At 33.0% G+C, this 72089-nt stretch overlaps 6 protein-coding genes and 1 non-coding gene across 7 annotated transcripts; all 7 read right to left on the bottom strand.

Annotated features, from left to right (window-relative positions):
• Positions 1-941: 941 nt before the first annotated feature.
• Positions 942-8282, bottom strand: LOC145636425 (protein DETOXIFICATION 40-like). The gene is made up of 7 exons (XM_081687987.1): positions 7819-8282; positions 4694-5325; positions 3500-3556; positions 3172-3410; positions 2727-2845; positions 2545-2631; positions 942-1366 (listed from the first exon to the last, which is right to left on the bottom strand). Exons 1-7 carry the CDS (start codon positions 8155-8157, stop codon positions 1295-1297), a joined length of 1545 nt encoding a protein of 514 aa, XP_081544113.1. The 5' UTR covers positions 8158-8282; the 3' UTR covers positions 942-1294.
• A 3800-nt stretch (positions 8283-12082) lies between these two features.
• Positions 12083-12910, bottom strand: LOC145635381 (glutathione S-transferase 2-like). Its single transcript, XM_081686661.1, has 2 exons — positions 12590-12910; positions 12083-12451 (listed from the first exon to the last, which is right to left on the bottom strand). Exons 1-2 carry the CDS (start codon positions 12908-12910, stop codon positions 12098-12100), a joined length of 675 nt encoding a protein of 224 aa, XP_081542787.1. The 3' UTR covers positions 12083-12097.
• Positions 12911-21426: 8516 nt separating this feature from the next.
• On the bottom strand, positions 21427-27919 carry LOC145636426 (eukaryotic translation initiation factor 2 subunit beta-like). Its single transcript, XM_081687988.1, has 10 exons — positions 27781-27919; positions 27510-27579; positions 25735-25843; positions 25140-25195; positions 25005-25059; positions 24777-24877; positions 23787-23932; positions 22986-23128; positions 22530-22615; positions 21427-21674 (listed from the first exon to the last, which is right to left on the bottom strand). Exons 2-10 carry the CDS (start codon positions 27555-27557, stop codon positions 21597-21599), a joined length of 822 nt encoding a protein of 273 aa, XP_081544114.1. The 5' UTR covers positions 27558-27579; positions 27781-27919; the 3' UTR covers positions 21427-21596.
• LOC145637703 (small nucleolar RNA SNORD34) lies at positions 21897-21982 on the bottom strand. Its single transcript, XR_014114439.1, has one exon. It is a non-coding gene; the product is annotated as a small nucleolar RNA SNORD34 (small nucleolar RNA).
• A 1551-nt stretch (positions 27920-29470) lies between the features above and the next one.
• LOC145635382 (vacuolar protein sorting-associated protein 20 homolog 1-like) lies at positions 29471-36277 on the bottom strand. The gene is made up of 6 exons (XM_081686662.1): positions 35835-36277; positions 33420-33572; positions 33169-33321; positions 32030-32113; positions 29963-30104; positions 29471-29791 (listed from the first exon to the last, which is right to left on the bottom strand). Exons 1-6 carry the CDS (start codon positions 35934-35936, stop codon positions 29766-29768), a joined length of 660 nt encoding a protein of 219 aa, XP_081542788.1. The 5' UTR covers positions 35937-36277; the 3' UTR covers positions 29471-29765.
• A 12394-nt stretch (positions 36278-48671) lies between these two features.
• On the bottom strand, positions 48672-53931 carry LOC145635383 (putative GPI-anchored protein At1g61900). The gene is made up of 8 exons (XM_081686663.1): positions 53235-53931; positions 51942-52109; positions 51266-51853; positions 50432-50677; positions 50274-50285; positions 49465-49608; positions 49271-49315; positions 48672-49094 (listed from the first exon to the last, which is right to left on the bottom strand). Exons 1-8 carry the CDS (start codon positions 53299-53301, stop codon positions 49027-49029), a joined length of 1338 nt encoding a protein of 445 aa, XP_081542789.1. The 5' UTR covers positions 53302-53931; the 3' UTR covers positions 48672-49026.
• A 5006-nt stretch (positions 53932-58937) lies between these two features.
• LOC145635384 (uncharacterized) lies at positions 58938-60620 on the bottom strand. The gene is made up of 2 exons (XM_081686664.1): positions 60051-60620; positions 58938-59342 (listed from the first exon to the last, which is right to left on the bottom strand). Exons 1-2 carry the CDS (start codon positions 60396-60398, stop codon positions 59280-59282), a joined length of 411 nt encoding a protein of 136 aa, XP_081542790.1. The 5' UTR covers positions 60399-60620; the 3' UTR covers positions 58938-59279.
• Positions 60621-72089: the final 11469 nt, after the last annotated feature.

Genomic DNA, 72089 nt, shown 5'->3' on the forward strand with positions numbered 1-72089 from the left:
TGATTATATGACATCGGGCCTTGAAATCTCCAAAATTTCTCAAAAACATGGATATTAGCTTTCAATTATGGAATTGACTTTTTTTCGCCCGGAAATAAACATTTCCGAAATGTTTACCATGGTCCTTAATACCCTCTGGGAGTCCAATTGGTTGGTATGAACCATCCAATTTGCCTTTAAACAACCAATTTACCGGTTTACAACTTGCACCGATTTCATTAACTCAAGTCTACCACTAACATCTATGACAACAATAATGATCATATATGGTTCCAAAAGTCATTATATGACCCCCAGATGTATTCCCTAAATTCTCAACACTTGGCGACATCGGGCCTTGAAACCTCCAAAATTTCACAAAAAGCGTGGACATTAGCCTTTAATTTTGAAAATTAGACAATAAACCCTTGGATTCAAATCATCTAATAGCATCCCACTCCCATGATGATTTTTTTTTTTTTCAAAACTAGTTAATCTTCGAGTCCTTAATTTATCCTATAAGGGATTCTCATCTCTCCCAAAATCATTTGCTGATTTGGTAAATCTTCGTGCTCTTATCCTTCGCAATTGCAGTAGCTTGACTCATCTACCAGAGGTCGAATAGGGTTTCTTCAGCTTGGAAAGGTCTTTGTATAGACGAGCTCAAAAATTTGAAGAAGTTGGCTGTTCTTCTGCTTAACTTTTTGGATACTGCAGTCCTCAGAGATTTTTTACAGACTTCAGAATTCGAGAAAAATGCTGCCAAGCCAGGAGCTGCGATACAGAGTTTTAAATTTCAGTAAAGAGCTCCCCTCCCTTGATATCCATCGTTTAAGATTATGCACATTTTTTTTGAGGGGTTGTAGGCGGAAATTAGTATTTTAAACAACCATGTAACTGTATTTTGAAAATTTGTATGACAAATTCACAAATTATTTTAAACAAAAAGAGAAGCTTCTCAATTATTATGGAACGGAGAGAGATTACCATTATTTGGTAAAAATAATTATCATTTTCAATCACTTTCAATGGTTTAGTCGACTAACTTAACAATGTAGCTATCTTTACAGCAAACTAAAACTGATGACTAAATCCAATCCCCCAAACCATAACATCAAAACATTGTTGAAATTCTCTTGAATGCAGACGACATTATACATGGATATAGTTTCCACAACAAATATGCATCCATTTTCACTACGAACAAAATTTGCTTTCATGTTTGATTTGAAGCTCTGTATACAGATGAGATACTCAGTACTGCACTTTTGTCCAGTTTTCGTCGCACAAATTTGATCATTAATGAAGGTTACTTTCAACTAATCTTGTTTATCAATGGCTCTTTCATGGCTTCCCATGTATCTAGTCGTTCCGCAGCTTTCTTTACCTGTAAATATAACATGCAAAGTTATTAATCATAGCCATTTTCACAATTATACTTTGATACATACAAAGTAGCTAAAGCTAAGATCTGTTCAACAAACACATACAAACATTATCGGACACATAATTGGAGTAAACGTACGCTCAATATTAATTTGTCATACGACAACAATATATTACTATTATGGAACAATCGTCACAAAGAGTTAAGATATAGAGTTGAGAAATTTTCAAGTAACTTCATGTTTTACTATATGAAACAACAAAAAGTGCTATATACGAAGAAAATATAATACACGCGGAAACAATTGTCATTATGATAATGTAATCTATAATTGTAAGACGACAATTAAAGGTGTATGAATGTATTATGATGGTACACTATAACAAACATTGTCATGTAGAAATTCAATCAACCTTATTAATTTAGCAATATGCACTCATTTGCCGAATTAAATCAAAATTAATTTTCCTACGTAACATCAAAGATGCAAGATTTTGGGAGTATTCGTAACATCAAAATTATGTGTTACACGTTAATTTCTTTCATCATCATTCATGAATTTGGATAATATTCGATTCTTCAACCACTTAAAAGCTTCAAAAACACGTCTGTCATATAGTGGGAGTACTATCAAAGAGAATTAAATGGCTTTATCAACTGAATTCTCGACAAATTAAGACATAATCCAAGTCTATCACTGTCCTTGTGGACTGCCTAATTAAACTCGAAACAAATACGAATATTTACGGTATAATTTCAGTAGTTAACATCTCAATTATCTCTTCTATAAAACGGTCCATACTTCCTTTGGAAAAAAAAATGGTCCATACTTGTTGAAATTCGACTAGTCCACTGTAAAGAGTCCGACCAAAACAATTTTATTAAAAAATGGTCCATACTTATTGTACTACCTATTAATCATAGAATGGAAAAGGAAATTCGTGTTAAAGATTCATCTTAGAGACAGTACAAAGTTAGACCAAAACATTTTTATCAAGTATAGACGTATAGTTGTGCATTAGTATTACTCCCGTATTATATTTGGTACAACGCTCCAATTAAGTCCTTCAAAAGTTTAAATGAGGTACTCCGACAGTCCGACCACAACAACATATTCATAAAGATACGTACCTAAATCACATAAATATAGAATAAGCATGAATAGCAAATAACAATACCTCTTTTTCCCAATCCGTTCGATATGTGACCCATAGTAGAATAAGAGTTTGTATCACGGTACCTCCGATCATTCCACCCCATATGCCCTACAATGGGACAATGTGTCGACATTTTGTAAGGACGATTAATACAAGTATGAATATAACGTACAACTGTACGAGTAATGAACAAAAGAATTTACCTTAACACCAAGCTTAAAGTAAAATCCGAGTAGTACTCCACCAGGGATTCCAACCACATAATAACACGCGACATTTACATAAGCAACAAAGGATTGCCATCCACATCCAACCGCCACCCCTGCAAATTATCATTAACTTTAGCAAAGCATGCATATTCCTGTACTAAGAGATCGCTAAGACAAACATCACATAGATCCGCATCAATAACCATTTAATTTGCAACGGAAACTGTGTGACTTGTTGTATGTGCGTTCATTTCATAGCAATGTTATTATACAGAGTACAACACGTTACAATAATGTTCGTTCTACCTACTGATATAGAGACCTTATTCTGTTCACCTCATTAGATACCAAGTTTAAACGATGCACAAAGTTATTTGTAACATTTTTATGTTAAATTTTAAGTTCCAAAATGAAAAACAAAACTCGAAAATTTTGTTACCTGATAAAACAGGTTGGACACCATTAAGAAGGATAGAAATGGCGAGAAAGGGGGATAGATCAGCAACAGCTTCAGAGACTTCCGTTCCACCAGTAAAGATGTAACTCAACTGATACCGGAAAATGAGCACAAGGATGGCAAAGACAAGGGCGATCAAGAAGGAAATGGTTGTCACTGCTACAACAGAAAATGAGGCCGATTTTGGGTGCTTTGCTCCTAGCTCATTGCTCACTCTTACACTGTCAATTACAAAAACAAACAATTTAATTACTGAAATCATGTTTTCTTACTTATTACAATTACTGAAGGATCGAGTGTAGCAGCTAACCTTGCAGCTGCATTGAATCCCACCGAAATCATGAACACCCATCCAGAAATTGTCATGCTGCAAGATTTACACAAAGTCACAACTCATAAGCTTTAATCATGAATGTACATTCATATACACGGAGTATTAAGGCTATGTTCTTCTCGGTTTACTTAAATAAGTAACGGATAAGATAAATTGCTTTTAAAACTAACAATCAAATTAAAATCAGTTTAGTTCAGCAATCAGTCAAGTTTAGCAAAAATAAGTTAAGCCCGGCAAAAAAAAAAAAGATCTATGCTAAACCAAATTTCAGTACAATGTAATTAATATACATTTAGCAATTTTAAGTTGATTAATTGGGACATTTTTGTAGTAGCTAATTATATGCAAAAGTGGAACATACTATACAACTTATTACATGCATTCATGTTCATATGTCCTTATGCAGGAATAGTAACCTTTTCGACCAATACGACAAATGACACGTGTATATTCATCATACTAAGAAGAAAAGCCTGTTAATTGCAGTTGCTTTTTTCTCTTTCACCACCCATGAGATAGGAATATCTATGAATAAATGTTGATGCATCTTTTTATGCATTATGTGAGGTCCAAGTTGTTCAATTTATTAGAGGTAACATCATCCTAGTAAAGTAAGAGGCCATACTTTTATTGTACAACACTTCTATAGTAACAGTATCCTAATTTAAGGAGACATTAAATGAATTCATTTTCAATGGAGGCCATCATTCCTTAACCCACTCATCAGTAATGAAAGAACAAAAACAAAATTGAATGATATAAAATTTTAGACCCTACATATTTTTTGGATGATGTAAGACCACATATCATTTGTGATTCCATCTAAGTAACAGGCTACGAGCCTACGAGTAGCTAATACTCCATAGATTCGGCATTACTTGTAATAATTTAGGCCCAAGAATATGTTTTATACTCTATCACACCCCTTCCTCACACAAAACATTCCACTTTAAAAGGAGCGATGGATGAGATTCGAATCCGTGACTTTTATATCACGCTGGCTCTGATACCATATAAGTGGAACTTAAGCTGATGGTTGAGTGTTAGTAATATGTTTTATACTCTATCACTAAATAAGTATAGGTGACTATTATTTCCAACTAGGGTGTATTGCATAGGAAAAATGGCGAGTTGAGATTAACTTGAGATTGTAGAGCAAAAAACTCATACCTTACTGAGAGGGAGTCTAAGGCGAGTTGAGCATTATCGAGCAAGCCAGCAATCAACACCAATATCTGAAAATACCAAGTTTCCAAGCAGAGCATCACAGCTGAGGCAGCAGACAACTTGAAGAACTCGTAAAGCCCACTAAACGCAGCCCAACTAAACCCGGTCCAAGTGTACTTGAACCTTGAGCTAACCACAATGTAAACAAATTGTGCCACAACTATGATCCACCACGAAAAACTCAACACCAAACCAGCCCCAAGGAGGCCCCATCCAAGCTTGTAAACCGCAACCCAAGTAAGCCCAATGTGAGCCACTAGGGCCGCGGCTGAGATGTATGCACTTGGGAACACCACACTTTGTGATTGGAGGAACTTTTGTATAGGAAAGTTGCACGCGTACGCAAAAATTTGTGGGATCAAACCATATATGAAAATCGCGGCTGCTGAGGCTATGTTCTCTGGCTCCCCTAGTAGTAAAAGGATGTCCTTAGAGAAAAGGTACACGATCATTAATGGTATACCGGTGGCCATTAGGAGGACAGTGGACCGTTGCATATAAACTCCAAGCATGTCGTGCTTATTAGCACCGTATGCTTGCCCACATAGAGTTTCCACCGCGCTTCCCATACCAAGCTACATGTGCATACATACATAGTATAGTATAAGTAATAAATCAAGGTACATATGTTGCCTAACGTTATCATATTGTACATATACGTGGTCGTTGACAATGTGACAACTGATAAGGTGGTGTTACTCTATTAAACGAATAAGTAACGATATAAAATATAAAGGGTGTACATTGCACGAAACCATTTCACGAGTACAATTATAAATAACCAATGTAATTTAAATGCACATAAAATTGACAAATGCAAACCTATTTGAAATCCCTTACAAATTATGCCATAAGATTATGAGGGTCAAATCAACTTACAAAACAATTAGGTGACGAATATTCCTTTATCCTTTCCTTTCTACTCTTAAAAAAAAAATCTTTTTTTTTTTCCGCAAAATTAAGTTACTACCTCTGTTTCATATTATTTGCAACAATTTGACATAAAGTAAAGAGAAAAAACGTCTAATCGTAGCATTTAATATAAAACGGAAATAGTAATTTGACATGAGTGAGATTTTAGCCCCATATGTCATTTTCCATACAAAATTTGAGTAAAGTGAGATATTGCAAGATACACCTGCATACAGTCATAGAAAGTCACGTGATCACGTTGACAAGTCCATGCCTACAGGCCACAGCCGTCTTGTCCTTAGTGCACGTCTACATTAAGACAAAAGCATTCATCTACCTTTTTTATCTTACCAACTCTTACACTTTCAGTCTTTCCATATTAAAGTATCTACCAAAGTACTCGTATTATATTACTCCTAATTGTAAGCTGAAATTTTAATACGGAGTACTTGAACAAATCTAATGTCAATTAGTATCTCTTTGTTATTAAATTATTCCCGGTAGTACAATCAAATAGTTAGAAATATGTATGAAAAAAAGGATAAATCTAGCGTCAATTTGCCAAGCAAGTTTGGTGAAATTAGTAAGGAGCACACCTTGTGATTTCGAAGTCACAAACTGAAGTCTCATCAGTTACATTTGCTTTTTTTTTTAAAGGAAACGCTCAACGAGCGCATCAGTTACATTTGCTTAGAAATAAAGGGATTCTCTAAATTCCTTTCCCCTCTAGAAGGCAAGCTGGACGCTGGACTAACATGTGAAAAGTGTTGTTCGATATTGTCCTTCATTTCATGATTGAATGATTGATGATAATTCTCATCTAACGTCAACTATTCACGCTATGTCGCCAAGCACAAAAAATATGATGTGTAATATGATATATATACGTGTATATAAAAAATTCTGATATAGGGTCTGTTCTCATACGATTATTTTCAATTTAGTTTTGCTCTAATAAGTTCAGTTTATTTCAATTTAGTTCAATTCAGCTCATTTTAATCAAGGAAAACAGACTCATAGTAATTAAGTATATTATCTTTAAAACTTTGACCCCTCAATTTATGATCCAAGATCCGCCACTACTATTAGCCCATAAAACATGCTCGGCATCGCTCACAACCATCTTTAGACTAAAGTCAAACAACCCATTTGAGTACTAGTGGACTTTTATTATAAAGCCATCTTTATCACGACAGTGAATGTTTCTCGCAACTCAAAGTCCGTCTCAAATACAAGTACAATAAATAAGAAATGGTATATACGTTCCAAACAACATCAGTATATATAATATTGACAAGTATTCCATATTCTACAAATTTAGATCATGACTACCACCAAATCTACTCCTCTTAACAAAATATGCGTGTCATGTTAATTTGTCCAATTACTGAATTGTTCTTTTCAAATCAAACTTTGATACCTTTTACCATTAATTTTTATTATATTCTACTTTATCTTGCTCATTTCTTTTTTTAACCAAATTTTGGCATGTTCTGCAGTAATTAACTGATTACCATTAATGAGAAATTAACACCTAGTATACTAAAATGGACAAAAGACTAGATAAGATAATGAAAGGTTGGAAATTTTCGGAACATTCTATTTTTGTGACCTTATTTTCAAATTCAATACGAGAAAATTATTTATACGAACTTACAACGGGTATATCATATAAAAGTACAATTATCTCAAATGATCGAAGTTGATTTTTATTTTAAATGTCTAATCATGTGGGTTACTTATGTCATGTCTCATGTTACATATTGGTTGTATTCAATGCCCACATTCGATAATTACTAGTTCCACTAGATATTATTTGCAACGATTCATTTTTCTTGTTTACTTAACGTCAAATCGTTGTAAACAATATGTAACGGAAAATAGCCAAAAGTTAATCACCACAAAAAACTGAACCTATTTAGTTATCGCGATTTTTTAAAAATAAATTTAATACGGAGTAATTAAAAGTTTACAACACATGACGCAACAACTACATTTTTTTTTTTTTTAGTATACTCACTTGTATATTTTATTTTCAACATACTAAAAAATGAAAATTAATGATATACGAGAAACTTATGCCGAGGAAATAGGATTGAAATTAATAATTAATTAAAAAATAAAAAAAATATGTAGGAAAAGAATAAAGTTGGTACCATGAGACCGTAGGCCAAGAGTTGAACGCCGTTATTGCCGAGAGAAGTGGCCGCAAGTTCAAGATTACCGAGGTGACCGCAAAATATTTGTGTGGACATCGATATCACGTTGTTTAGCAAGTACACTACAATTGCGGGTCCCGCAAGTGGGACCAAATAGGTCATTTCTAGCCACGTGGCAAGCCATATACGACGGAGGAATGACGTGTCACGGTCGCTTAAAGTCTCTTCTAGAGCCGAGCTCGTCTCCTCTGTCGCCGCCTTCATCGAAGAAGGCGGCGGAAGGAGAGGAGGTTGGGATGTGAGGAGAGGCTCCTCAAAGTCACCTCTAGAGCCCATGTTATGGGTGGTATGGTGTGGTGTGTTGTGTTGTGTTTTTTTGGGTTGGTGTGAATTGTTTGGTAATATAATTTGGTAATAGAGAAATTTGGGAGAATTTATATTGAGAAGTTGAGGATGGGGGGAAATGTTGTGGCCTAGTGGGGTACATAAAAAAAATATGAAGAAAAAAAAAGGGGGTTTATGTATTATGGCTATAAAATAATTGTGGGATATTTTTAAAATAAAGGTGTTGGAATTTGGAAATGTCAACTAAACCACAAGTTTAATTGTGTAGGTGGGTAAATTAGAGCCATGTTTGGAAGCATATAGTACAGTAGTACCATAGTATGGAACTATGAACTGTGGAGTGCGTTTCATGTTTTTAAATTTTAGATTTTGTAAAATGGTTAATTATTTATACATACAAAGTACTCCGTACTATATCAACGATGGTAGCTTTTTATAACATACTTTCTCCGTTAATTTTTAGTTACATGTTTGAAAAATTACACTAGTAACATTATTTTCAGAAGCATTATTTGATTATCTTTGTTGATTTATATGTTCGGTAAAATACAGTCTCGAATAATATGAAGCAAAGAAGGTATTTTTTTCAACAAATATATTGAGCTTGAGCATGGTATATTGGTATTTAGTGATAAGGGTCTGTTCACATGTACTGAACTGAACTGATTGGAGCTGAAGTGAACTGAACTGAGCTGAAATGAATATTTTATGAGAGAGGAAAATTAGGAGTTGAAGTGAACTGAACTAATTTGAGCTGAACTGAACTGAAATTAAGTAAATGTGAATAGGCCTTTAATTATATAAATGCATTTAAGAACATGATAAGTTGTTTTGATGGTAACATATATGTGCACTAGGATAATTATAAATTTTCTTGATATGTTTCCTAAATAAACAACTTTAATAATAATGATGCAAAAGTATATAAAAATTTCAATTATACTTGTACTTGATTTCCTTCCTTATTTAATTGGGTGATTATTTTCCTCCAATAGTTATTTTATGCTCATTACAAAACAAAACAAAAAAGTCTTTATACTAAGTATTTTAAAATCAACGCATCTAGTCTGTGGTTGGACGCACCGTGTGCTAACTTGTTAAAAATAAAAAATAACCCCTAAAACACTAACAGAGTAACCTCTTTGACACTAATCGAGTAAATCATATAACACTGACAAAGTAACCCTTTACACTAATTGGGTAACCCTGTAAGGCTATAACACTCACGAAGTGACCCTTATGATAGATGTCCACACCATATAACCAACCACATATAAGAATTTGTGTTTTTAATTTTCCAGTCTGTACAATTTTCAATTCTCTTCTTTATTTTAAGAGTTAAGCTTTGAGCGAAACATAAATTTTAATTCTAGTATAATTAGGTATAATCAGGGTAGATGAGGTATTAATTTTTTTTATTATTATTTATTTATTTATTTATTTATTTTAATGTAGTAGTATTAGTAGGTATGTGTGGGGAGGAAACCATGAGAGGAGAGAGTTAGAGCATGTTCTAATTTACTAAAATAAGCTGAACTCAATTGAACTGAAATGAAATGAATTGTTTATGAGAGAAGGAAATTAGGAACTGAACTAAACTGGACTTAAATTAAGCTGAAGAGGGTTTCAAAAAAAAAAAAAAAAAAAAAAAAAAGCTGAAGAGATGAGGCCCTTATACTAAAAAATATTGTATCACTTTCCCAAAAAATGTAGTATAATAACCATTAAAAAATAAAAACGCTCGTATATATTAAAAAAAAAAAAAAAAAAAAAAAAAAAAACAAACCGTATTGTAGATTTTTCTAAATAAAATAAATAAAAATAGCTCAAATAAATTACAAAGAGGTACCCTCTTACATATAAACTATAAATACACCAGAGTAAATACAAACAGAGTTTCATCTGAGTTGGGGGAAATTTCCCAGATGATAGAAGTAGTAGTTCATGTTTTGAATAGCAATAACAAATGTCATTTTTTGGTTGATGGTCAAATAAGATGAGTTACGGCTAGTTTAACGTTTTGTTATACTACGTACTTGTATGTAATTTTTGCTAACTTTGTCCTTTTTTATAACGTATTGCATGACTTCATAATATTATATTGGACCACCTAATAATTAATTTCATAAACCTATCAAAACATTTTGGTCTTACATACGTTAGAATTTATTTCATAGTTATGTGACTTTTAATTTTTAGTCTATTAATTATATACTTCTATGCAACCTTTTATGATTTGCCTTGAGCCTATCAATTTTAAAATATCGTTTGTCTGAGCTTTCCTAGACATTATAGAGATAAAGTAAACATGTTAAAAATAGTGAGTAGATGATTGATTGACTGATTGTAAGCTTTTGTTGATTTCTTTTTGATAGGTTTTTGAGAGTTAGTTTTTGCTTTTAATTGTATTGTCTTAATAGGTAGTGAAATTTTTTACGAAGTATATGGAACATCAATTACATTAAGTAGTGTGTAGGCCAGGTTTTATATTATTTCTATGAAAGCATTGTTGTTGTTGTTGTACTTACTACATAATAGTACTACTTTGATTGAGCTTTTAACAAAATAATTAATATAAATTTCCTCTTAACAAAGGTTGTTTAATTTTTTTATTTATTTATTTATTTATTTTTAAGTATAATAGTACACACTAGCTAATTTATTACTTAGAGATAGACACATTATTTCAGGACACCATTTTAGAAATACAAACACCGTGACATATTATCTCGTCTCACTTTTCAAACTAGAAATAATAATGACACATTTATACTTAAGCTTTGTTTGATTACAGTTTAATACTCCCTCCGTTTTTAAATACTTGCTCCATTTCTCCGTGCGCGGAGTTTTAGGAGAAATTGGAGAAAGTAATAAATTATGGAGGTAGTGGGGTTGGTGAAAGAATAAAAAATTATAAAAAGCAAAAGTAGTGGAGTAATTAGAGGTGAGAGAATATGAAGTGAATAAAATATGATATTTGTTGGGTCCACTAGGTGGTAGAAATGAATTAAATATCATAAAAACTTTTTAAATAAGGAAATGGAGCAAGTATTTAAAAATGGCCGAAAAAGGAAAGTGGAGCAAGTATTTAAAAACGGAGAGAGTAATGGGGAAAATACAAATTCATAGAAAATGTGCTTAAGAGTAGTTGTTTATGATAGAGTATAAAACATATTCTTGGGCCTCAACCATCAGCTTAAACTTTTGGTTGAGTTGGTCCTTTAACATGGCATCTGAGCCAGCGTGACATAAAGGTCACGGGTTCGAATCTCATCCATCACCCCCACTTTCAAGTGGAATATTAAGTGTTGGGTATGAGGGCCCGTGCTGGATTCCAGCACGGCTGTAAGTGGAGATTCCTAAGGTGACAACTCTGACATGATACATCTCCTTTAAACTTTACTGTTTACACCATTAAAGGTTCTTCAAAAAGGGGGGGAAAAAGTTATTACTTCGTACATGTATGAGTTAATTCAAATCAAGCTAAACATATGAAATTGGTGTAATGAAAGCTTACTTCACTTATGTCCGAAACAACACATTTTGTGTTCAAGGCCCCGAAATAAGAAGCCCAATGTTTGTAGAGGAAAATACAACTAATTAGACGAAAAAAATATATATATTAATTTCATTTTTCAAATAATTCCATTTTTGCTAATTCTGTTATAAACAGAAAATACAAACGTTATTTAACAATCTAAGCCAATCATCATGTTATAAACATGAGAAATGTATCCATATATGTATGTATCCACATTCCACATTAATGTATCCACGTTCCACACTCACTAGTCTCTACAATACCTAGAGAAACCTTAATTTATTATATTGATCAACTTTTTATTTATTTAAATCACGTAAATAACAGAGGAAGCTTGATTAATTAATCATTTTCTTAATAGATTATATGTATCATATATTATTCATTCGCTCATTCATCTGGAGCATCAGGTTGCGCTTGAATAACAGTGTCTCGAAACGTGCTTAGTTGATTGTACGAATCATACAACCTCTGGAGCAATGAAAATTCGTTGATATTGATGTCGAACAACTTGATTGCACAATCTATCTCCGGTGCCAAATACACATCTGCAAGTGAAACTTGATCACCAGTAGCATATTTGGTAGCATGTTGTTCTAACAACTTCTCCAATGCTGAAAACCCTATTTTATATTGATGTTTTGCCAAACCCTTCTTCTCATTTGACCCAAGTCTGTCTTCAATATATTTTTGCACTTGTATATTTACAAACGGTTGTAAACTTGAGGCTACCAAGTTTGCAACCTGTTATTTTATCATTTCCGTACGTACAAACATTAAGTACTACGTGTTAGTATGGTAACGTAACATAACATAACATAGAATTAAGTCACCTGTCAACAATATAAATTTAGAAATTAAGAAAAACGAAAAATAACTGACCTGATAATTGAGAATTCTTTTTAGAAGATCATTTGGTGGAGGCAACAAAGAGGGTTGAGGATACTTCTCTTCCAAATACATTATTATAGCAGAGGACTCAAAGATGACTATATCACCGTCAACTAAAACAGGCACAAAACTTCGAGGACTCATCTTCACAAACTCGGGTTTAAATTGATCTCCTTTGAGTATATTCACCTCTTTGTAATCGAATTCGATCCCCTTAAAGTTAAGAGCCATTCGAACCCTAGCCGAGGCTGAACTCCTCCACCATGAGTACAGCTGAATCTTCTGCTTGGCTTCTTCACTCAAACTTGCCATTTGACTATAGTACGTACGTGTGTATGTTTGTAACTTTTTATATTTTGTATGATATATTATTGTAAAGAGATGAAAGTAAATTGATGCTATATATAGTGTAAATTTAGTCTTTATTAATACATAATTATTTAATTAACGGCAACAATAGAAGGCCGCAGCAGCCAGGGTTGGTTAGTTTTTGCATAACTAATAGCTTACGTAATCCATGTCACTAATTTAGTCAAAATGAACTTAGTCAACATACAACGAATCTATGTAAAACGAACCCACTACACCTTTGTTTCATTAAGGTTGTGATTGTATTAATGGCAAAATTACACTCATTGATACTAATTTTAGATAGATTATGCTGTATATATTAACACTAACTTGTAATCCATATTAGAGCTGTCAAAAGTTGACCCGACCTGAAATACCGGCTCAAACCCGATTATTAACCGACCCATCTAAACCCGAAAAAATGGTGACCCAAACCCGACTTGAAACCAACCCTAGACCCGAGTATGTGAGACCCGAACCCGAACATGAACTTACCTGGAAATGACCCGACCCGAATGTAACCCGTAAATTGTGGACCTGAAACGAACCCGACTTGAACCGAAATTAACCCTAAACCGTTTTAACCCGTCTAAACCCGAATTTAACCTGACTTGAATTAATCCCGATCTGTTCCTAAAGCGACCCGAATTTAACCTAACCTGTTACAAACCTGACTCGAGCGATAGTAGGTGTAGGTCTTTCTTTCCAGCCGACTTGTTACAAACCTGACACGACTTGTTATTGACCTGACCCATATTCAACCCGACTTGTTATTGACCCGAACCGAATTTTACCAGACCTATTACTTACCCGACCCAAAAATTCAAACCGGTCTATTACTAACCCTACTCGAAATTAACACGAATTGTTATTGACCCGACCTAAATTCAACCCAAATTGTTCCTGACCCGATTTCAAATCACATTAAATGCAATTTATACCACTTTATTATTGTTGATCAAAGCATTTTGTCAAGGGAGACCAAGTCGGTCCATGCCAGCAAAATAAAGGAGCATCATCCTCAAATTTAAGAGTTAAATATAGTATATATTTGTTGTATGGTCAAAGGAGATAATTATCTTCCTAAATTATAGACTATAGTTCCCTAGTATATTGTCATATATATTATAGTCAAAGAAAATAATAAGCTTGATAAAAATGATAATTATCTATTTATAGTTAGTTGAACCCGAATATGATCTGACTTGGAAATGACCTGATCTGATTATAACCCGACTTGAATCCGAGAATTACCAGACTTGGAAATGACCCAACCTGATTATAACCCGCAAATCATTGACTTGAACCTAACCCGACTTGAACTCGAGAATGACCCGACTTGAAAATGAACCAACCTGATTATAATTTTGCAAATTATTGACTTTAACCGAACCCGACTCAAACCCGAGAATGACCCGACCTGATTATAACCCGCAAATTATTGACTTGAACCGGACCCGACTCGAACCCGAGAATTACCCTAATCCGTTTTAACTAGTGAAAACCCGAATAAAACCAAACCTATTGTTCACCCAACCCGAATGTAACCCGACCTGTTATTAACCTGACCCAAACCCGATAAAAGTATGACCCGACTAAAGCATGACCCAACCCAAACTCGACCCGCATAGGTTATGGAATTAATTCGAATTGACTCGACTCGAGTTGACCCGACCCACTCTTACAGACCCAAACCCAACCCGTTTACCCGAATTGACAGCTCTACCCGAAACCTCAAAAAAATTTCAAAAAACGTGTGGATATTAGTCTTAAATTTTGGAATTTTTTGACTTTTTTTCGCCCGCAAATAAAAATTGCCGAAATGTTTACAATGGTCTTTAATACCCTCCGGGAATCCAATTGGCTGGGCGTAACCATCCAATTTACCTTTAAACGACCAATTTACTGGTTTACAACTTGCACCGATTTCATTAATTCAAGCCTACCACGAACATTAATGACAACGTATAATGATCATATATGATTCCAAACGACATTATATGACCCCGAGATGTATCCCCTAAAATCTCAATTTTTTCAACACCGGGCCCCGAAACATTCGAAATTTCTCAAAAAGCGTGGATATTAGCCTTCAATTTTGGAATTTTTTGACTTTTTTTTGGCCCAGATATAAAATTGCCGAAATGTTTACCATGGTCCCTAATATCCTACGGGAGTCCAATTGGGTGAGTAAAACTATCCAATTTGCCTTTAAACGACCAATATACCGGTTTACAACTTGCACCGATTTCATTAAATCAAGTCTACCACGAACATCTATGACAAGAAATAATGATCAGATATGGTTCCAAACGGCATTATATGACACCGCGATATATCCCCTAGAACTTCAAGACTTTTCGACACCGGGCCCCAAAACCTCTAAAATTTCTCAAAAAGCAAGTGTGGATATTGGTCTTCAATTTTGGATTTTTTTTTCCTTTTTTTCCTCCGGAAAAAAAAATTGCCGAAATGTTTACCTTGGTCCCTTATACCCTCTGGGAATCCAATTAGGTGGGTGGAAACATCCAATTTGCCTTTAAACGGCCAATTCATCGAATTACGACTTGCACTGATTTCATTAATTCAAGCCTAGCACGAACATTTATGACAACATATAATGATCATATATGGTTCCAAACGGCATTATATGACTCCAAGATGTATCTCCTAAAATCTCAAGCCTTTTCAACAATGGTCCCTGAAACTTCAAAAATTTGTCAAAAAATGTGGATAATTAGCCTTCAATTTTGGAATTTTTTTTACTTTTATTCGTCCGAAATTAAAAATTGCCGAAATGTTTACTATGGTCCCTAATATCCTCCGGAAGTCTAATTGGGTGAGCGGAATCAACACATTTTCCTTTAAACGGTCAATTTACCGGTTTACAACTTACATCGATTTCATTCACTCAAACCTACCACGAACATTTATGACAACATTTAATGATCATTTATGGTTCCAAACGACATTATATGACACTGATATGTATCTCTAAAATCTTATTTTTTTCGACACCGGGACCCGAAACCTTCGAAATTTCAAAAAAGCCATGGATATTAACCTTTAATTTTGGAATTTTTGACTTTTTTTTTGCACGGAAATAAAAATTTCCGAAATGTTTACCATAGTCCCTAATTCCCCCCAGGAGTCAAATTGGGTGGGTGAAACCATCCAATTTTCCTTTAAACGACCAATTTACCGGTTTACAACTAGCACTAGGGGTGAGCGTAACAGGGTACCCTGTAAAAATATCAGGACCCGGAACCGGAACATGTTGCAACAGGTTCCTAAAAATAGGAACCGGAACCGGAACCTGTTGCAACAGGTTCCTAAGAATTGAGATCCGAAACCTGCAGGTTCCGGTTCCTAAACAGGGTACCCTGTCTGTCAAAGTAAGATTAATAGTTGATAAATTGTGACAAATTTTTTTTTTTAAAAAATAGATGATCACAATAAAAGCTTACAACTTTAGTATAGTACTTCAAATATAACAAACCAACACTAATTGTCTAGAATTTTTAATACCATATAGGTTCCGGTTTCATGTACCCTATAGGGAACCTGTACTAATAGGGTACCATACAGGTTCTAGATCCTAAATTTTATTACTCGGAACCGGAACCTGTTGCAACAGGTTCCTAATTTTATTACCCGGAACCGGAACCTGATCAACAGGTTCCGGGTTTGGAACCTGCGGTTCCGAACAGGTTCCGATTCCATATCAGGGTACCCTGAATTTTTGCTCACCCCTAACTAGCACCGATTTAATTAACTCAAGCCTACCACGAACATTTATGACAACAAATAACGATCATATATGGGTCCAAACGACATTATATGACCACGAGGTATATTTCCTAGTATTTCAAAACTTTTAGACACCGGGCCCCGAAAACTCCAAAATTTCTCAAAAACGTTGATATTAGCCTTCAATTTTTGATTTTTTTGGCTTTTTTCGCCCATAAATAAAAATTGTCGAAATGTTTATCATGGTCCCTAATACCTTCCGGGAGTCCAATTAGGTAGGTGGAACAAATCAATTTGCCTTTAAATGGCAAATTTACAGGTTTACAACTTGCACCGATTTCATTAATTCAAGCCTACCACGAACATTTATGACAACATATAATGATTATATATGGTTCCAAATGGCATTATATGACCCCAAGATGTATCCCCTAAAATCTCGAGTCTTTTCGTCAAATGGTCTCGAAACCTTCAAAATATCTCAAAAACCGTGGATATTAGACTTCAATTTTGGAATCTTTTGACTTTTTTTGCACGAAAATAAAAATTGTCGAAATTTTTACCATGGTCCTTAATACCCTCCGAGAGTCCAATTGGTTTGGGTGGAACCAACCAATTTTCCTTTAAACGACCAATATACCGGTTTACAACTTGCACCGATTTCGTAAACTCAAGCCTACCACGAACATTTATGCCAACAAATAAAGATCATATATGGTTCCAAACGACATTATATGACCCTGAGATGTATTCCCTTGCTATAATCTCAAGGCTTTTCGATACCGGACCCCGAAACCTCGAAAATTTCTCAAAAAAACGTGGATAATTAGCCTTTATTTTTGGAAAGTTTAGATTTTTTTCGCCCGAAAATGATAATTGCCAAAATATTTACTATGGTCCCTAATACCCTTTGGGAGTCCAATTGGGTGGGTGGAACCATCCAATTTGCATTTAAACGGCCTATTTACCGGTTTATAACTTGCACCGATTTCATTAAATCAAACCTACTACGAAAATTTATGACAACATATAATGATCATATATGGTTCCAAATGTCATTATATAACCCCGAGATGTATTCCCTAAAATTTTAAGGCTTTTCGACATTGTGCCCCGAAACTCCAAAATTTCTCAAAAAGCGTGGATATAATAAGCTTCAATTTTGGAATTTTTTTGACTTTTTTTCGCCCGGAAATAAAAATTGCCGAAGGTTTTACCGTGGTCCCTAATACCCTCCAGTATTCCAATTGGGTGGGTTAAACTATCCAATTTGCCTTTAAACGGCCAATTTACCGGTTTACAACTTGCACTGATTTCATTTAATCAAGCCTACACGAACATTTATGACAACATATAATGATCACTAATGGCTCCAAACGGCATTATATGACCCCGAAATGTATCCCCTACAATTTTAAGACTTTTCGACCCCGAGCCCCGAATCCTCCAAAATTTCTCAAAATGCGTGGATATTAGCTTTCAATTTTGTAATTTTTGACTTTTTTTCGCCCAAAAATAATAATTGCCGAAATATTTACCATTATCCCTAATACTGTCCGGGAGTCCCATTGGGTGGGTGGAACCATCCAATTTGCCTTTAAATGACCAATTTACCGGTTTACAACTTGCACCAATTTCATTAACTCAAGCCTACCACGAACATTTATGACAACAAATAATGATCATATATGGTTCCAAACGACATTATATAACCCCGAGATCCCCTTGAATTTCAAGACTTTTCGACATCGGTCTCCGAAACCTCCAAAATTTCTCAAAAAGCGTGGATATTAGTCTTCAATTTTGGAATTTTTTGACTTTTTTTCGTTCAGAAATAAAAATTGCCGAAATGTTACCATGGTCCGTAATATCCTCCGGAAGTCCAATTGGGTTGGTGGAACCATCCAATTTGCCTTTAAACGACCAATTTACCTGTTTACAATTTGCACGGATTTCATTAACTCAAGTATACTATGAACATTATGACAACATATAATGATCATATATGGTTCTAAACGGTATTATATGACCCCGAGATGTATCCCCTAAAATATCAAGACTTTTCTACACTAGGCCCCGAAACCTCCAAAAAATTTCAAAAAATGTGTATATTAGCCTTCAGTTTTGGAATTTTTTTGACTTTTTTCGCCCGGAAATAAAAATTTCCGAAATGTTTACCATGTTCCTTAATACATTCCGGGAGTCCAATTGGGTGTGTGGAACCATCCAATTTGCTATTAAACGGCCAATTTACCGGTTTACAACTTGCACCGATTTCATTAATTCAAGCCTACCACGAACATTCATGACAACAACTAATGATTATATATGGTTCCAAACGGCATTATATGACCCTGAGATGTATCCCATAGAATTTCAAGACTTTTTGACACCGGCTCCGAAACCTCCAAAATGTCTCAAAATGCGTGGATATTAACCTTCAATTTTGGAATTTTTTTTACTTCTTTTTGCCCAGAAATAAAAATTGCCGAAATGTTTACCATGGTCCTTAATATCCTACGGGAGTCCAATTAGGTGTGTGGAACCATCCAATTTGCTGTTAAACGACCAATTTACGGTTTATAACTTGCACCGATTTACCGGTTTACAACGGCCAATTTAATTAACTTGCACCGAACCCGACTTGAACCTAAATTGACCCTAACCCGTTTTAACCTGTCTAAACTCGAATTTAACCTGACTTGTTACTTACCAGACTTGAATTCAGCCCGACTCGTTCCTAACCCGACCCGAATTTAACCCAACCTGTTACAAACCCGACCCGAATCAACCCGACTTGTTATTGACGTGACCCTAATTCAACTCGATTTGTTATTGACCCGACCCGAATTTTACCAGACCTATTACTTATCCGACCCAAAAATTCAACCCGATCTGTTACTAACCCGACTCAAAATTAACACGACTTGTTAATGACCCGACCTAAATTCAACCCAAATTGTTCCTGACCCGATTTCAAATCACCTTAAATGCAATTTAGACTACCTTATTATTGTTGATCAAAACATTTTGTCTAGGGAGATTAAGTCGGTCCTGGCGAGCAAAAGAAAGGAGCATCATCCTCATATTTAAGAGTTAAATAAAGTATATATTTGTTGTATGATCAAAGGAGATAATTATCTTCCAAAATTATAGACTATAATTCCCTATTATATTGTCATATATTATAGTCAAAGGAAATAATTAGCTTGATAAAAATGATAATTATCTATTTATAGTTAGTTGAATCCGAACATGACCTGACTTGGAAATGACCCGACCTGATTATAACCTGCAAATTATTGTCTTCAACATAACCCGACTTGAATTCGAGAATGACCTGACTTGGAAATGACCCAACCTGATTATAACCCACAAATTATTGACTTGAACCGAACCCGACTTGAACCCGAAAATGATCTGACTTGAAAATGACCCGACCTGATAATAAATCGCAAATTATTGACTTGAACCGAATCCGACTCAAACCCGAGAATGACCTTACTTGATTCTAACCCGCAAATTATTGACTTGAACCGGACCCGACTCGAACTCGAGAATTACCCTAACCTGTTTTAACCCGTGAAAACTCGAACTAAACCCGAGCTATTGTTCACCCGACCCGAATGTAACCGATCTAAACCCGACCCAAACCTAATAAGAAGTATGACCCGACGTGACCCGACTTAAGCATGACTCAACCCAAACTCGACCCGCTTAGGTTATGAAATTAATCTGAATTGACTCGAGTTGACCCGACCCTCTTATCCGACCCGTTTACTAGAATTAACAGCTTTACTCCATATCACTCACTAAATTGATACCAACTTGCTAAAAAATAAATAAAATTGACATAAAGTCATTTAACACTCAAGTTTGGTCGTTTACAAGCAAAAGAATGTTAGTAATATACCTAATGTTCATCACTAAACTCAACTCGAATTGACTAGACTCAAATCAATACGTTCACGAGCACGAATTGATCAATAAGCTTGTGAACACCTGGACAACATTTTTTTATTAAAATATATTTTTTAAAAAGTTGCCATATTTTAAAAAGTTTGGCTCAACTTGATCAGCTAGTTGAACAAAAAAGGCTTGCAAAAAGTCTAATTGACAATTTAATAAAAAAAAAAACTTATACTTCCTCCGTTCTGTTAATATTGCAACAAGGAGGAAATTACGCATCACGAAACACATTTTATATGCTAAATATCTATAATTGTGTAAGAGTAAAAATTATAAAAAGTTAATTTTGTAAAAGTATTATATGAGACGAATCCAACAAGATCCCACTTGACTATATTTTGCTTAACGTATAACTCATTTATATGGTCAAACAAGAGTGATGAATAGTTCAAAAAGTCCATTGTTGCGATATTAATAGAACGGAAGAAGTATTAAGTAAACAAAAAAAAAAAAGTCACATGATATATTTTAGTAGGAATAAAACCTTAATGAGCATATCTTGAGCTACTCCATACTCGTTCAAAAACTCTAATGAGCACAAGCACGAGTCGAGCAAAGTCTTATTAAGCTAAGCGAGCATGAGTCGAGCACAAGTAAAAAGTTTTCGAGTCGAGTCAAGCATCCCTCAGCTCGTGATCGACTCACTTGATTAGCACCCCCTAGTCTTACATGTATTGTTATTTTGCCACTCTAACATGACACAATTATGATTCTAACAAAAGAAAGTGTGATTGCAAATCAAGCTGGACACATGAAACTGGTGAAAAGAAGGCTCACTACACTTGTAACCGAAACAAAACATCATCTTTATCGTTGTGAAGCCAATAACTTAAAATCCAACAATTACCGGGTTCTATTTTCTTCTTTCTCAAAACCGGTGGAACAAAATTTATATCGCAAACAAATAAGAAAAATGATTTTGGTTTCCTTAAGATCCTTGATTCCTACGTCCAACACGAGCAACGAATCCAGCTTTAATTGGTGCAACTGACCTTCCAGAACCACACTGCAAAATACAAATCAATCAAATTAGCAAAGCACATTAGAGGGAAAAAATTCAAGCTATCAGTCAATCCATGATAACCAGACATCCAACAGAGATGAGTATCAGAATATGTAATGAGTGAATCCAATGCGTGGATATAATTTAAAGATAGATACTAAAGGAAATGGCAAATCACTTATTACACGAACAAAGTCGGAGTTTTGAGAGAAAAACTTCTAGGAAAAAGGCCTCAGAACTGAATAATCATTATCATGGACTTGTAAGTCAGACAATGTAGGCAAAATATTTTTAAATCATCATTGGCCTACGCAAGGAGGAGAGGCATAAAAACCTCTACATAAAGACTTCGATCATCAATGGGATGCATTTGGCAAATATCTAACTGTACATAAAGGTCCGCACATGGACCAGGATTCAAGATGATGATTAGACATTAGACAGTCCAGTAATTAGGGGGATTATAGAGGGGTATTGGGATAAATTTCTCTCAAACCAGTAACTGAAGCTCTCAATAACATACATGGGAATTAAAATGCACGTTTTATTACAGGTATAAAAACCTCTTACGTATCAGTATCCTTACACAGCAGAGCTTAACCTATGCACATAGCAAGGTTTCAAGATACACAAAACTGGGATGAGGCCTCAGAACTCGGATAATAGTTATTTCATAGGCACATTGACAAGTGCTCAAAAATACCACTAGTCATCATAGGCCTTTCACACAGCTTTGACAAGAAAGGACTTCAGAAAAATACGAGTTGCTCATGCACAAAGACAAGAATATCGATAGACCAAGTCAAAACTGAACAAGGACACCAAAAAGAAAGCAGCAAATTTCAATGGAAGACTAACCTGTTCACATCTGAGGAAGAAGAGTCGATTTTCCTTCGACAATATGGTGTCTGAGCTCTTACACCCATTGCATATAACATACTCATCTGCAATATTATAAAATGCTGCCTTTTAGATCTGATGGTTTAAACCAGTGTAGAACATGATTGGAGAATTATGTATTTTTGTCATGAAAATTAGGCTGCTAAATATATCCAGTCACGGCCGTCACAAGATAATGCAAGGCCATTTGCAATAAAGTTCATCATATCAAAGAGACTATCTATTCATGCAATTAGTCGGTCATAATATAATAATTATATATAAGGATGACGCACTATATATACATACGACTTTCTAATGCATAAAATCAGTATCCATGGATAGGTAGATGAGTCAAATAGAGCAAAGCATAAAAGCATTTGTTACAACATTAAACAACTTAGTTCAGGACAATGATAGAAAGCAGGTACTTACTGACATATCTCCTCAATATTCCTTCAAAATTCTTTGGGGCAAATCTTCCTTTCACCACCAATCTCTGCTGTCCATCAAGAGATCCACTTGTTCCCATTTCTGCTAGTAAAAAGGTCATGACATGTTCTGGTTGCCTATGCATCCTGAAAAACAACACAGAATGTTTAACATAAGAGACCTTTCTCTTTTAATAAATAGAAATTTAGAAGAGCTAAACCAGATTAAAAACAGAAATGGAGAGCGACACATCATATATAACTCACATTTATACTTAATAAAGGCATTGCCTAGCAATACACTTTGATATCAGTAGTAGACTATTGATCCATTAGGCAAGCATTCTACTTGGCCTAGTATTAGTTCAGTAAAATTCCAGTTCAGCTTAGCAAGCCTAGAGCCACAGAAGATCAGATCAACATTAGGATAGGCTTAGTCAACCTTCGACTTTTCTCAGTATAATTTCAGTGGTTGTTCATTTTCTTTATTGTGTTTTCAAGTGTATCACACATCAGATTCAAATCAAAATTTTAAATTAACATGTAACCAAAAAAAGTTGAACCAAATGAGTCTAGCCTCAATCCATTTATTATCCAGCCTGAGCTCCCTATTGCTACCTTACTTGCTCAATCTAAGCACCAGAACTTGAGGTCATTTTTACCTTATCCCTCCCTTCCCCAGGCGATAAAAAACAAAACAAAAAACAAGAAAAGGTAACCTTTCAAAGAAATAAAGCTAATAATAAAGGAAAACCAAAGGGCTAAGAACTTTAGATATTCTAAAGATTAGAAGAGTTATACATACGTCTTGCATAGATCCATAAAGTTGACAAAAACGGTCTTTTTTGTGCCTTCACGCAACACTTGGGGAGGTCTCATAACTGTTCGACGCCTGTCTCCAGCAAGTTCTGGGTTGTTCTCACGAAGGATGTTGAACACCCTTCCAAGAAGCTGCAGGTTATAAATAAGATTAAACACAATATACAGCAGTGCCTAACAACAAACAGCAATCACATCAAAGGGAAAACAATATTCTGCATTCTCAATATGAAGATCCATCTCATACACAGTAGGAAGGAAAGCAATATGCCACAGAAGATGTCCCCATGACATGGAGGAGAACAATGTCAGAAAGGACCAAGCTTTACTAGTTTACTGTTGAGGTAATCATGTGCCTTGGTTATTCAAAACCAACAGTATTACAATTCACAGAGATACCATGGTAAATGATCAACAAGTACTACTCTAATCCCACCGCAATTATCTTAGTTTCTAACTTTCTATTTTTGTTTGACCAAATGATTGTATTAGTTCATGTATTGCAATTACAAAGAGTTGAAAACACGTTACCCCAGGACATTCATTGTAAAAGCAAGTAGATAACAATTAGTAATTAGAGTACTCTACACATTTTCTTGTGACATAAGTTGCATATATAATATCAATCTTTTCTGAAGCGCAGGGCTAATCCACCACTAATACAGAGATGGAAGGGATGGTGGAAAAGCATTTTCTTGTCAATTTCCCCGTGTGAGGGAGGCAGTATATACACCTCAAAATTATCCAGAAAATAAAAGTGTAGACAATAAATACTGCTTTAAGGCAAAGAAACTTCTCAATAAGATCCTCTAGTAACAAATTTTATTCAACATTTGAGACATTACAACTACAGAAAGGAATCCAACATCTAATGGCATATAAGAAAAATGATATTGTACAAGTTATAAGGCAATGACAGAAATAGCAATTTTAGCATTTTGGTTTGCAAACAAGAGAGACAATGTATGAAACAGACCTCCTCATATGTATAATCTCTGTCACTTCCTTCCCAAGGATATAGCGTTCGTTCTCCTTGCAAAACTATCCCCTCTCCCTCTTCATCTTCTTCAATGTTATCTGAGTCAAAAGCCATGTCAGGCATAATTTACTAAAGGCTCCCTAATATAGTTGACAAAAATGGTAAACTTATGTCGATAGCTCTTCTCTACATATTTGGTGACGAAAAGAAATAAAAAAATCCTACCATCTTTCTCTTCCCCAAAGTCAGCAGTATCATCGCCTGAAAGGTTACTTTCGACCTGCAAACGGAATCTCTTCATCAAAAGTTATTCAATAAATAAGATATTCCTAAAGTAATGTAAATCTTCCCCCTTCTTACAGGCTTCTTCTTCTTTTTCTTCAAGCCAGCAAAGGAATTTTCAACTCCATCAGATACTGCAGAGGAGCAGAAATATCAGAGGTGAACATCTCTCAAATAGTGAATAACAGTAGACAACTTCAACACCTATACCCTAAATCACAAATTAGTCTTTTATCTTAATACTCGCTCTATCCCATTATGCAATTTAAATCTGAGTTCAGCATGGAAATTAAAAATACAGTCAAAAGAGAGGGGGGAAAAAGTGTGCAGTTTAACTTGGAAAAACACAAAAAACAAAGTGTAAAGTTCACCATAGGAAGGAGGGAGTCGAAAAATACTCAAATGCTTGCCCTTCCACATTATAAAAGTTCATTGCAAAATGATGATCAAATTCAATACATTTTAAATTATAATTTCAAGAACACTTAAGCTACACCAATCCAAATGCAAAATCCTTCCACATTATAAAAGTTCATTGCAAAATGATGATCAAATACAATACATTTTAAATTATAATTTCAAGAACACTTAAGCTACACCAATCCAAATGCAAAATGAAAAAGACAAGTGTTCAGCATCTTACACAACTGTCACAAGAGAGGAAGACACATACCTGACAAGTTCTCTGTTTTCTCAGCCAATTTATCCAGAGGTTCATCAGCAGGATCTTGAATGACAACCTTTTTCTTCTTCTTTTTCTTAGTCGGATCAAATGGTACTATCTGAATGAAGAAAAGCAAAAGGATATGATGTCAACAAAGTAGACATCTTATGAAATTCAATATTGGCTTTAATAAAAGTTAGGAAATTGAAGTTCCAACCAAATTAACAACCGTAACTGATATGAGACTATCTCTCTCTAATCTCCATATGGAAAGCCTCAGCTCCTACCGATAAAGATACCAGAGATGAAACTTAAGGGCCAGAAGGTATTCTAAACCAAAGGAGAATATTTAAAAGCTCACTAAGTTTTCTTAGCTAGTTTGATCAAGGATTAGATGCCAGTCTTCTCCTAAAAGTGTTTTTACTCCTTCAAACCATACAGAAAACTACCCAAAAAAAAAATGAAGGGAAGCTTCTTTCTTTTCCTGTTACATTTTGCGTATAGGATGCTGACAAACTTAATAGTTAATAATCTTAACTGTACGACACGTAGTCACGTACCAGAGCTGACTTGCCTATTGTAGCTGAACACTCAATAAATATCGAAGACCGTAGAAGGTCCCAATTTATTTCATTCCAGCAAGTGCTCAAGCCTGGAGTATCTTAATACTTAAAACACTTCATATCAAGGTATTATTCTGAAAGCCTCTACCAAAGACACATCACTTGTTTATATTTTTTTGGTCAAACTACTTTGAGATGGAAGCAGAGTATAGAATTATGTTCCACAGCACAATGAAGGCCGCTAAATTGGCAAGAATGATAAGACCACCAAAGACGCAACACTTAAATTGCGAGCTTATCCAATTTAAGCCTTGTTTTATTTGTTCGGAGTTGCCAGCATACTACTTGATCATGTAATAATTCAAAGCTCCACAAAAAGTCATTCACTCCAATGAGCATACTAAAAATCTCTTTAAAACAGATCAACAGTCAAAGAGGAAGTTTCGACAGAGGGTACATTACTAGGAAGTTGGACCTCTTTGTTGTGACAATCAAATCACCCTATAATCTATAGCCTACACAAAGCCGTGAATCAAAGAGAAGGTGTTCAAAGGTCTTTTCTACATAAGGCATTTGACAACCAGTTCAATACTTGCATGTAGACTTTAAAACTTACTAACCAAGGCCCTATTTTAATCCCAACATTAGCATCTTCTACACAAGCTGGGGTTGCAAGATTTTCAGCACTCAATAGCTTCTCGTGCATGCGATTCCCACTGAATTTCATTCGATTCTCATCGCCACTTTAGCACGTTTTCTATGAAGTTCAAAGACCTCTCTCATTCCCTTACTAATTAAACACCCCTGTAATCAACTACTACTTTTTGTAGCAATTAAAAACTTCATATCAATTATATATCCGTGAATGAAACTATCAGCATTCAGATAATTTCTAGCTCACACAACCAAGCCAACCTCATCCTTTTGGAATTAAGACTTTGGCATATGCATATACCTGAATGTTATAAAAATATAATCTTTCCAAGATTCCATGTAAACTAAGAGAAATACGAGATTTTGGGCTAAACTGCTACACCTAATTGCAATTTCATTTACCCAAAAATATTTAAAAGATGATACGAGTAAATTATAATTGTAACCTCAAAAGCTACACAAATAAGCAGTAAATTATATTGAAATCAATTGCCGAAAATTACAGAAAAATTAAACGAAAAAAGAAAACCCTAATAAATTTTTTAAAAAAAAAAAAGAAATACCCACATCAGGAATTTCTTCTTTCAATTCGGTGACGTTGTCTTCAGAAGCCATGATTTCTTCGCTCAATTAAAACCTATAAATCAAATAAAAAGGGTTAGAATTAAAAATAGCTGGGAATTCAAATCTGCTTTTATAATTGAAATTTAAAAAAAGAAAAAATTGAGACTCGAAAGAGAGATTAAAAAGCTTCAATCTTGAACCAGAAATTAAACAAGAAATTGGGAAGAAGAGATCGAAAAAATCGGCGGCTAGGTTAGGGAGAAAAAGGACGAACCTGAGAAAAGGGATGTTTAATTGAGAACCCTTATTTTTGCAAAGTTGCGAGCTTTGTTTGTTGCTAACTCTCAAGTTTGTTCTAAAACGATTGAATACCCCAGAATACTCGATTCATAACCCTCGTTGCGAGCTTATTTTTAGTTTAGTTCATCTCAACTCTAATAAGTTCAGTTCAATTCATTTCACTTCAATTCAATCTCTAATTTCTTTTTCTCATAAAATATTCAGTTCAGTAAATTAAGATAGGCTCTAGGTGAGAGAATCCTTGAAAATTTGTGACCTTAAAATCACAAGATGAGTACCCCCACCAACTCTAAAACTCCATTATAATTAGGCACGTTTATTTCACCTTATTTTCGCGGAATTGAAATTAATTAAACTGAAATGAAATTATTTTGCTAAAATTAAATTGTTTTTACTGAACTGAAAATTATTTTACTGAACTGATATTATTTTTTACTGATTTTCTATTACTCCGTACATTTGTTCTTTAAAGTTACTGATTTTTACTGAACTGAATTTAATTTTATTAACTGGACTTATTTTTACTGAATTGAAATTATTTGTATAAAATATTATATTTTTAAGGTGAAGTGAACAGGGCCTTAGTCCAAAAATTTTTGCATGAATACTTTTTATGTACTCCGGTAAATCATCAAAATATATCCAAATAAAGTTGGTAAATAGTGCTAAAAGTCAAAACGTGTCGACTAATTTGAAATATAGAAAATATGCAAGTATCAAACTATAATGATACGAAAATAAAAATTTCGCTACCAAATATTGAAATACATACATTACCATAAAGCATAAACTATTGTGAAATGCGTATTTAACTATTAAATTATTAATCAGTTATAATTATTGATGATATATAATACAACATGATTCCCTCAAAAATAATATAATACGGAGTACAACATAATGTGTCAGTGTGAACATAAATTTAAAGTTGTTACTTGTTAATGAAACTTCTCCTAGGTTATTAGGAGAGAGGATAAGGGAATTTCCTACACTTAAAGTGACTCTAATAGGAGTTGAACCTCTAGCATCAAAGTTGTAAGACTCATTACTTTTTATAATATACCAGGTGTATATAGAGGTAGGTACACTTAAGGGTGATTTTTCCCTCATTTGATATTCTTTTTACTCCTTTTTAATTTTAAAATGAGCATAAAATGGCTTCAGGTACACCTTTTACCCGGGTGCATATAAATCAAGTTATCCACCTTTACCACTTGACCTTGGTAAATACGAGTTCTACTTGCAACGAAAGGTTAGTGGTATTCAATTATTCATGTACACAAATATTTTGCTACATATGTTTGAATAAGCCATATAGTTCTTTGTTGTGGATTTGTTGTTTTATCCTTGTAATTTCTAGTGCATAGCAAATACTGAATAGCTAAATAGAGTAAGTATATACGAGTAACTATTTACACTTCTTTCTCAATCCATAGTGAATGCTTTTTTGAAGGAATCTATAGTGAATGCTTAGTGTTGTTCCTTTGACTTGAATCTAACTTGAAGGAGGATTATTGACAGATTAGACATTTTGACATGTGAGTCCAATATAGGCAGGATTGACATTGTAAATACTCAAGAACTTATGGCTTATTCAAACATATGATAGGAATGGCGAATAGCAATAATCACGGGCAAGTAAACTAGAAGTTGAACAAGACATGTCCGGTAAATCGTAAACTGAATAAACAGTTGTAAATCTGTACACATTGAAGATTCAAACAGCCGATTTCTTCCATTTTAGGCTGATTAGCTGGGATAGGAATATAGGATTGAAAGATAAATGTACACAACTGCAATACTATACATAACCAGAAAGGAAAAATAATAATAATAATAATAATAATGGGGCGTAAATATAGGCCTTCTGAACATCACTTCTATTGAAACAATGAGAAGGGTTTGTGTGCTTGTGTCATCAACTCACACTCCACGATCAGCTCCAAAGTCTTAGGCAGGCTATGCCGGCAATGGCTCTTCCATAACTGCCAAAGAAGAGCCAAAGCATCAATATATTGTTGACAGAGAGGGTGAGGAGGAGAAAAAAAAACAAAAGAGAAATTCTTTGAGAAAATTTCTGAAATGCCATCACTATCTTAGAATGGAAAAGGTGAAAAACAAAGAGTGAAGAATGTGGAAGACGGAAGGATATCTACCTTTTCTCCTCTCAGGAATTTTATCTGAAACCTCCTCAACATCATCAGCAACGGGAGCCTTGGTAGGAACATCAGGTAGATCCAACTTCTCTTCCTCTTCAGGAACTGTAGTGGGAACTTCTGGTAGATCTTGGACAGTAAGCTACACCAACAAAAGCATACCTCCATCAGATAAGACTACGACAAGAACATACACGATGCTAGAGTGTAATATGCAACCACAAGATATAATAGTAGAATATCTAGTAGGGCTGCAAGACTGCATTTGAGATCAGAGATTTTCTAGTAGGGCTGCATACAAATGAAGCATATTCCAAATACATAGGCATGGTCCCTTGTCACATAGTTTACATATCTTTGTTCAGTTCTAATAAGGTTTGTACAGATTAGGGGTGTACAAAAACTGGCCCGGACCTGTAGATTCAGGTCCAGTCCCGGTCCTTGAAATTCAAGGATTCCGGGCTTCAGGTCCGGTCCGGGTAAAACCCGGAATTTTCAGGTCCGGACCTGAAACCGGTAAAGCTACTTTTTTTATTTGATAAGTCTAAACAGTAAAACAGGTCAGCAATATTATTTTAAAAAGAATGAAAAAAAAAATAATCAATAATCAGGTCTATTCAGGTCCAAACCCGGACCGGACCTGATTTTTCAGGTCTGGACCGGAACCGGACCTGCTGATTCAGGTCCGGTTTCCGATCCGGTTTTGGACCGGTGTACAACCCTTAGTTCTTGCTGTGCCACATGTGCACAGGTGTGTGTATTCAATTGTATAGTTAAGTATGAATTAATCTAAAAAGATCAAAGTTCAAGGTTCATAATTATTTCCATGCCTAATGACTACCAACTACCAAGTTCATACAAAATATGAGCATATATTCTTAGGATGGTATCAATGTGTCATGATATACAGGAAAATTTTGTTAAATTTATTTAAGTACATCACTACATCTGAATGAACAAGTGAGTTTACATCTCAATCTAAGTTCCCCATAAATATGCATATAGATTAGCATTTCTTGCATAAAGTCTTACCCTTTTTTTCTCATTGAACTTAGCTAATTCAGAGAATATCTGATGCAACAAGTATATTTCTCACAGTTTGTGGACAGAGTATAGTTGAATCAGCTATTTCCAACAATGTAAAACATTCACAACAACATTGTGAATCAAATTCATCCTCACATGTGCAATTGTATTTCAGTAGATACACATGAAAGAACACGCCACTACATGTCCGTGTATATATAAAGATATACCCGATTACAGAATTACACAGCAGAACAAATACAAAATCACTATTAATTTGTGTGTGCGTTTTTTTTTTTTTGTGTGTGTGTGTGGGGGGGGGGGGGGGGGGGGGGTCCCATAAAAAATAATGACAACAAAACTTAATATACTATATATTGCCACGGTGCCACCAAAGCTTGACAATGTATAAATCCTAAGTTCTCTCTTGCGATAAAGCATTTGAAATCTTCTCTACAATTTCTTCTTTGAAAAATATCTATATCATACAGAAATGATGCTTTGGACCTACTTGATGTGGACAAAAAATATGCTTGTGGGAGCCAGAAGATATGGAGTTGAGCACATTATGATAAAACAAGCCATAAGTAATAGCTATAAGTGGTGAATAAATATGGTCTCTAAGAAGTTCTGAGGAAGACCGAAGATGTGGGAGCCTTCTCCCCTCAGAGTCTCAGACTACTGTTCAAGTAGGGAAACTTTCCTTCACGTAATCAAATATCTTATACTGTTTGTGGAAGGGGTTCTCCGATTTCCTGAGTCAATTAGGCTTAGGATTTGTATCACATGTGATCCTAAAGAGCACTGGGCAACTTAAGGATGCTTCCTTCAATTCATTACAGAATTGCCCAAGGCTTATATTATGTGTGTTTTTATATTATGAACATAATCTCATCATTTAAGTTCCTTCCAGCTGATTACAGACTGATTTCATCTAAAAAGCCATAGATAGAAATTAATATGCAGTCTCAATCAGCTCATCAAGCCCTTAATACTAGACACAGCATAGATAAGGACAAGTATCTCAAAAATTAAACATACCATTGCTTCTAGATTATCAAATTCTGCTAATACTTCTTCCTCGTCATCAGCAGATAATTTCTCCCCCAGTATAGCATGTATTTCCTAGAAACAGATACCAAATGAAAGATTAATAGTTTCCCAAATAAAGTTGAAAAAAAATATTGTAATTTGAACAAGAAATGCACACAGGTTCACATAACATGCACCGTGTACAGCTATAGCCAATCGCATACAAGCAATTCTGAAGAGACATGACAGGAAAATTATAGTGCTTAGGTAGCCATAAGTTATAGCCAACCGTAATTAGATTTACAAAGCCACCTTCTGTCTATGACTCTATCATGCACCTGTAAAGTGTTGTCCGGCTTGTCCCCGTGACTTGTGCTTCTTATTAATTTATTGTATTGACAGCATCAAATCTGTCAAGTCTACCATGTATATTGTCCAAACATGTCATTACCAAGCACAAATATGAAGCTAGAAGTAGTATTCTTGTTCTAAGCACTACCCTATTGGTAATACCAGAGTGCTGATCGTTCTAAAGGACACACTCGGGGATCAAGTGATCCAACTTAATGGCATAAATGGCAAGAAATTTAGGAAATGTTGATCACGAGACACTTTCTAATGAGTAATGACTAACTACAACTTCCTAATGAAGGAGAATCAATTTCAAGGAGACCAGGGTATCCCAGGGGCTAAGAACACAATTACATATAAACAGCTAGTGGTTGAGAACTGATAACTAAGGGCTGAAAATTGAGAACGCAAGTATGCAACTGCTCCTGTCAAAATGCTTCATGCTGTTAATTTGTAAATACCAAATATCTGGTCCTGACATCATGGCATTACAACGTGAAAAGATGAACAATAAACTCTGAGAGAGGACAGTGAACATTGATTGGACATGGGACTATGGGAGTCTACTATGGCCATCAAGACTAAGGTCAAGACTCGCAAGGTTACTTCCTATTTCTTGTTATTAAAACTTAAATTTTTATTTTTTCTTTTCAATTTGCAGGACTTATTAATTTCTTCATTTTAACTTTAAATGTACCCCTAACTCCAAAGCCTTTGGGAAAAAAAAGAAACAAAATATGACAGTCAAATCAGCAGGAAAACTATAGTTTTCAGAATATGAATAAAGGAAAGCATACATCTTGATAGGCTCTTGCTTCTTCAGTGTCATCCATCAACTTCTGAACATCATCCAGGTTAAGTTCACTTTGAATTGCTTTCATTGCATTGCTTCCCGCTTGCAAGCTCTCAAAGACAGCCTTTTGCTTGCTGGATAATTCTATATCTGCCAACTAAATCAAATAAAATTGTGAGACTAATGAATCGGAAAGAGTAAGGTCGCTTAAAATAGCATCAAAAGCTGGAGGGTCATAATGGTTGACATTCTTACTTGCTGCTCGACATTAATTAGCCAAGCATCAACTTTCTGCAGCAACTCTTCCTGCACCTTCTTCTTCTTCAATGCAAGTAAGGCTCTATCTTTTTTCTTTTCACGAATCAAGTCCCTTGCTGCTTGTTTTTCAGCTTCGATGACAGCTTCAAGCTGAAAAGAGGGGAATAAAAAACAACAAAAAGATATGAAGAAGTGCTATAGCTGGACATGATGAGCAAGTAACAAACATGTAAAGTGAATATGCAACAAACTACGAAGATTTATCCAGTGGGTCACCAAAGAAAAATATACAATTCTAACCCAACCAAGATATTAACTTTACTGTTGAAGCATATCTGCATATACTCATAATGGCAATAAAAAGAAATCAACCTATACAAATGGATCAAACAACAAAAATCGCGAATCTAATCTAAAACCCCACACAGAGACAAGTGATGCAAATATTAATAAACAGAGGGAGTGACTAAAATCTAGATTTGTATTGGCAATGTGATTGGAGTTATTGAACCACTTATATTATCTCATTTACAACCCCTGAAATTTCAATAAACCATCCCTTTTAAGTATTATATGTTTAAGCAATAAAAATTTTCAGATTTGCAAAATTGTATACTTGTCTCACAATACAGGTATGTCCAACTATTTCTTCTTCAATTTGACACATATTAGAAATTTTTTATTGGACATAATATAGCAAAATACATTGTTACATAGCACACACAATAACTCATATCCCTAAATAAACTCATTCACCAAAACAAGCTCTGACTCTCATATATATAAACCCCAAAGTCCAAACTCACACCAACTAGAACATTCCTCATTGAAGAAGAGTCCATGTTACAGTAATTTATGCTTTCATTGTCTTCAAAGACTTAAATGGAGTAGATTACCCCCCACCCCCACCCAAAAAAAAAAAAAAAAAAAAAAAAAAACCTCTCTTCCCAAAAAGCAGAAAAAGAACAAGATTCAAGCTGAAGCTGCAAGAAGCAGATTTTCTCAGCTAAATGTTTTTTGTTCCCCAAAAGCTGAAGCTTCAAGAAGATTAGCTAGCCAAATCACAATGCTGAACTTTCAACACCTACTGCTAGACAAATGGGAAATAACAATTCAAACAGACACCAAAGCCAGTTTCTAATGCATAATTGATACATACCTAGAAATCAGTTAGAAAATTCATCAGATTTTGACTCCAACCACCATGATAATATTAGGACTCCTTTCACTGAGCATCTCTAGGTGTCATTGCATCTGATCAGTTTACTGAGGATTCTATCATTTCCACAATTTAGATACATTTTATCATCAAGCAATTCAAATACAGGTAGCAACTAGCATTATGAGTTTATGATAATAATAATGTCACCCTGGATCACATACAATGCCCAACAATAACCTAAAAGTGAAATAAGTAAAACATATACTTTCTTCCAAAATACATTTTGCTAGTTCAACAGGTATTGAAACTATAAGCACTTGATTCAGTTGATTGTACTAGCCGACCTTCTAAGATTAATCCTCTATCTGAATTGGTGATGCATCGTTATATAACTTATATTATGTGATCGCCTTCTATGGCTCTCACAAAGCAGGCATTCTAAGAAGATAGTATCAATACCCTTCTTTGAAGTAAGTTTGTTTGGAAACATTTTAATCACTCCACCCACAACCATATTCTAATACACAACGAATTACAATAGCCGGCTTGTTCATTAGAATCATCCATTTGTCCATATCACCCAATCAATCAAAGAAATGAACCGAATGTAGCAAATGGCATAACTAATACGTAGTATAAACATAGATACACCCAATTCAAGTCAAACATTTTGGAATTCTATGCAACAAGCAACCATAACAGAATTCCAGCATATTGGGCTTACTTCCCACCAAAGCTACCTTTCTCACCATAGGCTGATAACTAAACCCCCAAATAGTTGTAATTGGACTCCTTTGCATTAAAAGTTTAAAACCTCACCCCATCAATAATCAAATCTACCATGTTTTATACTAACTTCAGACAACAGAAAGCTTCTACTTAAGCACGAAATCCTTTCCATATCCACCAAAATCGAACCCAAGCTCAAACATACTTTCATCCCTAAGCAGAACAATGCATAACCTAATTGAGGACAATAAAGCTAATTGAGCTAATCAACACCCCATTTAATCAAAAACTAATCTTCACCTATCTATCTAATAAAATGTGTGCATTATTCTTTTCTTTAATATACATACTATAAAACCAAATGTATAATCAAAATCAAAGAGAATCAGATCAACATAAACTAAAACATTTATCAACATAATCCGGCATTTCAACATTAACCCAACAAAATTAAAAAGATTACAATTATTACCCAGAAAACAAAATTCAAAAAAGGGGGAAAAAAGCAAGGAATTAATTACCTGTTGCTGATATTGACCAAGCTTGCGTCTCTGAGTTTTTAGAGAGAGAATTGCACGATCAACCTCAGTGATCTTGGGTTTTTTCACAAAAATATTACCCATTTCAACAAATTAAACACCCACCAATTTGATTTGTCAGAAAATTATCAACAAGCTGAAAAAAAGCTTCCCCCACTAATTCCTCCAATAATTTCTCAGCTTTATCTCGTTGGTTCGCAATTGATTCACAGTGTCGGCCGTTGAAATCACTCAATCAGCAACTGTTACACGGCACGGCCGTGGCGGAGGTGGTGGTGGTGCGGTGGTCGATGACCGGAAGGAGGAGAGAGAGGGGTTGTGGGAAGAAGGAAGAGGGGGCAAGACCACAAGAGTCGCAAGACCGCCGAGTATTCTAAGCTCGATTTCCTTTTCACTTTGTTGTTGTTACTTTTTCTTTCGAGGGAAAACTTGGTCATTTTTGCTAAACTAGGGGAAAATGGTAGAAATGGTTGGTTACTTGGTTTAGGCCTCGTTTGGTTACTAGTAGATTTTTCAATTCGAATGATCGGATCGAGTCTGATAAGGTTGAATTGGGTTGGGTTAATTTTTAAACTTGACTCATGCTAAATTATTATGTCTACGCGAGTCTAAATTTGAATCAGATATTTTTCAGGTCAGTTTCGAATCAGGTCGAGTCAGGTGTGGTTTTGACATCTCTAGTTACAACACGAAATAAGAGACGAATAAGATAGTATAGGAAGTAAAAATTTCCAAGAATGGTAAAAATCATGATTGTTTAATAGGAAGGAAATTGCATTGTCCATTGAATTAATTCTCATATACTTTTATACTTCATCTATTATTCTATGATTGCACTATAGAAGTTGGCACACTTATTTTTGGTAGTGGGAAAACGAAAGAGAGAGGAACAAAATTTTCACTTTTGCTAACAGCAAAATACATGCATTTCACTTTTGCTATCGGATAAATTTTTTATTTTATTTTACTACCATTTTAAAAATTGCTACCACTTAACACTTTCAATTAAAAATTGCTAACCAAAGCGTTAGAGTGTCTTGGGAGATTGAAAAAACTAAACTAAACCCTCAATTGATGCTCGCCGACGACCGTTGATGAGCGGCGGCAAGGGGAACAAGGAAATTGGTTTTTTGTTATTTTTAGAGAGAATGTGTAGCGAAATTAAAGGGTCACTAAAATAAAAAAAATGGTTAAAGAAAAAAGGGACCTACTGATCTTCTTATGAATATAAATAAAGGTCCTAAAAATTGAAATAGGCTAAATTTAAAAATATAAATTAAACTATAGAGGTTATTTTTTTAAAGCTAAATTAATATGCATATAAAATTTAAATTTTACTATAGCATATTTAAATACATTAATATACTTTGCTTATACAAGTATTTTATATGCATAGTATATGGTTATATTATTAAAATATTGAGAACGAAAATTTCGAGGATGGAATAGACTTTTTTTTATAAATAAAACAATGATTGAGTAGACTTTGTTAATGAGTAGATTTTCTTTTTTTTTTTTTTTTATTGTTACAATTTTTTTTTTTTTTTTTTACGGATAGTAACTAAAAATAATTACATACATCTGGGTGTATGGTGCACCCAAAAGTATTTTTAAAGGAGAAATAATCAAATAATCATAAAAATGAATAAATAATACCCTTGAATGCACCTTGCATCGGGTGTATATAACAATTTCTCGATGGTAACAACTAATTTTGTTGGATCTAATCTAGAACTTAATTTATTCCTAATATCATATTAAATGTACAATTTATGTTAAAAAAACAACTATTGATTTAATAAAATAAAATATATTGATGATAAAAAAATATTTCCTCTGTTCTTTTTTACTTGACCTGTTTATTTTATCACGCTTGCCAATGCACAAGTTTAACCATCAATAATTTTAATACTCTATAAGTTAATATTATAAAAGTTATATATTGTGATAATACTTATTTAGACGATTCTAACAAGATCCTACATGAATATGTTTTTCTTTACCCATAATTCACAAAAGACGGTTAAAGGTGGGTTGATGAATAGTGTAAAAGTCAAAGCGGGTCAAGTAAAAAAGAACGGAGGAAGTAGGGTGCAAATCCTTTATCCCACTATTGTCAAGTATATTTATGTTACATAATTAAAGCTAGAGAAGTGTCAGTTAAAAATCAATTTATTCCATTTGAAAAAATAACAGCACACGTCAGTTAAAAATCAGTTTGATAAAATAATTAAAAAATATAACTCTATTTCCTACAAAAAAAAAAAAAAAAAAAAATTACTCCGTAACCTTTAATTATATTTATTATTACTGATGAACTTGACTAAAAAAAGTGTCAAAATACAGATTCATATTATACCACTATTTTAATAAGATATAAACAAGATGAAATCGATCTTAAGGGAGAACAAATTTATCTTGTTTAAAAGTACAAGATAAATTCTCACAAAATTCTCACAAAGTACAATTGTGAATAGTATTTCAATAATTTTGAACAAAACAATTCACTCTTTTATCTAGAGGTGTTACTTCAGTTTTCTGGGTCGAATTCGTTGAGGTCGATGACTTGGGTCGGGTTAATTAGGTCTAATTATAAATTTGAGTCACATTAAGTCATTATGTTCATATGAGTCAAAATTTGAATTTTGTTTTTTTTTAAAGGTGGGTTTTTGACACATTTATTCAAAGAGGCGCAACTAATAAAATTGAACAGAATAATCTAGTTTTAACTGAATATTATTTTATTTTATTTTTTTGAAATAGATTTTGGGTTTATAAGCGGTAAATGCACATTATCTAAATGAGTCTGAACCTTTTTTTTTTTAACGAAATGTATTTTTTTAACCTGTCTAATTTGATACTTCAATTCCTCTGTTATAGTAATATTGCACAACTAGACTTTTGCACTATTCATTATGGTCATGTGAAATTTTGTTAGATTCATGTCGTAAAATACTTTCACAATATCAACTTTTTATAATTCCAATAAAGCGGTTGTTGTTGCAAATTATACATTTTTCATACTTTTTCATATAGCTATGATTCACAAGAAAATTTTCGTGTAAATTACAATAAGAGAGTGTCAATTAAAAAAATAGTATATTGATTATATAACGCAGTGTAAATATAACACAGTGTATTACTCATCAAGGTGAGTTAAACATCGTATCTAGTTTTAGATCTATACCATGAGCCATGGCCATTTAAAAAATAAATAAATAAATAAATAAAAGAGAACTATTTTATCTTGTTTGAATTAAGATTCATAATGAATTTATTAATAATAAAAATTAGTTTTTCCACCAATTCATAGCTTAGTCCTTATCAACAAAACTTCATTCATAACTAACTAAGATTCTTTTTACTTTTTACTACTTTATTTAAAAATAAAAATAAATAAATAAATAAATAAAGCTTAAAATTCTCCTTAATACAGCCGTATCATACGTTTAGGGTTTGAAGCTAATAAGGAGGGTAGGCAGTTTGGAGGGTTGACTTTTTACTTTACAAAGTTTTCACTTACTTATTGTAATATATATACATTAACATGAGATTATTGAGTTCATTAAATTTCATTGACATTCTTCATTATTTTATTAAGCAGTAAAAAAATAAAAAAATGCATCTTCCTACTAATAATTTTCCATCAACATCATACTCAAGTTTCATAAAATGGACTCCTGAAGAAAACAACAACTTTGAAAAATGTCTTACATTGGATTACCTTTACGAGATGGACGAGAATCTTCGCTTCCAACAAATCTCCAACCTTCTCGGCCAATCTAGAACTGCGCAAGAGGTTAAACTTCACTTCGACCGACTAGTGTACGACATTGGTAGGATCGAAGGTGGCCAGGTTGATTACTTCCCACCACATTGGTGTGATGAGAAGGAGATCGAGAATAGTTGTCACATTATCTCAACCCCTCCGAATAAAAAGATTAAGAATAGCAGCAAAGGGTCTCAGTGGTCTAATGATGAACACAGGTACCTAATTGTTATTTACTACTATGTTGAACAATGGCTGAATTGTTTTTTTGTTTTGCTTTTAGAAATTGTATAGAATAATTCATCAATGTTAATTACATCACTTACAATTAATAATGATCATTAATCTTTATATGGAGTACAAATTTTAACTCTACTATAACAATCTTGAATTAATGAATTCTTGAACATAAACTGTGATATACTTAATTGATTATGATCAATGTTTGATTTAAATTATTTAATTCATCTAATATTTACGTGTTAATTTTTTTTATTTTTTCTTGAGAAACTAGGTTTTCTTATATATGGTCATTATTGTATCAAACACAATAACCTTGAATTCTTGATCATAGATCTCTGATGTATCATTAATGTTTGATTATTTTATTAATTAATATTTATGTACATATTTTTTTGTTATCTGTAAAATTTTGTCCCTTTCCACCATGATTCAATAATCTTGAATTCTTGATCATAAAGCTTTGATATATCATCAATGTTTAATGTTTGCACAGTTTTTTAACTTTTAAAATTTTTTGTAACTACTCTTAATTTGCACCTTATGACTCATTAATAATTTTGAATTCTTGATCATAAATCTATGATCTTACAGTGTACTTTAATTGAAATATAATGCTTGAAGCCTACCTTTGATTTGGAAAAAAATAAATACTTTGTTTTATATAAGTCTTGTAACCCTACTCTTTTATTTATTATTTTTTTTTCTGAAAATATATATTGTTGATTTATTTTGCATACTAGCTATTTGCATGTTGGCAACCTGAATATAAAAACCCTAAACTCGCCTTAATCCCCTATTAAAAAAAAAAAAAACCCTAAACCTGCATTAACTTTTGATTTTCCTATTGTAGGTTGTTCATCATCGGAGTTGAAATTTATGGACACGGTGATTGGAGAAGCATATCAAGGTCCGCTGTGCCAACAAGGTCTCCAACTCAAGTAGCTAGCCATGCCCAAAAGTTCTTTACCAAGAAAAAATGTCTGAAAGTCACAAAGAGGTCTAGCATCCATAACATTACTACCGTCAATGTTGATGAAGCTAAAGATCTCTATAGAAGAACGAAACTTTCATCTAAAATGCTAGACGCGTATCTACAAAAACTTGGTTATGATCCCTATCAAGAAGAAACACTTGCCTCTGGTTGTGTCCAACAAGAAGCTTATGTACCGGAGCCTCTAACAACATCACTTGCCTCTGGTTGTGCCCACCAACACGAGACTCGTACACCGGAGTCTTTAGAGATGGATGAGTCTCTAGTGATGCTTCTCAAAGACCCCGTATTGAACACTCTAGAAGTACTTGATTGCCTCTAATTGGGTTCAACAAGAAGCCTAGCTATATACATCAGCGCCAAGCTAGGGCAAAGTATTAGTACGTTTGGATGAATAAATTAGAGTTAAAATGGCCGAATACAAATAAAATATCGTAGATTACTCGCATGCTAAATTTATTCTGGACTTCCTAAACAAAATCTTTGGAAGAAATTTCACTTTCACTACAATGAGAAATAAATTGAATTAATTTGAAATTAGTTTATTCCATGAAAAAAAAAATCACAAAAATCTAATATATCATATAACTAATATATAAAGCTAAACTTTTAGCCAGGTAGTGACACTGTTATATAGAATTCAATTCGTAGGATAAAAAAGTTAGTTTAGAATTTTATTTCAATCAAATTTGGATAGAATTTTAGGATAAAATTGTTAATTTAGAGTTTTATTTTTGATAAAATACCAATATATCTATCATAAAATTTTATTTTTTTAATATAATACAAATTAAATTATAATTTTATTGAAAAAATAATTAGATTATAACTCTCATAAATTATCATATAAATTTATTTTTTGTATCACAATATTTTTCTGGAGCGAAGGAATTAGTTCAAAATGTACCACATCCATTGTTTATAATATATTCTAATCAATTAAAATAATATACTTCACAATCTAATATAATTTTATTACTGTGTGTAGACCTGTAAATCAGGTCGAGTTACCTATCATTTTAGGCAGAGTCATTATTTCAGGTTACGGGTCAAGAAATATTTTTCACCAATATTATTATTATTAGTCATTATTACATGTCTACAAGTTTAAATCCTCACAAAAACACATCAATTTTTAACTAATTTTGTATCAATAATATGTTTTAAAATTTGACATATAGATTAAAAATATATCTTAAAATTCAATAAACAACCCGGGCATCGCACGAGCACAAAACTAGTATATATAAAGAGGAGTTTTTCCCCGAGTTTTTAGAGAGCCACGTAGGATTTATTTTTCTTAGCGCGCCATGTAGGATTATGAATTTAAGTTGTAGCCAATTAAATAAGAGATTATTAATTTATTTTACAATTAAATAATTTAAATGCCACGTTAGCAAAATTGACGAATGAAATTTTAAAGTTTAAATTAATTAAATACAAAATATTATCTTTTGAGATTAGAAATTTTATCTAATATTTTAAAGCTAATATAATACGTAGTAACAAAAATCACATAACTATGAAAAATATTTTCTTAAAAAAATACTAACAAACCGTGCATCACACGGGCTTCATCTAGTTACTATATAAAGACATGTCAAGTAAAAATCAATTTATTCCATTCGGAATAAATTAGTAAACATTACTCTTTTCATACTAAAATAATAATTGGGATATTGAACTTTTTTCTATACTCATGTATTAGCTTTGACCATAAATTTTCACTAACATAATAAACCATAATTTTATCATAACCTATGTTGTCACATAGGTATTCATATGTAATTTCATAATATAATTTTAAATATAATTTTCATTAATATTTAGTTATATAAAAATAAAATCAAATTAGTTCATCGACATATGTGCAAAGTTGAATGTGAAACAGAGGGAGTACTTCAGATGTCAAGGCCTCAAGGGTTGACTTCAATAAAGGATTATCAAATAGCATTTGTTGATCAAAGCATTTTGTGTTATAGGAGACCAAGTCGGTCCAGGCCAACAAAAGAAAGGGTCAAAGTAGATAATTATCTTTCTAAATTATAGACTATATTTCCCTAGTATATTGTCATATATATTATAGTCAAAGGAAATAATTAGCCTGATAAAAATGATAATTATTATTTTATAGTTAGTTGAACCCGAATATGACCTGACTTGGAAATGACCCGACCTAATTGTAACCTGCAAATTATTGACTTGAACATAACCCGACTTGAATCCGAGAATGACCCGACTTGAAAATCACCCAACCTGATTATAACCCGCAAATTATTGACTTGAACCGAACCCGACTTGAACCCGAGAATGACCCGACTTGAAAATGACCCGACCTGATTATAATCTATCCGCAAATTATTGACTTGAACCGAACCCGACTCAAACTTGATATTGACCCGACCTAATTCTAACCCGCAAATTATTGACTTGAATCGGACCGACTCTAACCCGATAATTACCCTAACCCGTTTTAACCCGAATTAAACCCGACCTATTGTTCACCCGACCCGAATGTAACCCGACCTGTTATTAACCCGACCCAAACGCGATAAGAAGTATGACCCGACGTGACCCAACTCAAGCATGACCCAACCCAAACCCGACCCGCATAGGTTATGGAATTAATCTGAATTGACCCGACCCGAGTTGACCGACCCACTCTTACCCGACCCGTTTACCTAAATTGACAGCTCTATATACAGTATTAATATTTGTTTTCCTTAAGATTAGCTATATGTAACTTAAGATAAAAGTATTTTGAAGTCAATATTTAGCTTTTCCAAAATAAATATAATCAAATAAAAAATAAATAAATAAAGAAAATTGGAAGAGAAAAAAAAAAGTTTAGGCGGGAAAAAAATTAAGGAGAAGCTAACACGTGTACCATTTTAAAAAAAATGATGTTAGTGATTGTTATTTTAGTACTCCGTATTTATTATTATTATTATTATTATTATTATTATTATTATTATTATTATTATTATTATTATTATTATTATACTCCCTCAGTTTCCATATGTTAGTCCCATATGCTATTTTGGGCGTTTCAAAAAGATCTACTTATATTGAATGTATTCCACTTTTAACTTAGTTTTTATTTCTTATTTTATACCTATTGAATTCTTATTGGTTAAATTAATTGATTGTGAATTGATGACTTGACTCTAAGTAAAAAAATTATTCCCTTGAATTACTCAATTATGGTTGACGGTTTCCTAAAAAAACACAAAAAAGTTTAAATAATACAATACAATTTATGAAGTATTTTTTACTTTAATGTTAGTTTCCAAATATTCTTCTTTTCTTATTTTATGTTTTATGTGATTGATTTCATAAGAGACTATCATATTGAAACGGAAGGGGCGTTTGGTGGTTTTCGTGAATGGGGGAGGGAGTTGGGGTGTTTTTTTGCGACACAAGGGTTGGCTGCTAGTGCTGGGTGGAGTGCGACACTAGAGGTGGGGTGGGACGGTGGGCCAACGAGGGAGAGACTAGGCGGTGAGGGTGGTGGGTTAAGGTGGCCCAGTGAACGAAGAGGAGAGGATGGGAGGTTTTTATTTTATTTCAGTGTTTTTTTAAGCATTTTTTTTAAAAATTTGAAGGTTTTTTTTTTAAAATAATTGTTAAAAAATTGACGAATGAGATTGTGACACGTGTCACTAGTAACCTATTTAGTAGGTTACCAACCGGTTACGTTTCATTTTTGGCAAATATGTATCAAAGGTCGTTTCATTTTGGAATAATCCAAATATCGTTCTATTCTTGGAAGATCGGTGAAAGGTGGTGTTATTTTTGACAAATTTTCCTTTTTCTAAAACATATCTTAGCTTGTCATATATTCATATAGTATGTGTTAGATTGTGACTCGAAATCTAGTAGGGAAGACTTTGAACATAGATATCTCTCAAACTACAAGTGATTTTGAGGTGTTCAAGTTGGAGATGATAGCTTGGTTCAAGAGCTTTCCAACGATAGGTCATATGCCCAATTCCGATAAGAAACGAGAAAGTTATGGCCGTTTTACGAAAACTGACGAAGCTGGAAAATTACGACGAGCGGACGAGCTATAGCTCTATCCTCTATGCGAGTGAGCATCTGGGTGAAAAAAAAAATTAGGTTTACAAGCAATAAATGTATATACTTTAACATTAATATTTTCAACCATATTTTAGTAAGATAAAAAAATATAAAAAAATTTAATAAATTAAAAGTGTATATGCATACGACGCAAAGTAAATAACAAAGAAGGTCAAATGTATAATAAGTGTAAAATAAATTAACGCTATGGTTAAAAGCACAAAGTTTCATATATGGCTAGCCACACCGTGTGATTGGAGTTACTTGGGTTATTCGGTCAATCAATGATTTCTCGATCAAGAGTATTATTATTTGAATTAAATATCTGATGAATTTGATTTAGTTTTGAATGTATTATTTTACCTGTCTAATTTGAATTATATATTTATATATTTGAATATGATAATATTATCTAGTCTAAACGTATTTTTTACCTGGTCTAATTTGAATTATTAAATATAAATTTAAGTATGATAATATAATCTAGTCTGAACGTATATTTTTTTATGTCTAATTTTAATTAAATATTTAATTTAATTCAAATTAAAATAAATATTTAATTTAATTTATAGTTTTCTTGGACGAGGGGTCTACTGAACTGTTGTAGTCGTGAAGAAAATTTCCATTTGATTCATCAAATTGTAATTGAAGGATTAAAATTTTTTTTATCTCACACAATTTTTTACTAATTTTTTTAAAAAACCTACTAAAAGTATATATTACTGTATAAATTCAATAACAAAAACATAAGATAAATTAATAATAAGAAAGGGTCAGACACGTTACATTTATAATGAAGTTATTAAAGTAATAAAAATTAGAAATTAGAGGTTGTTATATACACCCAGGTATACCGTACACCCATGAGTATTTTGTTCTTATTTTGATGATTGTTTTTCATATAATCATCAAACAATGAGCAAAAACTAACCGTGGGTTTTCCCTAAAATAATAATAATAATAATAATAATTGAGTTAGTTGAATGTATGGTGCACCTGAGTGTCGTATATAACAAACTCTACCACTATCCCACCAAAAAAAATATGAAATTATTATTATTATAATAAAAATTAGAAATTAAATTTTTCACAAATTATATCTTTTCATAGGTAAACGTAGTCCGTACAAGAATCCAATTGGATCAATAATAGGCTTAGGCGTAGGGTTTGATCAATAAAATAATATCTTTTATTTTATTATTTTTTTTTTAAAAAAAAAAACCTACATTCATAACTAACTAAGCTCTTATTAAGCTTAAAGTTTTCCTTAATACAGCCGTATCCTAATAGGCTTAGGGTTTGAAGGAGGTTAGACAGTTTGGAGGTTTGACTTACCTTTTTATGTTTTGACAAAGGGTTGACTTGTGTCTATATATACATCAAATTGAGATTATTGAGCTCATTAAATTTCATTAAAGCACTTCTTTTTTTTTTTAATTAATCAGGCAAAAAAAAAAAAAATGCATCTTTCTACTAATAATTTTCCATCAACATCAAACTCAGATTACATACAATGGACTCCTGAAGAAAACAAGAACTTTGAAAAGTGTCTTACATTGCATGATCTTTACAATATGGACGCAAATAGTTTCTTCCAACAAATCTCCGAACTTCTCGGCCAATCAAGAACTCCGCAAGAGGTTAAACTTCACTTCGACCAACTTTTGTACGACCTTGGGAGGATCGAAGCTGGCCTGGCTGATTACTTCCCACCACGTTGGTACGAGGAGGAGAATAGTTGTCGCGTTATCCCAACCCATCCGGATAAAAAGAAAAAGAATAGCAGCAAAGGGGGGGCTCAGTGGTCTAAGGATGAACACAGGTACGTACATTGTTGTTATTATTACTACGTAGTAGGATGAAATTTGATCAACGGCTTAATTATTCTTTATTGTTTTGGTTTTAGAAATTGAATAGAATAATTAATCAATGTTAATTACATCACTTACAATTAATATAGATCATCATTAATCTTTAAATTCTTTAATTATATGGAGTACAAATTTTAACTCTTCAATGATAATCTTGATGAATTCTTGAACATAAACTATGATATATAATTGATCAATGGTATTTGATTTATTTCATCTAATATTCTAGGGTTAATTTTTAGTTTTCTTGAGAGACTAGGTTTTCTTTAAAAGTTTATTATATATAGTCACTATTGTCTCAAACACAATAACCTTGAATTCTTGATCATAATCTATGATATATCAATGATGTTTCATTATTTTTTTTTATTAGTATTTACGTACTCTTTGAGAGACTAGGTTTTTTTTTTATTTTTTATTTTTTATTATTTTTTTTTATTATTTTTTTTAATTTTTTTTGTGGCTACCTTTAAAATTTTGTACTTTCTACCATGATTTAATAATCTTGAATTCTTGATTGATCATAAATCTTTAATATATCATCAATGTTTAATGTTTATTACGCAGTTCTTTTACCTTAAAAATTTTTGTACTCTTTGCGCCACACATTAATAATATTGAATTCTTGATCATAAATCTATGACACATCATCAATGTTAAATTTATTTCATGTAATATAATCAGGTAATATTATTTTACAGTTTTATGATACACTATATTTTGTGAAGATATAATGCTTAAATGTACCTTGGATTTTTGTTGTATGTAAGTATATCTTGTTACCCTACTCTTTTACTACGTATTTATTTTTAATTACTATCTCCGTTAATTATTATGTACAACAAAGGGGTATTATTTGCGAGATATAAAATATTCCTTTGTTGCACATAATAATTAATGGAGGTAGTATTTATTTTGCATACTATTTGGATGTTGACAACCTAAAATAAAAATCCTAAACCCGCCTTAATTTTTAATTTTCCTATTACAGGTTGTTTGTAATTGGATTGGAACTTTATGGATTGGGTGCTTGGAAAAGCATATCAAGGTGGGTTGTGTTAACAAGGTCTGCAACCCAGGTAGCCAGCCATGCCCAAAAGTTCTGTAACAAGAAAAACTGTCCGAAAGTCACTAAGAGGTCTAGCATCCATAACATTACTACCGTCAGTGTTGATGAAGCTCACGATCTCTGTAGAAAAGGGAAACTTTCACCTCAAATACTAGACGCGTATCTACAAAAACTTGGTTATGGTCCCGATCAACAAGAAGCTCATACATCAGAGCCTCTGGAAACACTTGCCTCTGGTTGTGTCCAACAAGAAGCTTATGTGCAGGAGCCTCTTAATACACTTGCCTCTGGTTGTGTCCAACAAGAAGCTTATGTACCGGAGCCTCTAAATACACTTGCCTCTGGTTGTGTCCAACAAGAAGCTTATGTAGCGGAGCCTCTAAATACACTTGCCTCTGGTTGTGTCCAACAAGAAGCTTATGTAGCGGAGCCTCTAAATACACTTGCCTCTGGTTGTGTCCAACAAGAAGCTTATGTACCAGAGCCTCTAAATACGCTTGCCTCTGATTGCTACCAGCAAGAGATGGATGAATCTGAACTAGAGATGCTTCTCAAAGATCCTGCATTAGCACTTCCCTCTAGTTTGTTTTAACAAGAAGACTATACATCAGCGCCAAGGGCAGCAGAGCCATGAACAAAACGAACAAGAGAACGATGCCAGTGTTCTTAGTCTAGTACATAGTACTAGCAGTCTAGCATTCTGACTTATTACATAGTAGTAACTAGTAAGTTGTATAGTTACTATTCTTTCAGAACAATTCAGCTAAGCATATCTTAGTACGTTTGGATGAATAAATTAGAGTTAACATGTCCGAATAAAGATATCGTAGATTACTCGCTTGCTAAATTTACAGGTGAGTTACAGTATCCAATAGGAGTATTATGATTGTTTTACAACGCAAATATTTTCATGTATTCTCGACTTCCTATACAAAATCTTTGGAAGAAATTTCACTATCACTACAATGAGAAATAAATTGAATTAACCTCTAAGTAGCTCTGGCCTCTGGGTACTCGAGGATATTCGATAGAACATCGCGTATAATTAACTTGCTCCGTCCCAGTTGAACCATAATTCCCTCAAATTTTATATCTCTGCTTTTCTTCCATGTACAAGCAACAACCCTTTTGTTTGGAGTTAATAGTCCAGCTCAATATAGAATCATAATCAATGAGAAGACCATGAGCAAGTAATTCCTATGATGCTTGCTATGCAGACCTGAAACACGTAAATCATATAACTAAAGATCAGCAAAGAGTATCACGGATTGATTATTACTGATGTATCCAACTAGATTATCTACCCATCTAACTGTCAATCATAAGAGGTAATGTTGCACTCATCTTAACCTTTTAAACCCAACGAACTAGAAAATAACGAGATGCCTGACTCACCAGTTTCACCAGAAGCTGCTGCAGGAAGAGCAGGAATGTTTAAAGCTGCAGGGAAAACCGAATTATGAACATGAGCAGCTAATTGATGATAAGCAATGCAAATGATCAATAAAAACACATCTTGTTTATCAACAATAGCCAAATAATCAGCAATTCAGCATTAAACAAAAGAGCATACAGTAGACAAAGCATACTTTTATTGCAAGAAGAAGCTGGCAACTGAAGTGCGGAGGGCCAAGGAGCCGGAATGTTATCATTCAGATCACAGAGGAAGGTTATCCCTGATGTCTTATCAAATGTAACATCGGAAGGCAAGCTCTGCAGAAGACATCCAGATTCTGGAACCAAAAATATCAAATTATGATACAAAAAAAGTGGATTCTAGGTGAGGATAGATGACATAAGTGACTATAGTTATCCAATAATGCAATAGAATGGTAACCCTTAGCCCTTAGGTTTAAAGATTTTTATGCATTACGCAATACTGCATTAGCACATAAGGAGTTGAGATTTTGGACAATTTTGGGTAATTATGGTTTCATCTATGATTATCTAAGAATGGAATACAAAATAAACACGCATGCAATTTTAAGTGACTAAAAAGCCCTCCATCAAACAGACTAGATACGTATTCAGTAGTGCAGCATAAACTTTTGGTATACATCTGTTTCATTCTTCTTGCTTGAAAAAGAATTCTGCCCTCCTTTGTGTGTTCACTCATATTGAGCAGCAGAAAGTTGCACATTAAGTTTGTACCAAATGGGGTTGGGAGGCTCTAACTCATTAATTTGCAATGTATATAAAATAATTTATATATTCTTTTCTTGTTAAATGACTCATCGAGAAAGCAACTCAGCATGGCAAGTGCCACAATCAGTTGCTACACACATCCAGGTGAAGATAATGCAGAAAAAATTACTGATTTAAAACGGGGAAAGTAACCAAACTTATTTATACAGGACCATCTTCTCAAAGCTATATAATCAACCATTTCAGCATTTACCTTGTGTTCCAGCTGGTGTGATTGCCATATATCATATCAAGCCGGTGCGACAAGGCCAAATGAAGAAGCAAAAGGCCCAAAGAGGGAAGAAATGAAGGTTAGCTCTGTTATTGATACTGATATAAAGAATTGGAAGCAGTAATGCATGAACAAATTACCTTGTACAGAGAATTGCTTGAGGCTCACATGACAAAGATCGTACACATTAGTAGTAACATTTTCTCTTTGCAACTTCAATCCAAGCGCAGCAGCACAATTGAGTGCTTGCAAGTTGGTGACAAAACTCTGATTCTGCAAGTGACTCACATAGCTTTCTATGGCACTACAACATGCAGTTTGGTTGCTTATTACATTCGCACACTTCTTTGCAACATGTCTTGTGTCAGGGAAAGTTAAAGGACACACTGGAGATGAGAAAAGATGCACAGGGTCATCGATGAAAAGCAGACTATTCTTTTTTGTTCTATCTTGGCAATTCTGACTTTTATAATGCAATAGAGTATTTTGATAGCGCTATGAAAAAATCATACAAGCAGACTATTCTTCACAGCATTTGTTTAATGACCAACAATGTTCAATTCCTCTTGTCCTTTTTTTTAACAGTGACTTGGTAAATTACATCACAGCTTCTAGTGGTACTAATTCAAGCCAGCGACAAGTCATTCTACGACTCTGCATACTGATCCAGATGCAATATTATAGCAAAAAGATAAGACACTAGAATTGTTTAGAACTTCCAAACACAAGGTTTTTTTAGATCTTTAATCCCTTTAGATTGTGCCGGCCTACTGGGTGAGTAACAAACAATCTTTCCGCATGTGTTCAAGTTCCAAGGCAAAAAAATCACATCTCGGATTCATTTGTAAACATTTAGACACCTTTTCTAATGCATAATTATTCCAATGAAATGAAGCATTATTTCAGGATCCTACACCTAGCTTCCTAAGCTAAAATTAAACTCTGCTACAACAACTATCAAGCACAGTTCTCACCTTTGTTGATATGGCAATTTGACAACCCTCTTATAACTTCTTTTGCACGGGAAGGATTGAGTTTACTAGCCAGCCACCGCAAAACAATACTTTGACAATCATCATCAATATCTGAAAGCTGAGGGACATCATTAAGATCACCAAGCTTCGAGCTGAGATTTCTAGCAGCTTCTGATAAAGCATTCTGACAAGTTTGGGAGCAACATTCTTTGACAAGATCAATCTTTTGACAAGATGCCAGAAGCTTAGAAGTGTCCACTGATTTCTCAAATTCACTGACATCCTTGACAGGACAAGAGCCTTCAGTGAGATTGGATTCTCGAATTTTGCATATCTGCTGAAGATCGTTATTTGCACCCTGGCTCGCCAATACTTGATTAACGTCAGATAGGCACTGCTTAGAATGTGTCTCATTCAGGGCAAGCAACTTAGTCTTCTTACTGGACTGACCCATAAGAATAACTAAGGTGGCATGTAATTGCGGGCAACATACTACATTAGCCAAATACGGAGCAAACGCAGTAAAGCAATCAGTGGCTGTAATTCCCATCATACTTTCAGCAGCAGTGAAGTTAAAAGGACATGCTCCTACAATGAACAGTATATTAGTTGATACCTCAGTGGAATGTGCATCATTTACTGGGAAATCAAGAAAAGCTGGTTATTGTGTATCTACCTGATAATTTGGGCACTGTACTATTTGTAAATGGAGTCAAAGGTGAAGGTGCCAGAAAAGGAAGAAGGGGCTGAGGAGCCCCAAATGGCGACATAGGTAAGAAGTCTCCGCCATCCGGGGCAGGATCTCCGAAATAACTCAATGGGGTACAATACAATTCAGTGGCATCTGTAGAAGAATAATCTGTAAGCTTAAATAATCTATGTAGTATTACAGAATTTTTTTTAACACTTATCTATTATATGAAGCTGTTCTAAAGACAGCCACACAACAGAAATATCCAATGTTTCAACCGGACTTGCAGTTTTCATCTCACTTAGGCATTCTTCAACGCATAATTTCATTTAGCATTCCACTATAAATGATAATACAAAACGATTTCAGCTAAGATCACATACAATTCAATACTAAGTCAAGAATTCGAAGGAAAAGCTAGGAATCTGTGGTGATCTTTCATACATTGTAAAGTATCCAATCAGTGTAAGCTTAGTTCATCAATAATTGAAGTACATATGCTCTCTACGTATACAACAAAGGTTTTTATATTGGATTAACCACTTAATTGACATAGTCCAACAAAATTCAAGAGCATTTTCTAAAGAACCTTCTAAGAAAAGAAAGGGCCAATTTACATAAGTTTCTCCTCAACAGTCAACACTATCCTGAATATTACTCCTTTGAAACATTAAGCACAAAAATAAATATGTGACATTGTGAATAGAAAACACAAACAAATCCAATACAGATGCTAGTAAAATTTATAGTACTCAATAATAATAATCTTTAAAGAAATACAAGTAAGACAAGACAATAGAAACTAGTAAAAAAACTTGAAAGGGAATTAAGCTCACTTGTAGACAAAAAATATATTTTGTCCAAGACAAATTTTTAGCAATATAAGATAAAATTATCTGGACTGAAACGAGAGTACAGCACATACTACCAAAGCTATAAAATCTTGAAATAACAACTACCTTAAACCAAAATTTAAAGGTCCAAACCACATTTTATAAAAATAACCAAAATAATGAAATACCCATTTCCTCATTTGCAAAGAACATCACATAAATCTGAAATTCACTGCAATATTACTCATAACTAGGTCACTATCAATAAGACCTAATTGGGGGAGCTTTGCCCCCTCGGCCCCTTGGGGATTAACCCGGGGCTAATCCAGATTAGTCGGAGTCTAGTAGGCTCTGGATTACCAAGTGAGGCACCCTCGAAATGAACAAAAAAAGCTAAAATGCAAGCAAATCAACCTTAAAAAGTACGAAAATCAGCAAAACTTACAGAATAATACAAGAACTGAGCTGAAAAACTGAAGCTTGATGAAGTAAGTGAAGACCCCTCCTCTCATTCCTGCCCAAAAACTGGTAAAATCACAAGAAAAATGCCAAAAGTAGTAAAACAAGAGAAATTAGTTGGTACCCAAAGCATTAAAAGGGAAGATTTCTGAAAGAAAAATGAATTGAATATAAGGTAATTTCACAAATTAAAGTGTTCTAAAAATTGAAGAACAAGAAATGAAGAGGGGTTTTTGGTTTTTGCAGCAGTAGAGTAAACACTGAAAGTGGGGTCAGCTGAAGTTTCAGCAAAATTAGCTGGTTTTTGCTGGAGGAAGAAATTGGGGACCTCTTTATTTTACACAGAATAAATTAAATTAAATATTTTTAAGAAAATCTTTCCAATAAAATAAAAAAATAAAAAAAAAAAAAAAAAAAAAAAAAAAAAAAAAAAAACACATTTTTAGGGGGAAAATAAGATGGAGGATGGTGGAAATAAAGAGGTGCGCTAACTCATATACAACAGCATTGTTTCATTTAATGCTCCCATTAATTGCCTGCCTCTACCTCCAACTCAAACATTTCAAACGATCAACATAGATCCGCCTTTGGATAGATAGATAATTGTATATTTTACTACGAGTATTTTATTATTACTCTATCCGTCTTTATTTGTTTTTCCAAATGTGTTTTGTCTCCCCGCTTAAATAAGATGAACAAAATAGATTTAAGGGGATTATTTTAATTTATTCATGTAATAAAAATATACCGTCCTAGTTGACTTTACTATGATTTCTCGGAATGTAGTGTAGGATTTAAAAGGAGCAAGGCATTATTCTATTTGATCAATTAGATTACTAACTCAATTGATAATGGTTTCATATGGATCTTTAAAAATCAAGAAAGTGATAATAAAAAGTAAAAAGTAAATGCTTATCTTTGTTGAATAAAATTGAATTTAACACTTCTTACACAAATAAAATGAATTCAAGAGTATGAAGCTTTATAAATTTGACTTTCTCTAATTTAATGTGACAACTTAACATAAATTGGAAAGCAAAATATTTCATATTTGAGACATACATCTATTATACATAACTATTAACATGACATAAATTGTACGAATTAGACGTGATTTGAAGTGTACATCTTGTAGAATGCTAATACACGTTTTTAAACTGTTAGTGATCAACTAATCACCAACACGACCAATTTACTATAGGATCCATCTCCATCTCCATATCCATTTTCGTACATATATTTACTCTTAATTACTCAACAATTAGTACACTAGCTCTAGTCCCACCATTGGTGTGATTTGGGTCCATAGTGTTGGGCTAGACTTGTTTAGAAAACCCACTTGAGCAGTCTTTTTGTCAAAAAACATTAAATGGAGATGATTTTGAGCCTTGTGTTTGTGTTGAGATTGTTGACAACCAGCCAACCAATCGACATTAAATGTATAGGTTAAGGAAGTACGCCAAACGTGAATACCTCCCAAAGCAACCATTGAGTAAAGCCGAAGATTGAGTAAAACAAACACCACAACTTAGAGGCGACTATTGACCTAGCTTAGATGAGCACTGAAAAATACTTGGATAACTCTTTGGTATGAAAAATGAGAAAATAAAACAAATACATCAAAAGAGTATATGTATGTATAACTATTGCTTACTATTGAGGGTTGAAAGTACGCATTTACAAGTGAAACTAATTTAAGTATAATACTCGACCAAAATTGAGTGATGGAGAAAGTATGAGCACGTCCAACTATTATAGAGAATTTTGTCAAGAATGTGTATTCAATTAGTCTGCATTGATTATAAACAAGGTATATATACAACCTAAGTCAAGGGCCTAAACGTAGCCCGTTAACAAACTAAATACAATATATGTACCGGCTTAACCCCCCCCTCCCCTCAAGTTGGAGCATGCAAATCACAAGTGCCCAACTTGTCAAGTAAATACAAAAATTGGTGTTTACTTATCGCCTTAGTGAAAATATCCGCTAGTTGATCCGTTCTTCACATACGACGGACTTATGATCCCTTCCTGAATTGCATCCCGAACATAATGACAATCAATCTCAATATGCTTAGTGTTGTCATGGAAAACCGGATTCTGCGCAATATATAACACAGATTGACTATCACAAAACTCCTAAGCTTAAGAGTAGTGCCTTTAACCATTTTAACTCATCCATGGCCTTAGACATCGAACGATACTTTGCCTCATTGATCAGCAGATCGAAGATTTAGAAACAATATCCCGTTATTTCTTAGTCTTCTAAGATATAGGAGAACCACCAAAAAACACCAACCAACCAGTAATCGAATGTCTCGTCAAAGGACAACTAGCCCAATCCGAGTCACACCAACCTGTCAAATGTAAATTGCAATCTAAACTCAATATAATCCCTTGACCCGGAGAACCCTTCAAGTAGCGCACCGTACGAAGGGCCGCCTCCCAATGATCCTGACGAGGTTGTTGCATAAATTGGGACAGAATATGATGAACTGTGTATGCCAGATGAGGTCTGGCTAGTGAAAGACAAATAGATCAAATGGCCCACAAGACGCCGTTACATTTTGGGGTTTGTAATAGGAGGTGTCTCTGATTTTGCCAGAGTATGATTCTGCTCGATTGGAGTACCTGTCAGTGTTTAGGGTTTAGGTAGGCTCTGATATCATGTCAAAAATGTGTATTCTTAGTTTGCATTGAGTATAAACAAGGTATATATATATACAACCTAAGCCAAGGGTCTAAACGTCCCGTTAACAAACTAAATACAGTATATGTATAGGCTTAACAAATTTTATATAAAGATAAGTGTATGCATGCATAATTTTACACGACCTCTTCACTTTATTGAGTAAGATAAATGATAAGTCTTATGACTCTATCACTACTTCCTTTTCTTAATTGGGTAACAATGTAACATAGATCTTATTTAACTTTCTTCTTGCTTATATTTGTAACACCCCAATAATTCTCCCTTTCCCAAACCACTTGCTTTAAATCAAATAGTGGAGAACCATTGACGTGATACCGCCACGTGTTAAAACGTTAAGGCTTTATCAAAGTATCGCAGCGGAAAAATCAAACTTAAGTATTTAAAATAACACAATTTAGAAAACGAATAAGTCAAAGCTTACAAATTGGAACCATATAAGGCCCTTATTTAAAACCAAACCAATATTAAAAATCCAAAACATAAATGAAATTGCAAAGCATAAATAATTTCAACACAAGAATCGAATACTCTCAATCACACCAATCCCTTGACAATGCGTTTGTCAAATCCCTTAACTTCACATCATCAAGCTAACCTGTGCATACTGCTCCCCAATAATACAAGTGTAATAATTGGATCATCACAGGGTCATTGAAAGGCGAAGGCCATGACCAAAAGAAAACACACACAAAAGCACGCAATCAGCAAAGCTGAGTACATACAAGCTACAACGTACCAAACCTAGCATGCTCAATTAATTAAAGTAATTAAACATACAACACGAATTCATTAATCAAGTCTCCACACTTAGACAATTCAATTGACTCAACATACTTACTAACCAATTCCAAACACTTGACTCATCATATTCAATTTAATAAATTTAATTTAGTTTGGAGTAAGCAATAGACCAGGTTGTCCAATCCAGGTCCCAAATGACCATTTGAAATAAAAGTTTAGCGCGATGCAAGAATGGGCGCGACTCCATTCTCACAAAGTTAGTCTAGGATCCCATCTAACTTTCATTATAAAATAAAATGTAAATACCAAAAGAGAAGAGGACATGTTGATCAAACAAGCCTCGAAAAGCCACGGGCTACCACCGTGTACCCCAACCCATAATTGTCAATACTCTAGAAGTGCACGCTTTCCAGAGTTTTATTGCTCATCCATGTTTCACTTTACGTGATTACAATTTTAATTAATAGCCGACTCAATCAAGAAGACCATACATAACAATCATACATCAATTCGTTTTTAATCTTATTTAAGACAATGGTGATCACATCACAAATTAACCTTTAATTCCATTAAACTTCCAAATTATCCAAAATTGTTGAACATAGTCAACTCACCTAGCCATTTCGGCTTAATCCACCTTTACTCAACATACTAACAAGTTATGATTGAGTAATAAATAAATAATAATAACCTTGTGGAATAATTAATAAATTCATTCCACTTAAACCATTCAATTCCAATCCTTTAATAAACCAAATGTGGTTAACAAACCAATCCAATAAAATTATGCTTGTATCAACATTCCATACAAACATTTTATCCAATATAATTCAACATGTTTGCATCCATAATTCCATACAAACATAATCAATTCACCAAAACATGTTTCATAAACATAAGCACATGAATTAAATCAATGTGTAACCAAACAATTTCCATCCAAGTGTTCCCTAATCATGAAACTAAGTTCTTTCCTTTTGGTACCTAAACATGATACTACTTATAACGAAGTAGACATGTACGTACCTCATACAAACAATCCTTTTGAGCCACTTTTAATCACTTAAAATTCTCATAGGGAATAATCACTTCCTAGAAAACAACCAACAATTAATATTACTATCCCAAGTAATTTCCAACAATATAATATGATGAAAAACTTATTAAAATAAATAAAACATATATTTATATGCTTAATTAACTTTAAAAATAATTAATTTTATTAATCAAACTCAAGGATAAAATTTTAAAAATAAAAAAACTTCGTTAAAAATGAAAAACTGCCCGAAAATCATATTTAGAGGCAGAATTTGGCCACGAGAGGGTGGTGCTCACTACCAAAGGTAGTGAGTCTTTCTTAAAACATCGTTTCCACATGGAAAACACTACTTTTTTGTCAAAATCGGATGAGTTCAGAACCTGATCGGGATTAAAACGGGATTAATATTAACGAACCGAAATCTAAACATTAAAATACGAATTTACGTGTTCAAAATAATCTGGAAACTAATTAGTAGTATAATCACCAAAATTTCAAAACATCATTACTATAAAAGCCCTAAATCAATTGTTCATAAAAACCTTAAAATCATGATTTTCAATAATTAAAAACCCTAGGTTATTAAATTTACAAAATCTGAAAATTATAAAGTTGAATCATCAAAATACAATTTGATACCAATTAAATTGATTCAAACAATAAAATCAAAACCCATAAATAATTATAATTACACAAATTAATAAAACAAAAGAGAAAGGAAATAAAACTAACCTTTTGTGTGGGGAAATTTTGGGGATGTATGGGGTATTTATAAGAGAGAGAGTGGTGTAGGGTTAGTTTTAAGGTTGGGCCTCATAAAATTAATGGGCCAATTAAGAAAGGAAATTGGGTTTGGTTTGTTGGACATAAATTATTGAAGAAAGGTTCATAAAAAGTTATTTGTAATAAAATCGTTCATCAAACCCAAAAATAATTTGAAACTTTTGAAATTAAATCCGAAAAAAAATACAAATAAAAATTATGAATAAAACATAATTTCATTACTAATATATTTAAAAATACGGGGGATTACAATATTAGCTTCTGAAAAAGGAACGAACTTCTCATCAACTTCAAAATCCACATTAGGACTAATAGTTAATCCATCCAAAGGAAAATTAATAATTAAAAAAAAATATATATGATATTGTACTACCTCCATTCCTAAAAGTTCGACTCACTTACTATTCATGTGGTCAAAATAAAAAACTTTGACTTCATTTTATGATTTATACAATCAAAAGAAATTAACAAGTTCGATCTTATAAGATTTCCCTAATTATAAAATTTTCAAAAATCAACTTTTTAAAAATTTTACTTATACATAGCCAAAGTTATTAATGGTCAAAGATGCTAATTAGAGCCTATATAAATGCAAAGTACGAGTTGAACTTTTAAGAAAGGATTGGAGGGAGTGTATTGTTTACGTTAACTTCAAGTATCATTGATCCCTTGACTTTGTAAGGAGTAGTATCATTCACATTTTGTTGGCTAGAGATAAGAAAATTGCAATAGTTCAAACTTTGATTAAATCCTCACTACTTCCCCTCTTCGCCTCTTCCCCAACAAGCTAAGGCACCTTCCATGCTACTTGCATAAAACTACAAATGAAGATATAAAACAAGAAATAAGACAATAAATTACAATATTCATATACATAGTAATTGATATAAGAAACATGCTGGTTTATATATATACACACGCGAGAGATGGAGGAAAAGTAAAAGTTATTTGAAAACCTCTTCAATCACGAACTAATCCAACTAAAATTTTATTGTAATTAATAATCCTACTAATAATGGATGGCAATAATAAGAAACGACGGCGATTCACATTTTAGGGTTCTGGGTACAACAACATACTTATAGCACACGTGTAGTTCATGACATCAATCAACAACAATAAGTCTATTAAATAAAAAACATCCCGCTTTACAGATCGATTGTTCAAACTCAAAAAAAGAAACGAAAAGAACTTATACATCACGTCCCTTAAGAGGAGGAAAATGAAGTATAACAAAAGGAAATAAGGAAACTCAAAAAAAGAAACGAAAAGAACTTGTACATCACGTCCCTTAAGAGGAGCAAAATGAAGTATAACAAAAGGCAATACTAAGGAGAAAATTAATCAACCCCTTAGCTTAAAGCTTAATTATCTCCCCCTCTAAAACCACTTACATTAATATTAATATATACGTAATATGTACGTATTACATGCATATATATATACACTATACAATATATATATACATGCAACTAGCAAACTACATAGAATATAATTATAATATAATGTTACAATCATCAATTCACCTCAGGAATGCTTTGAAGGGCGGGCATCCATGACCGTTGATTATGGATCTCAAAATGATCACTTTTATCAATCAAATTTTGCAAAACTTGATTAGCCTTCATTTTCTTAAATTGGGACCCACTTTTATTATTATTATCATCTACCCTTTTTAGCAACTCTTCAAGTTCCTTCTTTGAGATCCTTATTCTCACTTGATTTCCCGTAGTCCCAACCGTAGAGGATGATTCCTTACAACCACCTAGAAGCTCTTCCTTTTCCATGGACTCCGATGTGTTGGGCCCCCAATCGTCTTCGGCCCACACCGCCACCGTTGATGAACCATGGATTGCACAACAATGGTTTCCCATTTTACAATGATGTTTAATTTTTGTAGTTGATTTAAATGACGCGTAACCTGATATTACTGATTGATATGCACTGTTGCAACTAAAAGATAACGGTAGATATATCTATAGACGTACTCGTATTAAGGTTTAAGGACAGACAAATGGCAAAATACTTGAAATTATTGGTTATAATATAAGAAAGGAATGAAGGAGAGATTGAAGAGTGGGAATGAGAGGGTATATATATATAGCAAAGGTCACAAAAGTAGAAGTCGTTGCATGTTCTAAGAAAGTGGGAAATTTTGCTTACCCAAATTAATTAAAAGAAAATTGGTGGAAAACAAAAAAAGAAAAAAAGTGAGGTGATGTGAAGGGGTACGTGGCAAGATTAGATAGGCTCATTTGGGTTAGGTTGGCGGACTTTTCACCAGTAACCGTGTCGTGGCAGTAGATTATTGGATAAAATTGAATTAAAGATTATAATTTATTTTTCATTTATTAGTGTGGGAGGAGTAAAAAGGAAGGTGTTTTATAGAGTAAATAAATTTAATTAATTAAAAGAAGAAATGGTCATTTTAATTGAAGTGGACAGTGTGGTAAAGGTCATTGTCGACGTAGTATTCTAGATGTTTATTATTGATGGGTACTACGAGTAATAACTGTGTTTGTGGATTACTTCTACTCATCTGCTACTACTCTTTCTTGTTAAGTTTACTCCGGCGTAGGGCCGGGGAGGCGCTGGTGGGGAACTCTTAGCGGGACACCGTGTGTGATTTCCAATCACTTGGATTATTTTTGGACCTAATTGAATTCACAAATTTTTATATTTGGTTAGCCATATCGTGTGGTCAGCCATCATATAATAGGATGAGAGTTACTTAATCAGTGTTAAAAGAGTTACTTCATAAGAGTTACTCGGTCAGTGTTATAGAGGTTTACTCAGTCAGCCGTACAGGATTTATTTGGTCAGTGTTATATAAGTTACTTTGTTCTTTTATATATAATTATTAGTCACACGGTGTGGCCAACCATACACAATACGAGCTGATCGAATTGAATTATCGTATAAAAAGTTAGTGAATTGTAGATTATTAATGATTAAAGTGTTGAATCACTTGGGTCAATTAATGTAAATTCAAATTAATTTTGTTTCATTGAAGTTAATCAAAATAACTAAAAATAATGTACAACCCTAAGAAATAAATTTAATAATGAGAAATAATGTAAATATTAGGCATAAATCAAACATTAATAGCACCGATAAGCAAGTAACTTTATATCAAACATTAATAGAACCGATAAGCTAGTAACTTTATTACGTATTGCTAAATCCACATCGTTCTAGATATATTAGATTAATTGTCATTTTGTCAAACAAAATTAAAATAATCAATTTTTAATCTACTACCTCCGTTAACTATTATTTGCAACAAAGGGGTATTATTTGTGAGATATAAAATATTGCTTTGTTGCAAATAATAGTTAACGGAGGTACTATATGCAACTCCTCTTTAATATTATACTTGGTATACTCGTAGCACAAAGTAAAAAATGGAGGGAGTATAAGTAATAGAGTACTACTAGTATTTAATGCTTATTACATGCCAATGCATGGTCAAATTATTTGTACAATTGACTAATTATATAGCCATATAAGAGGACGGAGCATGCTGATGCAGTTGCCTACTTTAAGATCATTGTGTGAATTTCTTTTATTCCTTTTGACTTTGTATTAGCTTAGAAATGGTATGTCGAATTATTCCTAGTGTCCTAACTCTCGATCATCCAATTATCCTAATTAATTAGCTAAGAATTTTTTTATTTGTGCGTGCGTGCGTGTACATATATATCTAATATCAATTTTAAAGTTAGTATTTGAAGAGCGGGAGAGCTAGTCAAATGAGTATTATATCTGACGTATAATTATTTTGTTTCAATAACTTATCTAAGCTTATTTTAACTTGTATGAAGCTACCTTAGCTTGTTTTGTATTAAATGAACAGAAAAAGATTTTCATCATATCGAAAGTTGAAAGAAACAAACAAACTAACCCTGGCCTAAAGAACATAATGTAATAAGAAAGTAGTATATATGGTATTTATGGTCTATGTTTTTCCGATTTCTCATATGTTCAATACATATTTATGCGGGTTTGTGTCAAGTGTAGGTACAACAATCTTCAATTTTATTGCTCTGTTATGTAATAATGGATAAGTTTTATCCTAAAAAAAGATTATCAAAATAAGATTACTTGTCAAATAATTAAGTGGGAGTAGACATTGTATTCTTATAGATAATAATGACATTGTTGAAGGTATTTCACCTTAGCCAACAAGCCGTAAGGATAAAATCACAAAATTCTACTATCAATAATACGTGTGTAACAAATGTTTCACTTAACTCGTGTATAAAAACGATTATGAGAAGGAATATTCTTATATATAAAATTTACATCATTAAAATTAATTACATAATTAATTAAGTAATTTAATACTAGCAAGTGAGAACATAAAAAATGAAAAGAATCTTATTCTTAGATCCTCTTTTGCTGAATTTGTCTTCATAATTTCCTAATTAGTGATGAATAAATATATGGTGTGGATTTGCCTGAAAAATCCCTGCTCAAATAAAGTATGTAACTGGATTTGTGTTTGACGTAACACTTCTTGAATTGAATATAATAATATATATTCCATTCATACCAAATTAAAATGTCCTTTTCTTTGCTCTTGTTTGATCTAATCTCTACTTTGAAAAATAAAGAGATCTTACTCGCTTTGATTGGTTGTGGAAGTGGAACTGTTAAGTTGGATAAAACACGCACGCCTTTGTATTTATGGTCACAAGTTCCAGTCTCATTTTCTTCACTTATACTATATGTTCTCTACATCTAAAATATGGTATTTTTTTATTATGATATTATTAATGCTAAGTATGCCTTAATATAATATATAATAGCTTGATCTGATTTCAAATTTAAGTCATGTGAAATCATTGTGATCATGCGAGCCGAAATCTAATCCGGATATTCACGGATCGATTTTAAATTGGGTCAGTTGGGTCATACACAGGGTAGTACTCGGCTTGGGTCGCCTAGGCTAGTAGGCTCGGGATATTGACACCCTTGTTGCATTAATGCAATATGCAACTCTAATAACAGAACCTGCAGACGACCCAAAACTGTTTAAATCAGTGCCCAAATCCATTTATGGATCACATCTTTATTAGACAAAAATCTATAATCTTTTTGGATCCTGATCTCTTAATATCAATTTTACAAGTTAAAAATGCTGGCAACGAAAGAGCTCATTTTGCCCTTTGTCCATTAAACAAATTGGGTCATTGATTTATATGTCGATCTCCTATTTGGCCTAATATAGGACAACATTATCCAGCCCAGTATAAGCATAACATTTATTACATTATCCAGCCCAATTAATAGGGGACTATTATACACTGTCCAATTCTCACTTTCTTTTTTCGAAGATGAAGAAAAATAAACCCGACTTTTATTAACTTAAATATAGTTCCGCCAAAGTAGTCATACTTTGAGAGAACAAGTCCAAACAAACAGACTTCACATTGTCTCCAGTGTCAAGGTGGGCAATCGTATGACAGGCTTGTTTATCATATAAAAACTCAAACACAAGAACTTGAAAACTTTTGTTTGGCATCATTTTTGGTTTTCAGTTGTTTGTTTTTTTTAAAGCCAAAAACAAAAAACAGAAAACAAGAAAAAGGTGTTTCCACTTTTCTGTTGTCAGTTTTCAAAATTATCATGTTTTTAATAAGTTTAAATTATTTTTGATTCATTATGGGACATATATTACATACTTTTAAAAAACAAAAAACCAAAAAACAGAAAATTGCAGCAATGCCAAACGAACCCTTAGATATCTAATATCCTTAAAGATATGTTGGATTGGAGAACAGCCTACCAATTCTCATATCAATGCTAAAAACATTGTGTTGTATCTCACTTTTATTGAAGTCTTGACCTGATGATTAAGATTAAGTGTTTGTGTACAATATAGTCTTAATTCAAATCAAAGTTGCTAACACTACTTGAACAAGATTTAGTTATTGAGCCAGAAAGGTTAATTTAAGATGCATTATAAGCTTCAAATGTCAGGGTTCTAACAATTTAATCGTGTTTAATGTTGTTTTTATGCTTCCATTTTTATCCCTAAAAGTAAATATGGGGTCTTTTTTTTTTTTTTTTTTTTTTTTTATAATGGGAAGGAAATGGGGTCTATTGATTTAGATTATGGAACCGCCCACTTTCGGTTGATACATGATATGATTAAGTGCACAATTTTAGTAGCTACGAGTATTAACTATGTCAATTTTTTTTTACCGATATTTAGAGTCTACAATCGTGAGCATTATGTGCATTATTTTTTTTTTTTAAAGTATAGTTTTTTTTTATTTTTTTTTAAAAGTATAGTTTACAACTTAATAATGAGTCAAACTTTAAAAACAACAAGCATATATTTATTTCACAATTCATTATATAGTTTACAACTTAATATCACATATTTTCTGTTTGTTTGGAAGAAATATGCCATATAGCTTTTCAAAGCTACCAACTTAAATTGCGTAAAATATAAAAATTACCTTTCAAAAAAATAAAATAGGGATACAAAATGTGCATTTTTAACATAAATAAATAAATAAGATCCTAAATGAGAACCCCTATGACACTGACTGAGTAACACTATGATACTGATCGAGTAACCCATATATATAACATCAATCAAGTGTAGTGGTGATTAGGATTACACTTGGTAAGGAGGACCCGTGTTCGATCCCCCGCAACGACAATCGGGAGGGGACTGGAACCTAACCACCCAGAACTGATCCCCGAATCCGGATTAGCCCAAAGCGTGAACCGGATGAAACACCAAAAAAAAAATCAAGTAATCTCTATATAACACTAACGAAATAGCCATGTAACACTGACCGAGAAACCCATATAACACTAACGAAATAATCCCATCAAATGTGGCCAGCCACATTGCCCACATATGCTATAATAATTATTTAAATCATAATGTCGAAGATGGCTAATGTGTTAGTTGTCCAATCGCCATATTAGATCCCTATAGTATTTTTTTTTCAAAAAAAATCCTAAGAGCTTTCTTTTTGGAAACCAAAACCCTAAGAACTACAATAACTAAGGGTCTGTTCTCATTGACTGAACTCAGCTGAATTGAACTGAATAGACCTGAACTGAACTGAGCTGAACTGAACCTGAACTTGAACTGAACTGAAATGAATATTCTATAAGAAAAGGAAATTAAAAGCTGAGCTGAACTGAACTGAACTGAACTGAATTTCAACGTAAGAGAACAAACTCTAATTATATGTTCCGAGCCTCCAATTCTCCAATGCAACGGCTCAAAATAAAAAATGGAATCTATCAAATATATTCTAAGTAGCTAGATAAATGATTTGGGTGTAAAATATTACCATATTTGCTAATCAAAGATGCCTAGAAACCAAAATAATCATGAACGATTGTGATGGGTGTCAACTTCGTTGGACCACCAAACTTATAAAAGGAACTATTATGGCTAAGTTTAAATACATTTTACTAACTTTTTAAAATCAATTAAAAATCTTATAGATGAGCGAGATCAGATTAACCTCATTTTATAGCTTACACTATACTCATGCTTATCTTTCATTGTTTACCTAATGAGATAACGCTCATTTATAGCTCTTTTTGACTATGCATGCTCCTATTGTTATTTAGTGAAATAATACATACCCTAAGCCTATTCGTCCTTCAAATAATATCTGCGAAGTATATCACATTTATTGTGGGTATCGTATTAAGCATTATTAATTTATAATGTACACTTGAAAATGTCTTCTTATAGATTTAAAATATAAACGGATAAAGATTTATCTTCAATGACCACCTAAAATCTATGTTACTTGGACTCGGATGAAGTGTCCAATTAGACACGGGTGTCCAAGTATCGGACTCGCCCATTTTCTTGAAAAAAATTGTGTTTTTAGTTAAAAATGAAGTGTCCAAGTGTCGGTGTCGGTGTCCGACACGAGTCGTGTCGACACGGACACGTGAGGTAAATGAAAGAGTTCGAGTAACATAGCCTAAAATTATACAAAGAATTATAGAAGTATGAAAAAAATTGAAAGGTACAGTAGCAAGAAAAGGGCCAACTTTTTCATATACTTTTTTTTTTTTAAGCATGCTGTTCTTCATGATTTTCAAAATTAATGAATCCCCTAGGGTGGAATTACAACTTGCCACTAATATCATACTTTCTATCACAACATACTATTTGTATCCATCTATCATATAAATACATTTTCACCCAAAAGTAAAAAATAAAAAAAACAAACAAAATGTTAGAGATATGAGATATCCATATCTCATATCTCTAACACACAAAATATATATATATATATATATATAATTACGTGAGCTACTCCTAACCGTAGGCTTACAAAATTAAATAAAAAAAATAAAAAACATTATAACCTTTTGATTTTACAACTTGCTAACTTTTATGTTTTAAAAAAAAACAAAATTAATTCAACTTGCTTATTCCATAGTCCTTGTTCTCTATAAAAATGCCTATAGAAGTGTTGCTCAATTTTTCCATATTTAGCGGGACATATTTAGGTCTTGGACCAATTATACGTGGGTCATGCCTTCTTTCTCATGCAACTTCTAATTATTTGATTAGATAGGTTAAATCCACTAATTAACATATCACACATATACTTTCTTAAAATCATGTTTTTTAGTGTATATAGCCAAACAATTTTTGGTCCATAGTTCAAACAATTGTGCTTCGTATCTGTAATCTGTTATCGTCTAATTATAGGATGTGATATATTATCAAGGTTTATATAAAGTTACACGTAACACATTCACTTTTCCAAATACGTTTTAAATATAAAAATGTAGATTTCTTATGCCCGAATCTATGTACATGGAGCAATTACTAATCAAAATGTCGCATACTCGCGTCAGACCATCACTAGCTAGCTTGTATAAGTGTATGACGAAACGATATACATATCCAATAGATCACTAGCTTGCAAAGTATTCTGCATCTTTTTTTAATACGTATTTTTTTTCCTAATCAATAGGTGAAGAGAACTTTTAGTTTTTAAATGAAAATACCATAAAGGCAAACATTAATCATCACTTAAAGCTAAAAGTAACAAACCATACAAAGCCACTTATTAAAAAAAAAAATAAATAAATAAATAAAACTAGTAACAATTTTCTAATGTTGTATGTCATCAATCAATCATAATTTTTCTTTTATTGACTTCTTAAACCTATTCATCTTAGCTACTACGAGTACTTCATAGTTGTTTCATGTTTGTAGTAGAGGACTAGAGGTGAGTATGATGTGGCATCATTTCTTGATATTATTATTAGGGTAATGTTATATGTAGCCCTAAGAGCTATATATAAGTATTAAATATACTCTCGGAAATTGTATAAAATTTGGAATTTATGACAAAAACACGCGTAAATCAGTGTAATTAGTGTTTATATTTTCGTGATTTCTCAACTTTTTACGATTTTTAAGAGTAATTTTAATGCTTATATGTAGCCCTAAGGGCTATATATATATCATTTTCCTTATTATTATTATCAAATCCCTAAATTTAGTGAAAGATTCTAACACACTAATTTAAGTGCAGTGACCAAGTGATTAGAGTTCCAATCTAGGCAATGTGTTTGGAGATGAAGAGTTGCCACTTAGGCAAAGTGCAAAGTTAAACACTCAACGCGCAACTTATTTAGACTTTGTCCTTAACCCATTAAATGGGTGATTGAATTCATGGAGACAATAGAATACATAATCAGTAAGATGATAAATTGATTCAAATCATCACCAAAACAAATTATAATTTTGTACGAGTAAAATTAAATTAATGACACATACACGAACCCAATAATCTCCATACAAATGTATGAACACATATTGTCCTCTTAATTGTATTTTTCCAATCATAAAACAAGATTAGCTAGATTGTCACGATCATAAACTTAATTTCTACATCAATGCTTACTAGGATTGAAATCCACAACACTCATTTAGTCACTTATATGTAAGTACATCTAAGAAAACAAGTTTAAGATCTTTATAGGCAGTATAAAATGAAATAGTGGCCACTCAATTTATAGTTGAGATCTTAAACTAACATGCATGTGTTCATAATAATGTACGAGTACTTATTTTTACAGTACTTTGATAATTGAATAATTTGATGAAGGGACCAGCTTTTTTAAGTAAGTACATAATTATTAGTTGGCATACAAACAAGAAGTACGAATGTACGATACCCCCTTTTCTAGATTTACCATGGTCATAATCTTGTGTGGTTCATCTCAATGACTTTTAAAAATTTTGTACTAGTACATTAAGATTTTATTGGTCAAAGATGTATTAGAGATCGTAAGAAAATATAAGTAATTAAGTAATGATAGAGTGTAAAATCTAATCCTAAACCTCAACCATTGCTTAAACTTTTAATTTAGTTGAATCTCTAACATGATACCAGAGCAATCAGCGTGACATGAAGGTCACGAATCTCATTCACTTTCCATTTAAGTGGAATATTTAGCGTTGATCAAGTGTATGCAGACCCATGTTGCATCCACGAACACTTCATGCACCACGGTCCACGGCCAATAGGTTCTTGTATGTAGAGTTGCGATTGAGTATTAAACCTATTCTTAGACCTCAATCATAAGGTTCAAAATTTGGTTGAGTCAACCCTTTAACAAGTAAGTTACCCTAACATGTTTTTGTTTTTTTACAACACAATGCACCAAAATATAATTTGTTTAAAAAAAAAAAAAAAATCAATTGTGCTAATCTATCTTACAACCTAAACACAACAAAATAATCAAAGTAACGATTTGAGATAGAACACACACTAGATCTATAATAATATATGTTGAAAGTTATACTAGGTCAATTATAACACATTATGCTCCTCTTCCAGTCACAAATCATTTGATTCTTTAATTTAAAAGCACTACTTAATCAACAAAATGTCCTAGGACATGAGACAAATCAGATGTTATTAAGAGTACATTATTTTAACAAATCTTGTAAGTATAAAATACTTTTGCATGCACAATAAGACAAGGCAATACGTTCAAAACTAAAGCAATTAAAAGATGTAAAGTTAATCATATATGTACCACTAATTTCCTTTTCATATCAGAATAATATGCCTCTTAGAATAATCACACTTTATAAGTGGTTAATCAACCATCCAATGGTTGATGAATTAAGAGATTATATATAAACATAAAATTATTATCATTAAATCCAATAATCACCTACGTAATTAAATTAGCTTAAAATGAGTATGTCCACATAATTTATTAGCAATATTACGTAATACTACGTATTACGTATATATAGTGGGTATATAACAAAGCATATACTTGGTACTTTTATGAGGAAATTAATTGGTGGGGTTTCAAAAATCATGAGCAAAAAGCCTATATTATTTTAGAGTAACATGACTGAATATTCTTTGGTACAAATTATGAAGAGAATAATTTTATCTTCTTGAGTCCACTTAGATCTAATCAATCATATAAATGAGCAAAAGGAGCTATAGAAGAGTTTTATTTCAAAGTTAAATTTTTAAGATGTAAAAAAAAAAAAAGCAAATCCGACAATTGAAGAGAAAAGCAATACAGATTAAAGATAGATGGAGTAACTAATTGGGTCTCAATAATAGAATAATTCCCTTTGGGGTCAACCAAACTAGATGTCTTCGATATGAGCTATGTTTTCATTCGTTAATATCTCTGTTATGTACTTATGTTATACTCATTTCATTTCATAATAAACGCATGTATTTTAATTTAGCAATTTAATATCTTACTAGTCTTGTTATAATATTTCTGCCAATTAAAGTTTTAAGTACACAATAATACATACATTGCACAAACATTCTTCTATTACCTTGACATAGGCTCAAACCAACACAAGAAATAACTTGCACACGCGCACTCACACGCTACTCACACACTAAGCATGTCATCACATAAAGACTTCTTGCACTAGAAAGCAATACGCGAGTAATTAGCTTAGGTTGTATCGCGTCAATGTGTTGGCCCTAAAATGCAAGTTTTTTTCCCCACAATTTCTTCATCAAGATGAAATACCATTATTGTATACATCTATCTAAATCCTCCTAAACATAATCATGATTAAATCAAATTCAATACTAATTACAAGTATTACTTGTATTGTAGTATATAATATGATTGCATGCGTAAATAGAATAAAGGAAACCAATTATCGACAAATCCTAAGAGTAACGGCGTAGTAAATGGTGCACCGGCCTACAAATATTGGCCTGTGCAACTAATGACATCCCTAATTATTTTATTTTTTTTGGCCTGACAACTCTTTATTTGGCTCCATCCTACACAACTTCACTAACCACTTTTCTTAATTATATTATTAATTTTGCTGATAAAGTTCTAATGCGTACACCAATTATATTGTACTAAAAGATATCAATGTCGTCACAATTTTCATTAATAAATAACATAAATTATAATTATAAAAATACTTATACATGCATAATCTGTAAACCATGTAACCACATGCTTAACACTAAATAAAAGAAAAGCTTTTCCTATATTGATGGATTACTTACAAAAAGAATACATACCTTTGAAAATTCTATAATTATATATACTACTTAATTAGATTGCATTATCATCTTTTTCCTCGCCAACTGTAATAATAATAATAATAATAAAAAAAAATAAATTAATAATAATAATAATAATAATAATAATAATAATAATAATAGTACTGGGCATTGCTTAAGAAACTCACTAGTTATAAACTAAAATCGGCCAATCATGCCTAGCCTTCGATGCCTAAGCTATATAATGTGCATGTGTTATTCATATACACTTAGGGTCTGATCTCATTGACTGAACTCAGCTGAACTGAATTGAACTGAACTGAACTGAAATGAATATTTTATAAGAGAAGGAAATTAGGAGCTGAACTGAACTGAACTGAATTTCGACGTATGGGAATAGGCCCTAAATTCTAAAACTTAATATACGGAGTACTATACACACACATTACTCTAAAACCTCTAGCCTCTTAGGCTATTAGCCATGTTACTTATATATACTTTGTAATCCTGGCTAAACAAAAAGTTCATAATAACAAGGTTTCATCATACAACCAATTACCACCACTTCAGCTAGCCAGGATATATTAACATATACTCCGTAATATATATCTTAAACGTACATTGAATATGAAACAATATAAGTGCATACATTGAAACTAACTCATCATATACGCAAACAAATGATCAAAAAGTATATAAAAAGAATTAAGATTGGTCAGAAGAATATGTACATTAAATTGTGATGAATGAATTTTAGCCAGAAAGCGAAGATTAACAATTTAATTTGGGTTGAAATTGTTGAAAATGGCTGGCTGGACCACAGGAATTTGAAGGGGTAGTGAATAATAATATAGCAGTTAGGATTCTGATTCTAAGGTCTGATTTAGAGCCACAATTTGCACAATTGTTCTCAGATCTTGTCTTTAACTTTGTACAACTATATATTATACTTTATACAATCATATAATCCCTAAATAATACACTGTTGTACTATACTCTTAATTAATTCATACAATAAAATTG

Source organism: Chenopodium album, chromosome 6 (genome assembly GCF_948465745.1).
Source record: "Chenopodium album chromosome 6, dcCheAlbu1.1, whole genome shotgun sequence".
NCBI classification, from domain to species: Eukaryota; Viridiplantae; Streptophyta; class Magnoliopsida; order Caryophyllales; family Amaranthaceae; genus Chenopodium; species Chenopodium album.

What these genes read in the sequence shown, in the direction of transcription:
- LOC145636425 (XM_081687987.1), bottom strand. Translation starts at nt 8,157, where the DNA reads ATGGGCTCTAGAGGTGACTTTGAGGAGCCTCTCCTCACATCCCAACCT. An exon ending in ACTTTAAGCTTGGTGTTAAG is followed by an intron (nt 2,632 to 2,726) that starts GTAAATTCTTTT and finishes GTCCCATTGTAG; the next exon opens with GGCATATGGGGTGGAATGAT. An exon ending in GAACGGATTGGGAAAAAGAG is followed by an intron (nt 1,367 to 2,544) that starts GTATTGTTATTT and finishes TTATATTTACAG; the next exon opens with GTAAAGAAAGCTGCGGAACG.
- LOC145635381 (XM_081686661.1), bottom strand. Translation starts at nt 12,910, where the DNA reads ATGGCAAGTTTGAGTGAAGAAGCCAAGCAGAAGATTCAGCTGTACTCA. An exon ending in AAAGAATTCTCAATTATCAG is followed by an intron (nt 12,452 to 12,589) that starts GTCAGTTATTTT and finishes ATAAAATAACAG; the next exon opens with GTTGCAAACTTGGTAGCCTC.
- LOC145636426 (XM_081687988.1), bottom strand. Translation starts at nt 27,557, where the DNA reads ATGGCTTCTGAAGACAACGTCACCGAATTGAAAGAAGAAATTCCTGAT. An exon ending in TGAAAGAAGAAATTCCTGAT is followed by an intron (nt 25,844 to 27,509) that starts GTGGGTATTTCT and finishes TTCTTCATTCAG; the next exon opens with ATAGTACCATTTGATCCGAC. An exon ending in TTTATGGATCTATGCAAGAC is followed by an intron (nt 23,129 to 23,786) that starts GTATGTATAACT and finishes GTTGTTTTTCAG; the next exon opens with GATGCATAGGCAACCAGAAC.
- LOC145635382 (XM_081686662.1), bottom strand. Translation starts at nt 35,936, where the DNA reads ATGGGTAATATTTTTGTGAAAAAACCCAAGATCACTGAGGTTGATCGT. An exon ending in TTGGTCAATATCAGCAACAG is followed by an intron (nt 33,573 to 35,834) that starts GTAATTAATTCC and finishes CCCTCTTTTCAG; the next exon opens with CTTGAAGCTGTCATCGAAGC. An exon ending in AATTCCTGAGAGGAGAAAAG is followed by an intron (nt 29,792 to 29,962) that starts GTAGATATCCTT and finishes CTTCTTTGGCAG; the next exon opens with TTATGGAAGAGCCATTGCCG.
- LOC145635383 (XM_081686663.1), bottom strand. Translation starts at nt 53,301, where the DNA reads ATGAGAGGAGGGGTCTTCACTTACTTCATCAAGCTTCAGTTTTTCAGC. An exon ending in AAATTGCCATATCAACAAAG is followed by an intron (nt 50,678 to 51,265) that starts GTGAGAACTGTG and finishes TCTCATCTCCAG; the next exon opens with TGTGTCCTTTAACTTTCCCT. An exon ending in AGCTTCTTCTTGCAATAAAA is followed by an intron (nt 49,316 to 49,464) that starts GTATGCTTTGTC and finishes TTTTCCCTGCAG; the next exon opens with CTTTAAACATTCCTGCTCTT.
- LOC145635384 (XM_081686664.1), bottom strand. Translation starts at nt 60,398, where the DNA reads ATGGGAAACCATTGTTGTGCAATCCATGGTTCATCAACGGTGGCGGTG. An exon ending in CCCTTCAAAGCATTCCTGAG is followed by an intron (nt 59,343 to 60,050) that starts GTGAATTGATGA and finishes CTTCATTTGTAG; the next exon opens with TTTTATGCAAGTAGCATGGA.